The sequence below is a fragment of the Carcharodon carcharias genome, chromosome 17, assembly GCF_017639515.1.
Source record: "Carcharodon carcharias isolate sCarCar2 chromosome 17, sCarCar2.pri, whole genome shotgun sequence".
Lineage (NCBI taxonomy): Eukaryota > Metazoa > Chordata > Chondrichthyes > Lamniformes > Lamnidae > Carcharodon > Carcharodon carcharias.
This window is the reverse complement of record NC_054483.1, coordinates 1,153,467-1,222,261: the sequence shown is the minus strand read 5'-3', so window position 1 is coordinate 1,222,261 and position 68,795 is coordinate 1,153,467. Positions and strand designations below refer to the sequence as shown.

Below are 68,795 nucleotides of genomic sequence, written 5' to 3'. Positions count from 1 at the left end.
TAAACAGAGTCTGTCGAAGGGTCATGAGGACTCGAAACGTCAACTCTTTTCTTCTCCGCCGATGCTGCCAGACCTGCTGAGTTTTTCCAGGTAATTCTGTTTTTGTTTTGGATTTCCAGCATCTGCAGTTTTTTTGTTTTAAACAGAGCCATTGTTTGTTAATTGAAAACTGATGCCTGTAGGCAAACATTACAGACATCAATGTACACATGTATCAAGGAGGAAAGCTTCTATTTGCTCATTAATGAATCCAAAAGGGATGCAAAGCAGCATCCTCAACCAGGACATGTACCAAAGAACAAAGCAAGTTGCTGCAAGAAAGTTTAGTGGCATCGACCAGATGTGTTTCACACTGAAAAACACTGCTTTCAAAGAGTTGACACATGCAGGGTGCACCAAGTGGCATCCTTCTACTAAGATAAAAGCAAAAAACTGCAGATGCTGGAAATCCAAAACAAAAACAAAAATACCTGGAAAAACTCAGGTCTGGCAGTATCTGCGGAGAGGAACACAGTTAACGTTTCGAGTCCAAATGACCCTTCAACAGAACTAAGTAAAAATAGAAGAGAGTTAAATATAAACTGCTTTAAGGGGGAGTGGGACAAGTAGAGCTGGATAGAGTTTTTCCAGGTATTTTTGTTTTTGTTTTGTATTTCCAGCATCCGCAGTTTTTTGCTTTTATCTTAGTGTTTAATTGACTGCCATTTCTCTTCAAGGAATGCCTACCTTTAAGAAGTATTGCTCTTCTCTCCGTCAGGATTTTCATATCTCTCTTTTGCCTTGTTACATCTTTTGGTTATCTCCACCTATCACTGGCCCTCTATCCAGCTCTACTTGTCCCACCACCCCCCATTTAAACCAGCTTATATTTCACCTCTCTTCTATTTTTACTTAGTTCTGTTGAAGGGTCATTCGGACTTGAAACGTTAACTGTGTTCCTCTCCGCCAATGCTGCCAGACCTGCTGAGTTTTTCCAGGTATTTTTGTTTTGGCATCCTACTACACTGCATCACTCTACCATTTTAATAATAAATGCAGCGGCAATCAGTTACAAACAAACCTTTAAATGGGGTTTCCCAAATACTGCCCAACTGCTTTGAGGTACACCACACCCCGACTGTGCAAACTTCCTTTAATGTTCAGCTCAACTTGCAAAGTGTTTGACTGATTAATCAGTCACCTCAAAGAGTAAAACAAAATATAAAATACACTCACAGATTTTCTTCAAAAATGGAATGCTTTTAGTGCCAGCAGTGAAAAGAAAGGCTTGCATTTATATAGCGCCTTTCATGAGCACAGGGTGTCCTAAAACACTGTACAGCCAGGGACAATTGAAAAAAACAAGATATCAGATTAAATGCAAGAGGTTCAGGAGAAACAACAGCAGAAACTTTCTTGCAGAGGTTTAGAATGCAAACGAGCTTGTGTTTGTAACGGAGACCATGCTAACATCAAAGAATGTTAACCATGTAACGTAGGAAACGTGGCAGTTAATTTGTGCACAGCAAGCTCCCACAAACAGCAATGTGACAATGGCCAGATAATTTTTTTGGAAATGTTGCTAAGGGCTACATATTGACCAGGGTAAACACGTCCTCCTCTTCAAAGTGGTATAGTAGGATGCACCCGAGAGGGCCTCCCTCAGTGTAACATTTCATCTGAGAGACAACATCTCCAACAGTGCAGCACTCCCCCAGTACTATGCTGGAGTGTCAGCCTTGATTTTTGAGCTCAAGTCTCCAGAGTGGGACTCGAACCCACGACTTCCTGCCTCAGAGTCTTACCCACTGAGCCACAGCAGACAACTTTAAACAATGTCAATGGTACTCAGTTTGTGCAAGTGCCAAAGTGGAGATTGCAAAGGTGTCACCTTGGTGCAAGTTTCTTTGCCTTGCTTGCTAGTAAAAGATTTTCAGATTACACCCTATCCAACCTCCCAGCATGTTAGATATGACACACTGCTTCAAAACTGGCAGACACACTATTACATATAACAGGCCACCCAGCTCAACCTGAGCTGCTGTTTACTCTCCAACGGAGCAGTATCTCTAATATTGTGTCCACTCTCTTCCCTTATTCCTTTATTCCCTCCTGTTTAAGCCCTTATTGAGCTGATTCTTCAATGTTAGCGTGGTCTCCGTTTCAATCACAAGCATTTCACTGCCTCACAAACCTCTACAAAACAGTTTCTGATGTTGTCTGGGCCGAATCGCTAGCATTTAATCTGTTTATTGTTCTAGGCCTTTCATTTTTTTTCAATTTTCCCTCACACCAGACAGTATCCTACCGAATCAGCACTGAACTCTTCTCTATTGCTTCCTTCCTATCACGTGGAAATCCCAAAGTGCACACACCACTTTAACTAACATAGATGTAGTGTGCTAAAGTAGCTTCCTTTTGCATCAAACCATGTTCTATTCAGGCCCGAACATTTCTGAGCTGAGCTCAGAGTTAAATGGGTTTAAACATTGCTACGCTTAGTGAGCGAATGTGACTTAACATTGGCTGGATTCCCATAAGTAGTTCACATGTTGTATGAATCCAGCCAATTTTCAATAACGTTCAAAAGTGCTGGCTATCAGCTTAAATCCTGATCCATAACTCAGAAGAAGGAATGCTGCAATAGCAGGGATGAAGTGTAAAAGGTGGGGAAGACTATTCCGAAAAACACAAAGGGAAAGTGTGTGAATGTGTATGAAATAAAACACACTCAGAGAGCTAAATCCAGTTATAGTAAGAAAGCACATAGAAGCACGATTTTAAAATTGAGGCAAATTTTTAGGCCACATTCTGGCGCCTTCTCCCAGAGGCAGAATCCATGCTGGGACTTTGATCCACAAACCGGTAATTACATGGTACCTTGTGCAAATAATCCCGTTTTTCACACGCAGGTCACAGCCACCAGGTAGACAAGTTAGGAGGCACTGGAGGGATTAGCTGATCACGTTCCTTATCCACACGTCCAGTAGGAATCAGTGAACTGCAATCAGGAGCAGCAACTCTGAAGAGCCAACTTGTGTTTGTCTGTCGAAGGGTCATGAGGACTCGAAACGTCAACTCTTTTCTTCTCCGCCGATGCTGCCAGACCTGCTGAGTTTTTCCAGGTAATTCTGTTTTTGTTTTGTGTTTGTCTCGTGTCTTTCACAAGCTCTTCATGTCCCTGAGCACTTTACAGCTACGAAGTACTTTTGAAGCGCACTCACTGGGGAACACGTATCTGATTATCCCTTCCTCACCCACATCTTACGACATGACAGCAGTCAACTCAAGTTCATCAGCACAGTGGTACTAATTTAATTGTTAAACCACAAGACAACTAACATTTCAAAGGTCAAATTATTCCAAAGCGCATTTAAAGTGGAACTACAGGGTTTTTAAAAAAATCCATCAAAAGCAAAATTAAAACAAAATGGTGGAAGAGAGAGGGCAGAAAATACTGTCACTGAACGTATCTTGCTTTCCAAGAGAGCTGTTTACTTTATATCATTGACTGAAATGTTAAATAGATACTAGTAGGCCTGCTTGTCATAGTCAACATCACCCTCTAGTGGCTCAGAACATACCGACTTGGAGATAGTTTGACTACCTGTATGCAGTGTGGCAGATGTCCCACATTCTACACTCTGAAAACCTGAGGTTATCCAAACCTCTGCTGCTCATGCCCTAACTCACACCAAGTCGCATTCACCCATCACCCCTGTTCTCGCTGACCTACACTGGCTGCCAGTTAAGCAATGCCTCGATTTTAAAATTCTCATCTTTGTTTTCAAATCCCTCCCTTTCTCTGTAATCGACTCCAGCCTGCGGGGATTTCACCCAATCTGGGTTTTTGAGCGCCTCCAATTTTAATCACTGCACCATCGGTGGTCGTGCCTTCAGTTGCCTGGGCCCCAAGCTCTGGAATTCCCTCCCTGATTCTACCGCTCACTTAAGACACCCCTTAAAACTAATCATTGACGTACCTTTGGGTCATCTGTCCTAATATTTCCACATGGCTCAGTGTCACATTTTGCTTTATAATACTCCTGAGAAGCACACTGGGTCATTCTGTTACATTACAGGCACTATATAAAAACAATAATTAAAAAGACAAAATGCTGGAAATACTCAGCAGCTTAGGCTCTGTCGAGTGGGAAACAGGGTTAACATTTCAGGTCTGTGACCTTTCATCAGAACTGAGAAAAGTTAGAAATCGATCTGAAACGTTAACTGTTTTTCTCTCTCTCTACACATGCTGTCAGGCACGCTGAGTGTTTCCAACATTTTTTCTTTAGATTTCCAGCATCCACAGTGTTTTGCTTGCATGTTCTACAAGTTGTCGCTGTTGGTTTATCGAGATTGTACCGCACTTGCTTTGAGTTTGAAATGTATTGCATGGAATGTACAGCACAGAACCAGGCTATTTGGTCAAATGGTCATGTCAGGTGATTGTGCTGCGCACCAGCCTCTTTGCAGCCCTTTTCATCTCATCCGCTCACAATATCCTTCTACCCCTTTCTCTCTCTCATGCTTATCTGGCTTCCCCTTAAATGTTTCTGGGTAGTCATCGCCATAGAAAGTTCCTTTATTGTGCATCTGACCTTGACAATCTAGTGCCATCCTTTTACCTTTCTCCCCAGCTTTCTCTTCCATTGTTTAATAAGTCCTCTCTTCATTGGTGAATGCAGTTTACCCTAACTACAAGAACCAGTTTAAACGGCCACTGCCCACTCCCTAACCATCTCAACTTTCCTCAGTGAGCGCTGGATCTTTTCTCAAAGTTGACTGCCAAATTCCTGTTCATGCAGACAACGCTTCTGCACTGGACCACACCACAAGACTCAGCTGCTGTGTCTCAGCTACCCCTCTGGTATTTACATTTTCTATTAACTTTGAACAGCTCAAATAGGTTCTCCCACCACAGCTGATCTTCCCTGCTGAGCCTGCGACCAACCGACTGGTTTTTCAGCTTCAGCTCCAGTCTGGTCCCTGGCCACAGATTCACGCTCCTGGACAGATACACCTTCCTCTACCACTTCGAGATCTCACGATGATTGCCAACTTCTTCTCTGCAACCAAATCTGCAAACCTGATCTTCATTCCCATGGAAACCCCTCTATCATGGGTCAGATACACTACCTTTCAAACAGCTTCTGGACTTCACTTACCTGCTGCATGTTAAGCGTTAGGATAAACAGTGGAGGATAGTTATTACTTGAGTACATATAAAGAGATACTTATTGATGCTGGGGCACTGAGTAGGGAGCTATACACTTGTAATTTTTACTTTGTGAATAATTCAAAGCTGAGTAAAGATTGACTTCTGGTCCCCTCCATCACCAAAAGTTAGATGTTTAGCACCACACTGCTTCCGATCTTGAACAACAGTTTGTCGTTTCTATATTGCCGACTCCATGTTGCTTACATCATCAACTTTATGCATGCTATTCATTGCTCTATAACCAGGCCTGCATAACTCGAGTTTTCCTCATGTGCGTTTTGGCTGCTGACCCAGGCCTCATTCCTGTTTCCCTCCCTGCTACTCACAAACCCGCAGCTGCTCCATCAGTGCCTCCTCACCCCTTGAACTTCCAGTCGCCGCTCCACATCCTCCCTGCTGCCCATGGGCTGCTATGGCTCCTCCTTGGCCAGTGTCACTTAGACCTGCACAGCCAGGGAAGGGGGAGCTGCCACTGTTTGCTCCCTTTGCACCAGGGTCCCGAGTCAGCCAAGCCAGAGGCAATGCGAGCGGCGACTGCTGCTGAGGGAGGATATGGCTGAGACCACGGCTGGCTGAGATATCTCGCTCCCAGGGTTGGAGCTTGAAGTCAAGCCTGCAGTTGGGTCAGGGCCGAGTCTCTCCATTGGTAACAGGGCCTTGGACTGGGCAAGAACATCCAGCCAACTTGTGCCAGCTCCTGCGAAAGAGACAGCACCAGGGAGGCAGCCCAACACAGGAGCATGCTCTGCAGGCTGCACATGGCAGCAGCAATGACTGGGGGGGGTGCTCCTCAAAGTGAGTGGGTTAGAGAGAGAGCGAGAGAGACACTGAGTGACAGCGCCCCCAGACCAGGCGGAATTCTGATAAAACAAAAATCCAAATTCTGCCAAAGGTCAGAAATTTTTCATCCCTGCAAATATTGGGAAAGCCAAAGCTATTGCCACAAGTTTTGTTCCCTAGTCATTGACACCATCCCTCTCTCTGATAACTGTCTTGAGGCTGAACTAGTCTGTTTGTAACCTCAGTGTCGTTTCTGAATGTCCAACTACACTATCACTAAAACTGCCTACTTCCTCCTCTGTGACTACACCCCCTCAATGCATCTGTTCCTCATCCAGGTCTTTGCTATTGCTGATCTTGACTATGCCAATGCACTGCTGGCCAGTCTACCACATTCTACCCTCCATAAACAGAAGATCACTGTGCTGCTTGTATCTACTCGTTCAAAATCTGTTCACCCATCACCCCTGTGCTCACTGGCCTTTAAAATTCTCATTCTCGATTTCAAACCTCTCCATGGCCTCTCCCCTCCCTATCTCTAATTTCCTCCAGCCCCACAACCCTCAGATATCTGTGCTCCAATTACTCTGGCCTCTTGAGCATCCCTGATTTTAATCACTCCACCATTGGGTCCTAAGATTTGGAATTCCCACCCTAAGCCTCCTCACCTCGAAACTGCTCCTCCCGTCTCTAAGATGCCCCCAAAGCCGCCTTCTTTAACCAAGCTTCTGCACATCCTCCCTAATATCTCCTTACCTGGCTTGGGGTCAAATTTTGTTTGATGGCGCCTTGGGACTCAAAGGCGTGATATCAGTGCAAGTTGTTATCTATGCTGCTTGCCTGAACGAGTAGTAGCGGGGACTCCCATTGAGGAAACATCCCAGTGAGGAAGAAGAATTCAAGGATGGGGATAAATCAGCCATGGTTAACCAAGGAAGTTACAGATAGTATCAAATTGAAAGAAAAAAAACATACAATGTGGCAAAAATTAGTGGTAAGCCAGAAGATTGGGAAAGTTTAAAAATCCAACAGAAGATGACCAAAAAAAAAACGAGGGAGAAACTAAACTTTGAGGGTAAACTTGCAAGTAATATAAAAATGGACAGCAAGAGCTTCTTTAAGTACATACAAAGGAAGAGCGAGGCCAAAGTGAGTATAGGCCGCTTAGAGAATGAGGCTAGGGGAATATGGAAATGGCAGTGGAGTTGAATAAATACTTTGCTTCAGTCTTCATGGTAGGAAACACTAATAGCATTCCTAAAATACTAACTAATCAACTGGCAGGAGGGAGGGGAGAGGAACTAAATATAATAACTCACTCAAGAAAAAGTACTAGGGAAACTACAGGGGCTAAAGGCCTAGGATATTAAAGGAAGTAGCTACAGAGATGGTGGATGCACTGGTAGTAATCTTCCAAGAATCCTTAGATTCTGGAAGAGTCCCAGAGGATTGGAAAGCTACCAATGTAACACCCCTACTCAAAAAGGGAGGGAGGGAAAAATCAGGTAACTATCGGCCAGTTAGCTTAATAACCGTCATTGAGAAAATGTTGGAGTCTATTATAAAGGAGGTAATAGCAGAGCATTTAGAAATGCATAATCTAATCAAGCAGAGTCAGCATGGATTCATGAAGGGGAAATCTTGCCTAAAAAATTTATTAGAATTCTTTGGGGTGGTAACAAGCAGGATCGATAAAAGGGGAAACAATAGATGTAATATATTTGGATTTTCAAAAGGCACATAAGGCTACTTAATAAGGTAAGAGCCCAAGGTGTTGGGGGTAGCATATTAGCATGGATAGAGGATTGGCTAACTAATAGAAGACAGAGTTGGGATAAAGGGGGCATTTTCGGGATGGCAACCTGTAACTAGTGGAGGGCCACAGGGATTAATGCTGGGGCCTCAATTATTTACAACATATATAAATGACTTAGATGAGGGAAGTGAATGTACTTTGGCCAAATTTGTAAATAACACAAAAATAGGTGGGAAGGCAAGTGGTGAAGATTGCACAAGGAGTCTAGAGGGATACAGACAGGTTAAGTGAGTGAGCAAAAACTTGGCAGATGGAATATAATGTGGGAAAATGTAAGGTTATGCACTTTGGAAGGAAGAATAGAGGAGCTGAATATTATTTAAATGAAGAAAGACTGCACAAAGCTTCAGCACAGGGAGGTTTGGAAGTCCTTGTGCATGAATCCCAAAAAGCTAACATACAAGTTCAACAGGTAATAGGGAAAGCAAATGGAATGTTGCCTTTATTTCAAAAGGAATGGAGTATAAAAATAGGAGAGTCTTGCTAAAACTATACAAGGCACTAGTTAGACCACACCTAGAATATTGTGAACAATTTTAGTTTCCTTATCTAAGGAAAGATATTCTGGCATTGGAGGCAGTCCAGAGAAGGTTCACTAGGTTGATCCCGGGTGTGGCAGGATTTTCTTATGAGGAGAGGTTGAGTAGGTTGGGCCTGTACTCTCTGCAGTTTAGAAGAACGGGAGGTGTCTTTATTGAAACATATAAGATTCTTAGAAGGCTTGACAGGGTAGATGCTAAGAGGGTGTTTCTCCTTGTGGGAGAATCTAGGACCAGAGGGCATAATCTCAGAGTAGCGGATAGCCTATTTAAAACAGAAATGAGGAGGAATTTCTTCTCTCAGAGAGTAGTCAATTTGTGGAATTCTTTACCGCAGAGGGCTGTAGAGGCTGGGTCATTAAAAATTTGTCTATCTCAGCCTTGAATATACTTAATCAGTAAGGGTATCAAGAGTTATGAGGAAAAGGCAGGAAAGTGGAGTTGAGGGTTATCAGATTAGCCATGATCTCATTGAATGGCGGAGCAGACTCGATGGGCTGAGTGACCTACTTCTGCTCCTATGTCTTATGGGGCAGAATTTTGCCCTTGGCGGGCGGGCTTGGTGGGGGCAGTTGGGAAGCTGATCACCACCCGCAATTGGCACCACACCACGATTTCACAATGGCGAGCCAACTAAGGTGCGCCCAGCGTGAAACGTGCTTGTGCTGGGAAGGGTGGGGGTGGGGTGGGGGAAAGAGAAAAGAGGGGAGTGCAAGCAGGTCGAGTGCGAACTGCGCGCACGCACTCGAATGAGCACTGCAAATAATCGCCGAGGCACTGAGCTGCCTCTCGGAGATAGAGATATGTATATGTGTATGTATGTATGTATGTATGTATGTATGTATGTATGTATATATATATATATATATATATATAAAAAAATATTAAAATATGTTCCTCATGTGACACAGTGGATGAGGTTTCCAAAAAATGCAAAGGCCGCTTGGCCTTTTTGCCCGCCTGCCAATTGTTAGGTTGAGCGTGTAGCGAAAAATTTACATTAATTGATTACTTAATGGCCTTAACAGACCTTTTAATTGTCGGCGGGCGTGTTGCCGACTCTGGCGTGCACCCACCAAGCGAGCTATCACGCAACTGCGCGTTGACATCAGCACACTCAGCCAACATCAATGCACATCATTTCATGCTCCAGCAGGTCAGGTGCATGTCCGCCAGGTAAAAATTTTGGCCCACGGTCTTATGAGCTCCACCTTCTAATCCAGATCCCCAGCAACAAGTTCTCCCTGAAATCCTTTGGATATTTAGTGATTTTCTTATGTTCACGTTGGCTAGTTCGGACTCATGTTTGTTTCATATCTACCAAATTTAACCCGTTCATTATCGCAGAGCTCAAATAGTCACCACACCACCTTCTTTTCTCAGACACCAGCCTGTTCAGCCTTTCCTGATAAGTATATATTCTCAGTTCTCATAGCATCCTTATGAATCTTCTTTGCACCTTCTCCAGCTATTATATCCCTTTTGTAACATGGAGACTGGAACTGTGCACAGTACTCCAAGTGCAGTCTAACCAAGGGCCTATTGAAGTTAAACATAACTTCTCTCCTTTTCAATGATATCCTTTTAGAAATGCTTCTCAGTACTAGGTGTGTTTTTTTAAGGCCTTATTAACCTGCATTATTACTTCCTGTGATTTTTGCACTTGTACTCCAAGATCCCATTGTTCTTCCCTGCCATTCATCCAAGCAAGTCCCACTTCATACTTATCAATATTAATTTGACAATTATATGGCCATTCCGTAAGTTTATTAATGTCTGTTTGCACTTATGTCACATTCTTCCTCAGTGTTAACTGCAAACCCCCAACTAAACAAATTCTAAAATTGCACCTGTTTTTTTTTATTTATTTATTAACAGGATGTGGGTTTCGCTGACTGGGCCAGCATTTATTGCCCATCCCTAGTTGCCCTTGAGAAGGTGGTGGTGAGCTGCCTTCTTCAACCGCTGTACCCACAGTACTGGAGGGGGTTCCAGGATTTTAACCTGGCGACAGTGAAGGAAACGCAATTAGTTCCAAGTCAGGATGGTTTGTGGTTTGGAGGGGAGCTTCCAGATAGTCATGGTCCCAGGCATCTGCTGCCCTTGTTCTTCTAAGTTGTAGAGGGTGCGGGTTTGGAAGGTGCTGTCGAAGGGAGTCTTGGTGAGTTGCTGCAGGGCATCTTGTAGATTCCAGAGTCCAAATTGTCGAAGTAAATTGTGAAAACAGTGCTCTCAACAGTGATCCCGTAGAATTCCAACCTTTGCCAGTCTAAGTAGCTACCTTTAATCTGGGCTGTTTTTCTTTGGTAGCCAATTGCTATCAGTTTTGTTCCCTGGCACTACATACACTGACCTTAGCCTTGAGTCTACTATGCACCTTATCAAAAGCGTCTTGAAAATCCAAATATATTACATCTATATGCTGTGATCCAGAACCCCCAAACTCTTCTGCCCTTCCAGTTCAGTCCAATTAATATTATTTTTCAAACCTTATATCTAATGGCATCAAATGCCAACTGCCAGCTGATAGTGGCATTGGCATGTTCAGTGAGAGCAAAGGTTCTGATCAGTGCCGACATTCCCAACCTCATTTCCCTGGTAAACTCAACCTTGCAACTGAGGGAACAGAATTGTCAACAATTTGGAACTATCTACACTTACCTTCGTAGTATCAAAAGCATCAAATCCCATCACCTTCAGCAGTTCGATCTCTTCTTCGGTTTTTCCCTCCATGTCAGCCTCTGAAGTAAAAAGAAACAATCTTCAATTTTCAGAGTCTTACACGCACAGGTATTGTTGAACGACAGTCAACTGCACTAAACATTAAAGCAGCTTGATGCCAGTGTCAATTTTTACTGAGACAGTACGATGGGCCCACAATGTAGGATTTTGCAAATGCATTGATTTAGCTTGTCCTCAGTTGTCAGCTGAGAGAGCGAGCACCTTCAAAATGTACCGTTAATCTTCAGTCACATTCATTCATTGTTTTAAGATTCACCATGCTTAATGACCTCACTTACTAATTGGGTCTCTTGCTCTGTAGACAAGTTTCTTTTCTCAATTTTCTCCCCTCCTCTTCTTTTGAAGGTCTTGGCTCCCTTATTGAGGTTACTGTCCCACAGGTCCGGATCATCCCCTGGTATCTCGCTAGGACAGCCATTACGGCAAGCCTCAACATAGTCAGCGAAAGATACAACGGCTGACCCAAAGCCCAATCCTACTCTAGCCAAAAGACAAGCAATTCCAGCTGACTTACTGTAGAAAAGAGGGAGGTGATTCATTTTGGCAAAAGGGATAGGGAGAGGCAATACAGACTTAATGACAGTTCTAAAGAGTGTGGCAGGGACAGAGGGAGTTGGCGGTTCATGTGCATCGATATCTGAAGGTGGCAGGACATGTTGAGAGAGTGATTAGCAAAGCAAATGGGATCTTGGGCTTCATAAATAGAGGAATGTTCAGGGCTGCAGGGAGAAAGCGATAGATTGGCACTAAGAAAACTGCTCAGAGAGCTGGACAAATACGATGGGCCAAACAGCCTCCTTCTGAGCTGTAACAATTCTGTACTGAGTACAAAAGCAGGGAAGTTATGCTGAACCTTTATAAAGCTCTGGTCAGGCCACAACTAGAGTATCGCGCCCAGTTCTGGTCACCGCACTTTAGGAAGGATTTGAGGGTCCTTGAGAGGCAGAAAGAAGGATGAGGTCTTGCATCAAGAATTCAGGGGTTTAGGCAGTAGACTAAAAAGCAAGACCTCTCGGGATGTAATCTCTGGATTACTCCCAGTGCCATGTGGTAGCAAGCTCAGAAATAGGTGAATAGCGCAGATGAAAACGTGGTTTAAGAGTTGGTGCAGGAGGGAGGGTTTTAGATTCCTGGATCACTGCGACCGTTTCTGGGGAACATCCTTATAGGCGGGTTTGCTAGTGCTGTTGGGAGGAGTTTAAACTAATTCGGCAGGGGGAGGGTACACAGAATGTTAGCAGAATAGGGACACATCATAATATAGTAAAACAATCAAGTCAGTAGCTGCATTAAGCTACAAGGGGATAAGGCAAGGTTGGATGGCCTCTACTTTAATGCCAGGAGTATTACAGGTAAAACGGATGAGTTAAGGGTGAGGATTACCACGTGGAATTGTGATATAGTAGCCATCACAGACGTGGTTGAGGGAAAGGCAGGATTGGCAGCTCAACATTCCGGGATATAGAATCTTCAGGCAAGACAGGGAAGAGGGTAAAAGAGGAGGTGGCGTTGCATTATTAGTTAAGGAGTCAGTTGCTACAGTAAGGAGAGATGATATCTTGGTGGGGGCATTGAATGAAGCTTTGTGGGTAGAGCTTAGGAATAAAAAAGGGGCAGCCACATTATGTGTTTATTATAGACCCCCAGATAGTCAGTGGGAAATTGAGGAGCAAATATGTGCACAATTTGTGGAGGTGTGTAAAAACAATAATAGGGTAATTATAATAGGTGATTTCAACTTTCCCAAGATTAATTGGGATAGACATAGTTTTAAGGGCTTAGATGGAGTGGATTTCTTGAAATGTGTACAGGAGAACTTTTTAGCTCAATATGTAGAGGGTCCAACATGGGACGGCGCAGTGCTGGACCTAATTCTGGGGAATGAAGCCGGACAGGTGGCTGAGGTGGTGGTGGGGGAGCATTTTAGTGATAGCGACCACAACATGGTACAGTTTAAGTTTGTTGTGGACAAAGAAATCAACAAGTTGCAAAAAAATGTTTTGGATTAGGGGAGAGTGGATTTTAGTAAAATAAGGCAGGATCTGGCCAAGTTGGACTGGGAACAGTTCCTTGTGGAGAAATCTACAGAGCAACAGTGGGGGATGTTCAAAAAGGAAATGGGGAGGGTACAAGCTCAACATGTCCATCTAGGGTGATAGGAAGGAGTAACAAGCCCAGAGAACCATGGATGACCAGAGGTATTCAGGTTACGATGAGAAAGAAAAGAGAGGCTTTTACCAGGTAAAAGGGAAGCAAATCAGCAGAGGCATTGGTAGAGTACAGAAAGTGCAGGGTGGAGTTTAAGAAAGCAATTAGGGGATATGAGAAAGCTCTGGCTGGTAAAAGTAAGGAAAATCCCAAGATATTCTATAAGTATGTCAATGAGAAGAGGATAACCAAGGAAAGAGTAGGGCCCATAAGGGACCAAGGGGGCAATCTATGGGTGGAGCCAGAGGATATCGCTAGTGTGTTGAATAAATACTTCACATCCGTCTTCATCCAAGAGAATGAGGATGAAGGTATCGAACTCGGGGAGAGAGACTGCGAGGTTCTTAAGCAAATTGATATAGGGAGTGACAAGGTATTGGAGGTGTTGGCAGGCTTAAAAGTGGACAAATCTCCAGGTCTGGATGATTTGTGTCCCAGACTGCTGAGGGAGGCAAGGGAGGGGATCGCAGGGGCTCTGACCCAAATTTTTAATCGCTCTTTAGCCATGGGGGAGGTGCCAGAGGACTGGAGAACAGCTAATGTGGTTCCTCTACTTAAGAAGGGTTGTAGAGATAAGCCAGGGAACTACAGGCCAGTGAGTCTCACGTCAGTTGTAGGGAAACTATTGGAGAAAGTTCTGAAGGAGAGTATCTATCTCCACTTGGAGAGGCAAGGTTTGATCAGGGATAGGCGTACCACAGGGATCTGTGCTTGGTCCCCTATTATTTATCATTTATATAAACGACATAGATGACTACGTGGGGGGTAGGATTAGTAAGTTTGCAGACGACACAAAGATTGGCCGGGTGGTTAACAGTGAGGTTGAATATCTTGGGCTACAGGAAGATGTAGGCAGGAAGGTCAAATGGGCAGATAAAAGGCAGATGGAATTTAACCCTGAAAAGTGTGAGATGACACACTTTCGAAGGAGTAATTTGACAAGGAAGTATTCAATGAATGGCATGACACTAGGAAGTTCTGCAGAACAAAGCAACCTTGGCATGTGTGTCCATAGATCTCTGAAGGCAGAGGGGCATGTTAGTGGGGTGGTGAAAAAGGCATATGGGGCACTTGCCTTTATCAATCGAGGCATAGATTACAAAGCTAGGACATAATGTTGGAGTTATATAGAACCTTAGTGAGGCCACAGCTGGAGGAGTGTGTGCAGTTCTGGTCGCCACATTATAGGAAGGATGTGATTGCACTGGAGGGGGTACAGAGAAGATTCACCAGGATGTTGCCTGGGATGTAACATTTAAGTTATAAAAAGAGGTTGGATAGACTTGGGTTGTTTTCATTGGAGCAGAGAAGGCTGAGGGGCGACCTGATCGAGGTGTACAAGATTATGAGGGGCATGGACAGGGTGGATAGGGAGCAACTGTTCCCCTTAGTTGTAGGGCCAGTCACAAGGGGGCATAAGTTCAAGGTGAGGGGCAGGAGGTTTAGGGGGGGATGTGAGGAAAAACTTTTTTACCCAGAGAGTGGTGACGGTCTGGAATGCTCTGCCTGGGAGGGTGGTGGAGGCAGGTTGCCTCACATCCTTTAAAAAGTACCTGGATGAGCACTTGGCACGTCATAACATTCAAGGCTATGGGTCAAGTGCTGGTAAAAGGGATTAGGTAGGTGTGTCAGGTGTTTTTCACGTGTCGGTGCAGATTCGATGGGCCGAAGGGCCTCTTCTGTACTGTGATTCTGTGAGAGGGTGCGGAGGAGCTTTACCAGAAAGGTTCTAGGGATGAGGGGTTTTAGCTACAAGGTTAGGTTGGAGAAGCTGGGGTTGTTCTCCTTGGAGCAAAGGAGGCTGAAGGGAGATTTGATAGGTTTGGATAAGGTAGACAAAGAGAAGCTGTTCCCATTAGCTGATGATACGAGAACTGGGAAGTAATCGGATTGACCTACAGAGAATGGCATAGACCCGATGGGCCAAATGGCCTCCTTCTGCACTGTAAATGACCCTGTGACTCAAAGTCAGCAAGTGGAACCCGGTTTGATTTTTTTCTACAGGGTTACAGCTTATCAGTCAATGGAAATGAAAATTTCCTTTCCTGAATCCAATCTAAAGACTGGTCGCTTAATTTAAGCCATGTATTAGCAGTACAGTTTCAAATGGGCCCTGATCCCTCCACCCACCCTTCAAAGTTCTCCCTTAGAAACACTATTTCCTTGCCTGGGTCTGACATCGCCACATTCCCAGCTCCAGCACCATGTGGCATTCTGGCAAAAGAGTGCCAAGTCTTTGTGCTGCTGCATGCCATGTTCAGTGGCAAAGGGAAGCCCTGTGCCTCTGTGCTGGTGACATTACAAATACCAGGCAATGCCAGAGTTGAAGCTGGGTCTAGTAGCCCACAAAATTCAAAGGGTCGGCAGGTCCAAGCTTTACTTAACCAACAGAAAGAACTCAATTACCCGAGATCTCATGCTCTTTTGACTCCTGATCTTTCTGCCTCGAAGGTGACATTGAATTCGACTTATGTCGTCGTGGGGACCTGCAATACAACAGACAGAGCAAAATATAATTCAGCAGTTTGAACGCTTAACGTGAAAAGCGCACGGTTCAGTGTGAAGATGAGTTAAGCAGAGAATAGCCAGCCATTTGAAGTTGGATACTGTATCCTGTCCAGCTCAGAACAGACCTTGACCGTCTTCTGTGAGGTGACCTTGAGCGACTCCTCCTACGCTCCCGGTCTCGCTCTCGTGACCTGGAGCGCTCACGCCTCCTGGCTCGCTCCCTCTCCCTGGACGTCGACCTCGAGCGACGGCGCTCTGTACACACACACAGATAGGAATCTTTTAACATCCACAGACAGCACACAGTCATACTGTCAATATAATCAACGTGGCCTTGACTCTGAAGACACTCACATCACACAGTGTGTGCAGATTTGAGAGAATGTGCTTCAAGATAAGCTAACAAAACCATCAACCGTTATAAGTCCCTGCTCCCCAAAGCCCCAGAAGCTGACAGCTCACTTACTGATGCCAGCAGTAGGGAGTGTGGTGGAGACGGGGTACTAATTTTTTGGAAATGCCTTTACAGGGTTATGAACACATACTGGTACTACTTTCTTCACACACTCACTGGGGCAGGTATTGTTATCTGTGCAGCAGCCACACACCCAAGTGCCAAGCTAAGAACCTTTCAAACATGAACGATTAAGTAAATGCTAACAGAGGGGCGGTGTTGCAGTACTACAGACTAAACACCATCAATGTAGTAGCTAGCCCCACATTGCTACACGGCAGCGTTAAGAGCCACTCAGCCACACACAGGGCATGGGGGCAAAGCTTGTTAAGGAGCCTTAAAGGGGGAGAGAGAGAGGTAGAGGGGCAGCGAGGTTTAGGTAGGGGATTCCAGGGCTTAGGGCCCAGCCAGCTGAAGGCATCGCTGAATGAAGTAGAGAGCTGTACAGATATCAGATTGGGGCAGCGTGGGGTTCTGAAGATTGTAGGGCTGCAGGAGGTTAGCGATTGGGGGGGGCGGGGGGGGCGCAAAGAAATGGAGGAACAAAAGGATGAGAATTTTGAAATGGAGGTGTTGAAGGAGCTGGGGCCAATGTAAGTCAGTGAGCACAGGGATAATGGATGACTTTGTACAGGTCAGAACATGGGTGGCAGAGGTTTGGATGAGCTCAAGGTTAGGGAGGGTGACTAGAGCAGTCGGGTGGGCTGAGGGAGGGGTATGTGCCATAGAAAAAGAGCAGGTGCCAACAATCAGAGCCTGCTTCCCATGTTACTCAACTGCAGCAATGAACACATCAGATCAAATCCAGTGTCCAGCAGTCGTCCTTTCAATGAACTAATCACACCCACTCTATGTTCTGTCGGTTCCCATCAATATGGTTTTCACTGATATCACCATTTTCCATTGTCTTGGGGAAAAGGCTGTTACAGAAATCGTCACAGCACAGGAGGCGGCCATTTGCCAGTGCCAGCTCTCCAAGTGAGCAATGTACCCAGTACCATTTCCCTGCCCTCGCCTATAAGACTACACATTCTTCCTTTTTAGATAACAATCTAATTCCCTTTTGAAGGCCTTGATTGAAGCTCCATATCTCCACCATGATCTCAGGCAGTGCATTCCAGATCCTAACCACTCGCTGCGTGAAAAGACTCAAGTGGTTTCAGGGATCAGGAACTTCAGTTATGCAGAGAGATTGGAGAAGTTGGGACTGTTCTCCTTGGAGAAGAGGTGGTTTGATAGAGATTGATAAGTGAAGGGTTGGGGCAGAGAAGATGCTACTATTGCTTCATTTGGTGTACTCGCGTTCTCAATCCTTCCATCAGTCGGAACAGTTTCTCCCTATCTCCTCTGCTGCGGGGGACGAATAGCGGGAGAAGGGAGGTGGGTGGGGATGGGGGAGCGGTTGGGGGGGGGAATGGGGAAAGGGGGCGGAGAAGTGGGGAGAGGGGCGGGGGGGCGAGTGGGGAGAGGAGCGGGGGGGCCAAATGGGGGGAGCGGGGGGGCCAAATGGGGGGAGCGGGGGGGCCAAATGGGGGGAGCGGGGGGGCCAAATGGGGGGAGCGGGGGGGCCAAATGGGGGGAGCGGGGGGGCCAAATGGGGGGAGCGGGGGGGGCCAAATGGGGGGAGCGGGGGGGCCAAATGGGGGGAGCGGGGGGCCAAATGGGGGGAGCGGGGGGCCAAATGGGGGGAGCGGGGGGCCAAATGGGGGGAGCGGGGGGCCAAATGGGGGGAGCGGGGGGCGAAATGGGGAGAGGGGGCGAAATGGGGAGAGGGGGTGAAATGGGGAGGGGGGGGTGGAATGGGGAGGGGGGGTGGAATGGGGAGGGGGGGGGAATGGGGAGAAATGGGGAGGGGGAAATGGGGAGAGGAGTGGGGGGGGAATGGGGAGAGGAGTGGGGGGGGAATGGGGAGAGGAGTGGGGGGGGAATGGGGAGAGGAGTGGGGGGGAATGGGGAGAGGAGTGGGGGGGAATGGGGAGAGGAGTGGGGGGGAATGGGGAGAGGAGTGGGGGGGAATGGGGAGAGGAGTGGGGGGGAATGGGGAGAGGGAGAATGTGGGGGAATGGGGAGAGCGAGAATGGGGGAATGGGGAGAGGGTGAATGGGGGGAATGGGGAGAGGAGTGGGGGGGGACATGGGGAGAGGAGTGGGGGGGAATGGGGAGAGGAGTGGGGGGGGAATGGGGAGAGGAGTGGGGGGGGAATGGGGAGAGGAGTGAGGGGGGAATGGGGAGAGGGAGGGGGATGGGGAGCGGGCGGTGGGGAGAGGGAGGGGGCTGGCGCGAGCGGGCCTGGTGGGTGAGAGGGAGGGGGGGATGGGGTGGGGGATGGGGAGAGGGTGGGGGGATGGGCCTGGTGGGGATGGGGAGAGGAGGGGGGATGGGGGTGGGCGGATGGGGAAGAGGGAGGGGGGATGGCGGTGGGGGATGGGAGCGGGCAGTGGGCGAGAGGCGAGGGGGCAAGGGATCGGGTGGTGGGGAGAGGAGGGGGATGGGGAGCGGTCGGGTGGGAGAGGGAGGGGGGATGGGGTGGGCGCTCTGCCCCGCGGAGAGGGAGGGGGATGGGAGCGGGGGTGGGGAAGAGGGAGGGGGGATGGGGAGCGGGCCGGTGGGGAGAGGGAGGGGGGATGGGCGCGCGGGCGGTGGGGAGAGGAGGGGGATGGGAAGCGGGCGGTGGGGAGAGGGAGGGGGGATGGGGAGCGGGCGGTGGGGAGAGGGGAGGGGGGATGGGGAGCGGGCGGTGGGGAGAGGGAGGGAGGGAGGGGGATGGGGAGCGGGCGGGCGGTGGGGGATGGGGAGAGGGAGGGGGGATGGGGAGGGGGGCGGTGGGGAGAGGGAGGGGGGATGGGGTGGGGAGAGGGAGGGGGGATGGGGAGAGGGAGGGGGGATGGGGCGGTGATGGGGAGAGGGAGGGGGATGGGGAGAGGGAGGGGGGATGGGGAGAGGGAGGGGATGGGGAGAGGGAGGGGGGATGGGGAGCGGGCGGTGGGGAGAGGGAGGGGGGATGGGGATGGGGAGAGGGAGGGGATGGGAGCGGGCGGTGGGGAGAGGGAGGGGGGAGCGGGCGGTGGGGGATGGGGAGAGGGAGTGGGGGATGATGGGGAGCGGGCGGTGGGGAGAGGGAGGGAGGGGGGATGGGGTGGGGGATGGGGAGAGGGAGGGGGGATGGGGAGCGGGCGGTGGGGAGAGGGAGGGGGGATGGGGTGGGGGATGGGGAGAGGGAGGGGGGATGGGGTGGGGGATGGGGAGAGGGAGGGGGATGGGGCGGTGGGGAGAGGGAGGGGGATGGGGAGCGGGCGGTGGGGAGAGGGAGGGGGGATGGGGAGCGGGCGGTGGGGAGAGGGAGGGGGGATGGGGAGAGGGAGGGGGATGGGGTGGGGGATGGGGAGAGGGAGGGGGATGGGGAGAGGGAGGGGGGGATGGGGAGCGGGCGGTGGGGAGAGGGAGGGGGATGGGGAGAGGGAGGGGGGATGGGGAGCGGGCGGTGGGGAGAGGGAGGGGGGATGGGGTGGGCGGTGGGGAGAGGGAGGGGGGATGGGGTAAGGGTGGGGGATGGGGCGGTGGATGGTCCGGGGCCGCAATCCGCTGCTGCGGGCTTCACTAAAGCCGGGAATAGGCCTCAAGCCCGGGCCGGCTCCGTCTCGCCATCTTCCCCCGCCGACCCTATCCCGGAGACTCGCCGCCATCTGCTCCCCACTCACTGACCTCTCCGGGGAGAACGGCTCCTGCTCCGACCCATTCTTCAGATCCGAGGCCAAAACCCACAGGAAGCTTCCAGAAACCCCGAAAACCGGAGCCAAACTAACACCGCTCGCCAAGGCCGGGCTCCCCCTGCCGCCTGGAGGACCAAACCCCGCCCTCCGGGTCCAAACTCCGCCCCCCGGACTGGAGAACCAAACCCCGCCCCCCGGACTGGAGAACCAAACCCCGCCCCCCGGACTGGAGAACCAAACCCCGCCCCCCGGACTGGAGAACCAAACCCCGCCCCCCGGACTGGAGAACCAAACCCCGCCCCCCGGACTGGAGAACCAAACCCCGCCCCCCGGACTGGAGAACCAAACCCCGCCCCCCGGACTGGAGAACCAAACCCCGCCCCCCGGACTGGAGGACCAAACCTGCCCCCCACCGCCTGGAGGACCAAACCCTGCCGTTGGAGGACCAGACCGCAACGAGCAAGTGGACCAAAGAGGGATCCCGCTAGGGGAGGAAGATGGCCGGGCAGGTTGAGAGAGCAGTTAATAAAGCAGAAAGTATCCCAGGCTCTATTAATAGGAGCATAGAGAGGACAGTAAGGAGGTCATGTTGAACTTGTATAAGACACTAGGTAGGCCTCATCTGGAGAACTGTGTCCAGTTCTGGGCGCCGTACTTGAGGAAGGGTGTGAAGGCATTGGAGAGATTACAGAGGAGATTCACAAGTATGATTCCTGGGATGAAGAACTGTAGCTAAGAGGATAGATTGGAGAGAATGGGACTGTTTCCCTTGGAGGAAAGGCGGCTGAGAGGAGACTTGATCAAGGAGTTCAAGATCCTGAGGGGTATGGACAGGTTCCCATTCAAGAGAATATCGAGAACTAGAGGGCACAGATTCAAAATTATGGGCAAAAGGAGTAAAAGTGATGTGAGGAAAACTTTTTTTCACCCAGACGGTGGCTGGAGTCTGGAATGAACTTCCTGAAGGGGTGGTGGAGGCAGGTTCAACTGAGGTATTCAAAGGGGAACTGGATTGTTATCTGAAAAGAGTGAATGTGCAAGGTTACAGGGATAAAGCAGGGGAGTGGGACTCGGTGCAATGTTCTTTCAGAGAGCCAGTGCAGACTCAATGGGCCGAATGGCCTCCTTCTGCACAGTAAGGATTCTGTGATAGCTTAGCAGTTATCTGTCAGTCATCAGTTAACTGGTGCATGTGTCCTTTTTCAGCAATGCTCAAGTTCTGTAGGACTAAACGGCTATTTACCGATCAGAAGCAAATAAAGTTTTTGGAGCTGTTGTGTTGGCATTTTCTTGAGGATGTTAATGTGAACTATATTGTTTCTGAGTTATATTGACACCAGTGTTTATAAAAAATAAGAATTGTTCTGATGAAAGGTCATTGAGATGAAACATGAACTCTGTTTCTCTCTTCACAGATGGTGCCAGACATGCTGAGTATTTCCAGCATTTTCTGTTTTTATTTAATTTAAAAAGTTGCTGGTTTTCGTGCATCTGGGAATTTTGCAGGAGCTACTTGCCTGTTTCGTCCCCGAAAACAACCATTCCATCAGAACCTTGATGCCATTCGTCTTTTCCATGTGTCCAGATAATTGTTTAGCCTCGGAAACATTCCTGATGAAAGCATTTTGTGAGGAAATAAATCCCCAGGGATCTCCATTGAATAAAAGATGAAGCTTCCCTCTGGGCCACCACCTCCCCACCCCAGTCAGGATGGTGAGTGGCTTGGAGCTCCACCATGATGTCTGCACCAAACACCTTCCGTTATGCCTGTAACTGTGTGAGTTGTCATGACTTCAAATCCTTCCATGGCCTCGCCCTCCCCTATCTCTGTAATTTGCTCAATCCCACCAACGTCCAAGCTCTCGCCGCTCCGCTAATTCTGGCCTCTTGTGCATTCCTGATTTTCTCCACCATGGGGGGGGGAGGGGGGGGGGTGGCGTGCCTTCAGCTGCCTAATTCCCAAGCTCCGGAATTCCCTGGAATTCCCTCCCCTTACCTCTCCGCCTACCTCACTTACCTCCTTTAAGATGCTCCTTGAAAATCAACCTCTTGGACCAAGCTTTTGGACATCTGACCCAGCTAGGCCGGCATTTACTGCCCATCCCTAAATGCCTTTATTCAGACATCATTTCAGAGTCGACCACATTGTTGTGGGCCTGGAGTCACATGTAAAGCAGGCCAGGTAAGGACAGCAGATTTCCTTCCCTAAAGGGCATTAGTGAACCAGATGGGTTTTTACAACAATTGATACAGCAATATCTCTACTATCCCCTCTACCGACATTTTGACAGCCTCCTCTTCTTCAGTCAACTTCGATACTAAGCGTATTGGGATGAATTTTACGGAGAGGTGATTCCTCGCCCACTGGTTGAAAAGTTAGTCGGCACTATGCCGACTTTAAATCTGGCTGCCTCGCAGCGATTATACACTGGGGGGAGCATTAACAAGATGAGAGTGCGACTGCCTCCCCTCAGAAAGACTCACCCTCAGGAAGTGCTGGCCAACCCAGATTGGCCAGCATCTTGAGTAGTCCCGAAAGCGCCAGAAGTAAGTAGTGGCCACTGCTGGGACTATAGGCAGTCCTGAGAAGAAGGAAGATGGCTCCCAGACTTCCAGATGACTCCACGTCTCACTGGGGTGCCCAGTCCCTCCCTGCCCAAATGCCCAGATTTACATTTGAGGGGGTGGGGGGGTAGAGAGGAGAATGCGGGTTAAAGTTTTCGAGGACAAAGGGGGAAGCACAAAGTGGGTCCCATCCTGGGGTTGTGCCACCAATGAGCACAGTGGACCCCCAGAGGAGGTACCCCATACCTGCCTTTTAACCTGAGCTGTTAAAATTGTGTAAAACTTCCTTCCATCTTCCCCTGCCCAATGTCTTAGAGTGGCAGAGGTGGAATGGGTCCGTAAGTGGCCTTTAATTGGCTACTTTAGGGCGTCAACATGCCTAGGGGCAGGTGGGCAGCCTGATGCCCTCTTACCTGTGCCCCATAATATGGGGGACAGCTTGGGGATGGGTGGAAGGTGATGGGCTGACCCCTGTTTATTTCATGTGGTCCCCCCGTCTTCAAATATGTCAGAAAGGGAGTACCTCCTTTGGGGGTCCACCGTACCCATTGGTTCCATTTTACCCTGGCTAGATCCCCTCTCATCCTATTGAGGCTAGCCCTCTTCCAATTGAGAAGTTCTACTTCAGACTGCTCCTTGCTCTTCTCCATCGAATCCGTAGGATACAATGATCACTCTTACCGAAGCGCTCCCCCACAGACACTTGGTCCATCCCATTCCCCAGCACCAGATCCAGTGCTGTTCCCTTCCAAGTTGGATTGAGAACCTAATGGTCAAGAAGGTTCTCCTGAACACATTTCTGAAATTCCACTCCCCTCCTTACCCTTTACTCCAACATTATCCCAATCGATATTTGGGCAATTGAAGTTCCCCAATATGACCAGTCTATAGTTCATGCACATTTATGTAGATTTGCTCCTCTCTCTCACTATTTGGAGGCTTACCAAATACCCATACTTGCTTCTCTACTCTAATCAAATGGATGCTATCCTTGGTCCCTGAAAGACATCCTCTACTTCCAACACTGAAAAGTCTTCCCCAATTAATACTGCTACCCCCACCTCCCTTTTTCTCTTCTATAGCTTATCTGAATACTTTGTAGCCTTGAATATTAAGCATCCAGTCCTCAGCATTGTTAAGCCATTCTCCTGTTCTTGCCACTTCACATTCCCACACGGATATCCGTGCTTGTAGTTCACCCACTTTATTCATCACATTTTGTGTGTTTCTATAAGTGCATTCCCTATGTTCATCCATAGTCTACTCCTATCCAAAATGGTACTTTCCTATCTAATTCTATCCAACACTCTCACTTTATGCATCTTATTCCATTTTTTCTACTTCTATATGCTGGTGCCCATCCTCCTGCCAATTTAGATTATCCCCTCCCCAACCATACAAGCAGACCTCCCAGCAGAGACATTGGTTGCAGTTCTTCTGAGGTGTGACCCATTCCTTTTGACTTGGTGTCTTATGTCCCACAACTGATACCAATAGCCCAAGAATCTGAAGCCTTCCCTCGTGCACCATACGTCAAGCCACGCTTTGATTCTCCCTATTTTCCTATTCTGACTCCCACACGTGGCACTAATTCAGAGATTGCTACCTTCAAGATCCTAATTTTTAATCTTCCTCCCTAGCTTCTGAAAGTCTGATCATAGGACCTTAATACCTGCCCTTTCTATATTGTTGGTACCAACATCCACTACAATGTCCAGCTCACTCCCTTCCTGTCACAGAATATTCTACACCCTCTCTATGACACCCTTTACTATGACACCAGGGAGACAAAACACCATGTGGGACTCACAATGGCGGTTACAGAAATTCCTGTCTCTCCCCTTATGGGATCTCCGAGAACGACTGCATTTCTGCTCTTTGCTGTTCCCTCCTGGTCAGTCCCTTGGCGATTGGAGCCATGGTCTCGGCTGCATTCCTTCACGATATCACCACTCCCAGTCGTCTCCAATGCCGAGTATCTGAGAGTGGCATGAAGACTTCAAGCCTCTTCCTACTTCTCCGGGTGGCCACCCATCTGCTATACCGAGCTCCCATTACCTCTGGGATGACCACCTCTTGCAAGGTATGATCCAGGAAACTCTCATCCTCCTTGACGCTCCACAGTGACTCCAGCTACTCTGTCAAGTTCGGAAATCCTGAGCTCGAGCTGAAATGGCTGGAGACCGGTCTTACACGTGTTGACCCTAGACACATGAAGTGCACTGAGGTTCAGATGTGATGCAGGAACTGCAAGCAACAAGTCTCAGCTGTCCATTCATGGTCTATAGAATAATCTCTACTCCCCCTTTGAGATTCTAAATAGTACATTGTTTAAACTATTAACTTTAATAATGCTCTGTGCTAATATAATTATTAATTCACTTACTGTTATACTTATTCCCTGATTGGAATTTGGAGTTCTCCAGCTCCTGGTATTTTGGCCCTCATTGCGGGAGGACTTGAGTACAGGAGCAAGGATGTCTTATTGCAGCTGTACAGGGCCTTGGTGAGACCACACCTGGAGTATTGTGTGCAGTTTTGGTCTCCTTACCTAAGAAAGGATATACTTGCCATAGAGAGAGTGCAGCAAAGGTTCACCAGACTGATTCCTGGGATGGCAGGATTGTTATATAAGATGTTAGGTCGACTAGGCCTGTTTTCACTTGACTTTAGAAGAATAAGGGGAGAGCTCATTGAAACGTATAAAACTCTGATTGGGATGGACAGGCTGGATGTAGGGATGATATTTCCTCTGGCTGTGGGGGATGGGGTCTAGAACAAGGGGTCACAGTCTCAGGATATTGGGTAGACCACTTAGGACTGAGATGAGGAGAAATTTATTCATTCAGAGGGTGGTGAACCTGAATTCTCTACACAGAAGGTTGTGGAGACTGAGTCACTGAATACAGGGAGGTGATGGCATGGTGGTATTGTTACTGGACCAGTAATCCAGAGATCTATGTTTGAATCCTACCACAGCAGATGGTGGAATTTGAATTCAATGAGGGGAAAAAAAATCTGGAATGAAAAGTGACTATGAAACCATTATTGATTGCTGTAAAAACCCATCTGGTTCACTAATATTCTTTAGGAAAGGAAATCTATCATCCTTTCTCTGGCCTACATGTGACTCCAGATCCACAGCAATATAGTTGACTCTTAAATGCCCTCTGAATAGGGATGGGTAATAAATGCTGGCCTGGCCAGTGATGCCCATATCCCATAAAAAATAAATATATTTAAGAAAGAAATAGATAGATTTCTGTACTCTACAGGCACTTATGGGTATGGGGAGAGAGTGGGATTACGGTGTTGAGATAGAGGATCTACCATGTCCATATCGAATGGTGGACAAGGGGCGAATGACCTACCCCTGCTCCTATTTTCTATGTTTCTAGTTTAAATGAATGTCTTGCTATGTCCTGTGACTTCAATCCTTGCTTCTTTTTGGAATACATTGTCCACATGTTCCTTTATCCTCCCCAACTGCCACTCACATCCATAGCAGGTCCGCGCATTCTGGTAAATCCCCCCACACTCTCTCAAGGGCCCTCGCATCCTTCCTAAAGTGTATTGACCAGAACTGGACACAATCCTCTAATTGTGGCCTAACCATGAGCTTTATAAAGGCTCAGCTTTTGTGCTCAATACCTCTCTTTATGAAGCCTGAGATCCCATAAGCTCTGCTAACCACTCTCTCAATATGTCCTGCCACCTTCAAAGATCGGTACACATGGATCCCCAGCTCCCTCTGTCCCCGCAGAATAGTGCCATTAATTCTATATCACCCATCCTTATCCCTTCTGCCAAAATACATCGCCTCACATTTCTTTGCATTAAATTCCATCTGTCACTTGTCCAGTCATTGTATGCAGTAATCACTGTCTCGTTTTTAGACTGGCTATTTCAAAGTTCATTTTAATGATAGTGCAGAATATTAGATACAAGACTAGGTCAGGGAACTAGGCATACGTCAAGAGGAAACAGATGGGTATTTACATGGAGTCTGAAGCACACTGAGGCACCATAATGCAATGCATCAACACTTTTTTTTATCTTATATATAGACATCAAGCCATATACATTACATTGGATTGTGGCTCCTGCCATAGATTGTCAGACACAGACAGCACAAGTTACATAGCTCGCTAAAAATAAGCACAAAGGAATGCATCAAAGTCTTGGAACAATATATAGCCAGAACCTTTCTTTTTAAGTGCTCTATGGTCACAAACATTAGGAAGTCAGGAGTCAATGGTACATTATACAGTGAAGGATTTATATAGCAATGGTAAGAAGCTTGGTCTTTTTAATATTTGGTTTGCATTCCATGTGTGTGTTGTGAATCTCAAGTGTGGGAATCGTATGTAACCTTTCCAACAACGAATGTTGAAGTTGGGTTTTGATACAGTGATATCGCAGAGTCCTCCAAATGGTAGAGGTTTGCTCTTAATCTCTTCAGCCTGGCACCTGTGCTGGCACAGAAGCTTTGGAGAGCGTCTGGGATCTTGCTTTACATTGTGAGACGGAGACACAGGTTCAAAACTAGGAAAAAGCAACTCTCGGACTGATCAGGGAAGTCTCATTCAGAATGATTCCGTGTTGAGGAGCAGAGGCAGAATGCTTGGAGTCATTTAAAACAATTGAAGAGTCCAGTGGGGGAGTCAATGCAGAATTCCCCTTGTGATTTGTGAAAGCACAGGAAGATGGACATTCATTGGAATTAGCACATACTCTGAAATGTTACAAAGAGTGGATACAGTAACAATCACTCCATTCGGCTCTTACAATTTATAAATTCATGAGATGCAGCCGGCAGCCAGTCTTTCACGTGGCAACTGCCCTGAAGGAACAACCTGGTCTTGAGGGCATTTTTCCCAGGGCCCAGAATCTTCCCGGGAGATTTTATGCACAACAGACTCCCATTCAGGATCTCTCTGATTGGCAGTTTGTAAGCACAGAGTGTGGGGAAACAAGATGCATTTGCATAGCGCTTTTCACAGCCACCAGAAGTCCCAAAGGGCCTTACAGCCAAAGGCATACTTTTGGAAGTGTAGTCACTGTTACAATGTAGGAAACGTGGCAGGCAATTTGTGCACAGCAAGCTCCCATAATGAAATCATGAGATTGAGGGAGAAATATTAGCCAGGACGCAAAGGATAACTCTCCTGCCCTTCTTCGAAAGAGTGGCCAGGGATCTTTTACACTGATCTGCGGGAAGATGAGGTCTCAGCTTAACGTCTCATACAGAAGACGGCATCTCCAGCAATGCAGCACTCCCTCAGCACTGCATTGGAGTAGCAGCCTCAACTTTGCGCTCGAGTGGCTGGAGTGGGGGTCGATCACTTGAGTGCAGATGTTGTTACTGAACCAATCGGGGACTGAGAAGTGAGATATGGACAAATACATACTCTATAACCTTCACAACTCTGGTGCAGCTTGGACAAAGCCAACATAAACTGGGGTGATACCATGTTTCAGGAGATGGGTCAGAGAAAGAGTAGTGCGGCCCATTTTTCTGACCTTCACTCCTGCTGCATGTTTGTCGCATTATTGTGCATTCAGGATGTTATGCTAATATTTGATGACATTTATTTTCACAACACACGGAGTTTAGTTGAATAATCGCTGGATAACAATGTACCTCCAATTGATCTCACTTACTGCTTTGCTGGGATTTCACAGCAAATTTCAGATTTCAAATTTGCCTCCATTTTTTGAGTTTGGGAGGCTTGTTTTTATTTGGATGTGAGCTTCGCAGGCATTTATTGCCCATCCCTTATTGCCCTTGTTTCAGAGGCCTTGTTCAGAATGTCAGAGGCCATTTCAGAGTCAACCACATTGCTGCGGGTCTGGAGTCACATGTAGGCCAGACTGGGTAAGGATGGCAGATTTCCCTTCCTAAAACAATCAGTAATGGTTTTTTATTGAATTTAAATTTCAACATTGACCAGGGTAGGATTCAAACCAGTCCCCAGAGCATTACCCTAGAAGGTAAATCCAGTGACCATACCACTATGCCACTGCCTCCACCTAAGTACAGAATGGGCCAGTTTATTTGTGGCATTTGACAGAAGAATACTCCCTCCTAACTGGTTCAGCTCAATTTGTACCCGTGACCTAGAGGGGATGCTAGTCATCCATCAGGTGTTTGTGAAGGAACCAGACATTTTGAGAAGTCTGCTAAAAGGACCAATGTCGACATCATTTCAAATCCAGCCAGCGATGGCACATTAAGAGTCCTCCTGTAAACGCCACACACTTCCTGACAAGTACTGGACATGACAGAAAAAAATTTCCAGGGCTGTTTTGGGAAAAGTGGGAGTAGCTGAGTTGCTCTTGCAGAGTGCCAGCACGGATGTGATGGGCAGAGGCCACCACAGATGCCATGGGTTCCACTCCCACTCACTGTGAGCAACAGAACAGGGAACCACTAATGCATCTGATCCAGCTAATAAAAGCATGCCCTGCTTTACAGAGTTACCATGGGCATACCCTTGTTCTGCTAACCAGGAAACACACCTGAAACAGAGAAAAACACTCCAGATAACACAGAGAAACTACACACAGAAACAACAGGGAAACACCAATGTTCCCCAGAGAAACACACACAGCTTCCAGAGAACACCTCACAGGTAAACACAGATAAAGACACTCAGATAACGGGAGAAACCGTCAGGTAAACACAGAGAATCACACACAGATAACACAGTGAAACAGACACTGTGATAAACACAGAGTGTGCACCAGATCAACAGGAGAGAAACAGTTACTAGATTACTCTGAGTAAGGAACAGATAACACAGAGAAAACATCAGCTAACACAGAAACACACATCAGTAGAGAATCATTCACACAGATAACACAGAAACAGCAACAGATAGTGAAACACGCTCAGATTGCACAGAGCAACCACACATTTATCCACACACTGATAACACAGAGAAAACACACACAATTCCACAGAAACCCACACAGTAACACAGAAAACACTCATCAGCTGAAAACACACCAGTAACCCAGAGAAACACTCACAGTAAACACAAGAAAACTCACATAGCGGAGAAACACTCCAGTAAACAGTCAAACACACACGATAACAAAGAAACACCACAGTTAAAGGGAACATACCACAGAAAAAACAAGAAACACACACAGATAACTCAGGAAAGAAGAGGTGTCAGGGAAACACACACAGATAAACAGGAAACACACACAGATAACAAGAGAAACAGAACAGATATCACAGAGAATACACTCTGAAGCTAACATTCAAAACACACGCAATAACACAGATAGAAACACACACAGATAAAAAAGAGAAACACACAGATGACACAGTGAAACACACACAGATAACACAGAGAAACACACACAGATAACACAGAGAAACACACACAGATAAATAGAGAAACACACACAGATAAACAGAGAAACACACACAGATAACCAGGGAATCACACACAGATAACACAGGAAACACACACAGATAAGCCAGAGAAACACACACAGATCACACAGAGAAAACACAACAGATAACACAGAGAAACACACACAGATAACACAGGGAAACACACACAGATAACACAGAGAAACACACACAGATAACACAGAGAACACAGACAGATAAACAGAGGAAAACACACACAGAGAAACACACACAGAAAACACAGCAAACAACACAGCTTAAAACAGAGAAACACACAGAGATAACACAGAGAAAGAACACACACAGATAACACAGAGAAACACACAGATAACACAGGGAAACACACACAGATAACACAGAGAAACACACACAGATAACACAGAGAAACACACACATATAACACAGAGAAACACACACAGATAACAAACAGAGAAACACACAGAGATTCCACAGAGAAATCACACACAGATTAGGAAGTAGCACAAAGCTAATAAGGGAAACAGACACAGATAAACAGGAAACACATAAGATAAACAGGAGAAACAAACAGAGTTAACAAAGAGTTTCACCAAGATAACACAGAGAAACAAAGTGATAACACAGAGAAGACACCAGTAACACATAAAAACACACACAGTTAACACAGGAAAGGACACACAGATAACACAGGGAAACACACAAGTAACACAGAGAAACACACACTGATAACAAGAGAAATGCACAGATAACAGTGAGAAAGCAACAGATAACAAGCAAAACACACAGGGATAAAAGAGAAACACACACTGGATAACACAGAGAAAGACACACAGATATCACAGAAAAACACAACAGGCTGCACAATAAACAGACACAGATGCCTGTAGTAAACACTTTTAGTTAACACAGATTATATTAGGTTGACCCAGAGTCCAAATGAATTTCTCTGATATGATTTAAGAGCACAGTCCCCTGTGTGACACAGAACACACACACAGATAGAGAAAACACGCACAGATAACACAGAGAAACACACACAGAGAAACACACACAGAAAACACAGTGAAAAACACACACAGATAACACAGAAACACACACAGATAACACAGAGAAACACACACAGATAGAGAAACACGCACAGATAACAGAGAAACACACACAGACAACACAGAGAAACACACAGAAAACACAGAGAAACACACACAGATAACATAGAGAAACACACACAGATAACACAGAAACATACACAGATAACAGACAGAAACACACACAGATAACACAGAAAAAACACACACAGATAACACAGAGAAACACACACAGATAACACTGGGAAACACATACAGATAACACAGAAACACACAGATAACACAGAGAAACACACACAGATAACATAGAGAAACACAAACAGTTAACACAGAGAAACACACACAGATAAGACAGAGAAACACACACAGATAACAAAGAGAAACACACACAGATAACACAGAGAAACACACACAGATAAAAAAGAGAAACACACAGATGACACAGTGAAACACACACAGATAACACAGAGAAACACACACAGATAACACAGAGAAACACACACAGATAACACAGAGAAACACACACAGATAACAGAGAAACACACACAGATAACACAGGGAAGCACACACAGATAACACAGAGAAACACACACAGATAACACAGAGAAACACACACAGATAACACAGAGAAACACACACAGATAACACAGAGAAACACACACAGATAACACAGGGAAACACACACAGATAACACAGAGAAACACACACAGATAACACAGAGAAGCACAGACAGATAACAGAGAAACACACACAGAGAAACACACACAGAAAACACAGATAACAGAGAAACAAACACAGATAACACAGAGAAACACACATAGATAGAGAAAAACACACAGATAACAGAGAAACACACACAGATAACACAGTGAAACACACACAGATAACACAGAAACACACACAGATAACACAGAGAAACACACACAGATAGAGAAACACGCACAGATAACAGAGAAACAAACACAGATAACACAGAGAAACACACATAGATAGAGAAAAACACACAGATAACAGAGAAACACACACAGATAACACAGAGAAACACACACAGAAAACACAGAGAAACACACACAGATCACACAGAGAAACACACACACATAACAAAGAGAAACACACACAGATGACACAGTGAAACACACACAGATAACACAGAGAAACACACACAGATAACACAGAGAAACACACACAGATAACACAGAGAAACACACACAGATAACACAGAGAAACACACACAGATAACACAGAGAAACACACACAGATAACACAGTGAAACACACACAGATAACACAGAGAAACACACACAGATAACACAGAGAACACACACATATAACACAGAGAAACACACACAGATAACACACAGAAACACAAACAGATAACACAGGGAAACACACACAGATAACACAGAGAAACACACACAGAAAACACAGAGAAGCACAGACAGATAACAGAGAAACACACACAGAGAAACACACACAGAAAACACAGAAACACACACAGATAAAACAGAGAAACACACAGAGATAACACAGAGAAACACACACAGATAACACAGAGAAACACACAGATAACACAGGGAAACACACACAGATAACACAGAGAAACACACACAGATAACACAGAGAAACACACACATATAACACAGAGAAACACACACAGATAACACAGAGAAACACAAACAGATAACACAGAGAAACACACACAGATAACAGAAGAGCACACACAGATAACACAGGGAAACACACACAGATAACACAGGGAAACACACACAGATAACACAGAGAAACAAACACAGATATCACAGAGAAACACACACAGATAACAAAGAGAAACACACACAGGTAACACAGAGAACAGACACAGAAAGAGAAACACACACATATAACACAGAGAAACACACACAGATAACACAGAGAAACACAAACAGATAACACAGAGAAACACACACAGATAACAGAAGAACACACACAGATAACACAGGGAAACACACACAGATAACACAGGGAAACACACACAGATAACACAGAGAAACAAACAAAGATATCACAGAGAAACACACACAGATAACAGAGAGAAACACACACAGGTAACACAGAGAAAACCACACAGATAACACAGGGAAACACACACAGATAACACAGAAACACACACAGATAGAGAGACACACACAGATAACACAGAGAAACACACACAGTGAAACACACACAGATAACACAGAAACACACACAGATAACACAGAGAAACACACATAGATAGAGAAAAACACACAGATAACAGAGAAACACACACAGATAACACAGTGAAACACACACAGATAACACAGAAACACACACAGATAACACAGAGAAACACACACAGATAGAGAAACACGCACAGATAACAGAGAAACAAACACAGATAACACAGAGAAACACACATAGATAGAGTAAAACACACAGATAACAGAGAAACAAACACAGATAACACAGAGAAACACACACAGAAAACAAAGAGAAACACACACAGATAACACAGAGAAACACACACAGATGACACAGAGAAACACACACAGATGACACAGTGAAACACACACAGATAACACAGAGAAACACACACAGATAACACAGAGAAACACACACAGATAACACAGAGAAACACACACAGATAACACAGAGAAACACACACAGATAACACAGAGAAACACACACAGATAACACAGGGAAGCACACACAGATAACACAGAGAAACACACACAGATAACACAGAGAAACACACACAGATAACACAGAGAAACACACACAGATAACACAGAGAAACACACACAGATAACACAGGGAAACACACACAGATAACAGACGGAAGCACACACAGAAAACACAAAAAACACACACAGATAACACAGAGAAACACACACAGATAACACAGGGAAACACACACAGATAACACAGAAACACACACAGATAACACAGAGAAACACACACAGATAACATAGAGAAACACACAGAGATAACACAGAGAAACACACACAGATAAGACAGAGAAACACACAGATAACAAAGAGAAACACACACAGATAACACAGAGAAACACACACAGATAAAAAAGAGAAACACACAGATGACACAGTGAAACACACACAGATAACACAGAGAAACACACACAGATAACACAGAGAAACACACACAGATAACACAGAGAAACACACACAGATAACAGAGAAACACACACAGATAACACAGGGAAGCACACACAGATAACACAGAGAAACACACACAGATAACACAGAGAAACACACACAGATAACACAGAGAAACACACACAGATAACACAGAGAAACACACACAGATAACACAGAGAAACACACACAGATAACACAGAGAAACACACACAGATAACACAGAGAAGCACAGACAGATAACAGAGAAACACACACAGAGAAACACACACAGAAAACACAGATAACAGAGAAACAAACACAGATAACACAGAGAAACACACATAGATAGAGAAAAACACACAGATAACAGAGAAACACACACAGATAACACAGTGAAACACACACAGATAACACAGAAACACACACAGATAACACAGAGAAACACACACAGATAGAGAAACACGCACAGATAACAGAGAAACAAACACAGATAACACAGAGAAACACACATAGATAGAGAAAAACACACAGATAACAGAGAAACACACACAGATAACACAGAGAAACACACACAGAAAACAAAGAGAAACACACACAGATAACACAGAGAAACACACACAGATAAAAAAGAGAAACACACACAGATGACACAGTGAAACACACACAGATAACACAGAGAAACACACACAGATAACACAGAGAAACACACACAGATAACACAGAGAAACACACACAGATAACACAGAGAAACACACACAGATAACACAGAGAAACACACACAGATAACACAGGGAAACACACACAGATAACACAGAGAAACACACACAGATAACACAGAGAACACACACATATAACACAGAGAAACACACACAGATAACACACAGAAACACAAACAGATAACACAGGGAAACACACACAGATAACACAGAGAAACACACACAGAAAACACAGAGAAGCACAGACAGATAACAGAGAAACACACACAGAGAAACACACACAGAAAACACAGAAACACACACAGATAAAACAGAGAAACACACAGAGATAACACAGAGAAACACACACAGATAACACAAAGAAACACACAGATAACACAGGGAAACACACACAGATAACACAGAGAAACACACACAGATAACACAGAGAAACACACACATATAACACAGAGAAACACACACAGATAACACAGAGAAACACAGATAACACAGAGAAACACACACAGATAACTGAAGAGCACACACAGATAACACAGGGAAACACATACAGATAACACAGGGAAACACACACAGATAACACAGAGAAACAAACACAGATATCACAGAGAAACACACACAGATAACAAAGAGAAACACACACAGGTAACACAGAGAAACAGACACAGAAAGAGAAACACACACATATAACACAGAGAAACACACACAGATAACACAGAGAAACACAAACAGATAACACAGAGAAACACACACAGATAACAGAAGAACACACACAGATAACACAGGGAAACACACACAGATAACACAGGGAAACACACACAGATAACACAGAGAAACAAACAAGATATCACAGAGAAACACACACAGATAACAGAGAGAAACACACACAGGTAACACAGAGAAAACCACACAGATAACACAGGGAAACACACACAGATAACACAGAAACACACACAGATAGAGAGACACACACAGATAACACAGAGAAACACACACAGTGAAACACACACAGATAACACAGAAACCACACACAGATAACACAGAGAAACACACATAGATAGAGAAAAACACACAGATAACAGAGAAACACACAGATAACACAGAGAAACACACACAGATAACACAGAAACACACACAGATAACACAGAGAAACACACACAGATAGAGAAACACGCACAGATAAACAGAGAAACAAACACAGATAACACAGAGAAACACACATAGATAGAGTAAAACACACAGATAACACAGAGAAACAAACACAGATAACACAGAGAAACACACACAGAAAACAAAGAGAAACACACACAGATAACACAGAGAAACACACACAGATAAAAAAGAGAAACACACACAGATGACACAGTGAAACACACACAGATAACACAGAGAAACACACACAGATAACACAGAGAAACACACACAGATAACACAGAGAAACACACACAGATAACACAGAGAAACACACACAGATAACAGAGAAACACACACAGATAACACAGGGAAGCACACACAGATAACACAGAGAAACACACACAGATAACACAGAGAAACACACACAGATAACACAGAGAAACACACACAGATAACACAGAGAAACACACACAGATAACACAGGGAAACACACACAGATAACACAGAGAAACACACACAGATAACACAGAGAACACACACATATAACACAGAGAAACACACACAGATAACACAGAGAAACACAAATAGATAACACAGAGAAAGACACACAGATAACAGAAGAACACACACAGATAACACAGGGAAACACACACAGATAACACAGGGAAACACACACAGATAACACAGAGAAACAAACACAGATATCACAGAGAAACACACACAGATAACACAGAGAAACACACACGGGTAACACAGAGAAAGACACACAGATAACGGAGAAACACTCACAGATAACACAGAGAAACACACACAGATAACACAGGGAAACACACACAGATTACACAGAGAAACACACACAGATAACACAGAGAAAGACACACAGATAACACAGAGAAAGACACACAGATAACACAGAGAAACACACACAGATAGCACAGAGAAACACACACAGATAACACAGTGAAACAGACACAGGTAACACAGAAAAACACACACAGATAACACAGAGAAACAGACACAGATAACAAAGGGAAACACACAGAGATAACACAGAGAAACAGGCACAGATAACACAGAAACACACACAGATAGAGAAACACACACAGATAACACAGAAACACACACAGATAGAGAAACACACACAGATAACACAGAGAAACACACACAGAGAAACACACACAGCTAACACAGTGAAACACACACAGATAACACAGAAACACACACAGATAACACAGAGAAACACACACAGATAGAGAAACACGCACAGATAACAGAGAAACACACACAGAGAACACAGAGAAACACACATAGATAGAGAAACACACACAGATAACAGAGAAACACACACAGACAACACAGAGAAACACACACAGATAACAGACGGAAGCACACACAGAAAACACAAAAAACACACACAGATAACACAGAGAAACACACACAGATAACACAGGGAAAAACACACAGATAACACAGAAACACACACAGATAACACAGAAACACACACAGATAACACAGAGAAACACACACAGATAACACAGAGAAACACACACAGATAACACAGAGAAACACACACAGATAACACAGAGAAACACACACAGATAACAAAGAGAAACACACACAGATAACACAGAGAAACACACACAGATAAAACAGAGAAACACACACAGATGACACAGTGAAACACACACAGATAACACAGAGAAACACACACAGATAACACAGAGAAACACACACAGATAACACAGGGAAGCACACACAGATAACACAGAGAAACACACACAGATAACAGAGAAACACACACAGATAACACAGGGAAGCACACACAGATAACACAGAGAAACACACACAGATAACACAGAGAAACACACACAGATAACACAGAGAAACACACACAGATAACACAGAGAAACACATACAGATAGAGAAACACACACAGATAACACAGAAACACACACAGATAGAGAAACACACACAGATAACAAAGAGAAACACACACAGAGAAACACACACAGCTAACACAGTCAAACACACACAGATAACACAGAAACACACACAGATAACACAGAGAAACACACACAGATAGAGAAACACGCACAGATAACAGAGAAACAAACACAGATAACACAGAGAAACACACATAGATAGAGAAAAACACACAGATAACAGAGAAACACATACAGATAACAGAGAGAAACACACACAGATAACAGACGGAAGCACACACAGAAAACACAAAAAACACACACAGATAACACAGAGAAACACACACAGATAACACAGGGAAACACACACAGATAACACAGAAATACACACAGATAACACAGAGAAACACACACAGATAACATAGAGAAACACACACAGATAACACAGAGAAACACACACAGATAACACAGAGAAACACACACAGATAACGGAGAAACACACACAGATAACACAGGGAAGCACACACAGATAACACAGAGAAACACACACAGATAACACAGAGAAACACACACAGATAACACAGAGAAACACACACAGATAACACAGAGAAACACACACAGATAACACAGGGAAACACACACAGATAACACAGAGAAACACAAACAGATAACACAGAGAAACACACACAGATAACAGAAGAACACACACAGATAACACAGGGAAATACACACAGATAACACAGAGAAACAAACAAAGATAGCACAGAGAAACACACACAGATAACACAGAGAAACACACACAGGTAACACAGAGAAAGACACACAGATAACACAGGGAAACAAACACAGATAACACAGAAACACACACAGATAGAGAAACACACACAGATAACACAGAGAAACACAGACAGAGAAACACACACAGCTAACACAGTGAAACACACACAGATAACACAGAAATACACACAGATAACACAGAGAAACACACACAGATAGAGAAACACGCACAGATAACAGAGAAACACACACAGATAACACAGAGAAACACACATAGATAGAGAGACACACACAGATAACAGAGAAACAAACACAGATAACACAGAGAAACACACACGGATAACAGACAGAAGCACACACAGAAAACACAAAAAACACACACAGATAACATAGAGAAACACACACAGATAACACAGAGAAACACACACAGATAACAGAGAAACAAACACAGATAACACAGAGAAACACACACGGATAACAGACAGAAGCACACACAGAAAACACAAAAAACACACACAGATAACATAGAGAAACACACACAGATAACACAGGGAAACACACACAGATAACACAGAAACACACACAGATAACACAGAGAAACACACACAGATAACATAGAGAAACACACACAGATAACACAGAGAAACACACACAGATAACACAGAGAAACACACACAGAAAACAAAGAGAAACAGACACAGATAACACAGAGAAACACACACAGATAACAAAGAGAAACAAACACAGATAACACAGAGAAACACACACAGATAAAAAAGAGAAACACACACAGATGACACAGTGAAACACACACAGATAACACAGAGAAATACACACAGATAACACAGAGAAACACACACAGATAACACAGAGAAACACACACAGATAACACAGAGAAACACACACAGATAACAGAGAAACACACACAGATAACACAGTGAAGCACACACAGATAACACAGAGAAACACACACAGATAACACAGAGAAACACACACAGATAAGACAGAGAAGCACACACAGATAACACAGAGAAACACACACAGATAACACAGGGAAACACACACAGATAACACAGAGGAACACACACAGATAACACAGAGAAGCACACACAGATAACAGAGAAACACACACAGAGAAACACACAGATAACACAGAAACACACACAGATAAAACAGAGAAACACACACAGATAACACAGAGAAACACACACAGATAACACAGAGAAACATACAGATAACACAGGGAAACACACACAGATAACACAGAGAAACACACACAGATAACACAGAGAAACACACACATATAAGACAGAGAAACACACACAGATAACACAGAGAAACACAAACAGATAACACAGAGAAACACACACAGATAACAGAAGAACGCACACAGATAACACAGGGAAACACACACAGATAACACAGGGAAACACACACAGATAACACAGAGAAACAAACACAGATATCACAGAGAAAAACACACAGATAACACAGAGAAACACACACAGGTAACACAGAGAAACACACACAGATAAGAGAAACACACACAGATAACACAGGGAAACACACACATATAACACAGAGAAACACACACAGATAACACAGAGAAACACAAACAGATAACACAGAGAAACACACACAGATAACAGAAGAACACACACAGATAACACAGGGAAACACACACAGATAACACAGGGAAACACACACAGATAACACAGAGAAACAAACAAAGATAGCACAGAGAAACACACACAGATAACACAGAGAAACACACACAGGTAACACAGAGAAAGACACACAGATAACACAGGGAAACAAACACAGATAACACAGAAACACACACAGATAGAGAAACACACACAAGTAACACAGAGAAACACACACAGAGAAACACACACAGCTAACACAGTGAAACACACACAGATAACACAGAAACACACACAGATAACACAGAGAAACACACACAGATAGAGAAACACGCACAGATAACAGAGAAACACACACAGATAACACAGAGAAACACACATAGATAGAGAAACACACACAGATAACAGAGAAACAAACACAGATAACACAGAGAAACACACACAGATAACAGACAGAAGCACACACAGAAAACACAAAAAACACACACAGATAACATAGAGAAACACACACAGATAACACAGGGAAACACACACAGATAACACAGAAACACACACAGATAACACAGAGAAACACACACAGATTACATAGAGAAACACACACAGATAACACAGAGAAACACACACAGATAACACAGAAAAACACACACAGAAAACAAAGAGAAACAGACACAGATAACACAGAGAAACACACACAGATAACAATGAGAAACAAACACAGATAACACAGAGAAACACACACAGATAACACAGAGAAACACACACAGATAACAGAAGAACGCACACAGATAACACAGGGAAACACACACAGATAACACAGGGAAACACACACAGATAACACAGAGAAACAAACACAGATATCACAGAGAAACACACACAGATAACAGAGAGAAACACACACAGGTAACACAGAGAAACACACACAGATAAGAGAAACACACACAGATAACACTGGGAAACACACACATATAACACAGAGAAACACACACAGATAACACAGAGAAACACAAACAGATAACACAGAGAAACACACACAGATAACAGAAGAACACACACAGATAACACAGGGAAACACACACAGATAACACAGGGAAACACACACAGATAACACAGAGAAACAAACAAAGATAGCACAGAGAAACACACACAGAGAACACAGAGAAACACACACAGGTAACACAGAGAAAGACACACAGATAACACAGGGAAACAAACACTGATAACACAGAAACACACACAGATAGAGAAACACACACAAGTAACACAGAGAAACACACACAGAGAAACACACACAGCTAACACAGTGAAACACACACAGATAACACAGAAACACACACAGATAACACAGAGAAACACACACAGATAGAGAAACACGCACAGATAACAGAGAAACACACACAGATAACACAGAGAAACACACATAGATAGAGAAACACACACAGATAACAGAGAAACAAACACAGATAACACAGAGAAACACACACAGATAACAGACAGAAGCACACACAGAAAACACAAAAAACACACACAGATAACATAGAGAAACACACACAGATAACACAGGGAAACACACACAGATAACACAGAAACACACACAGATAACACAGAGAAACACACACAGATTACATAGAGAAACACACACAGATAACACAGAGAAACACACACAGATAACACAGAGAAACACACACAGAAAACAAAGAGAAACAGACACAGATAACACAGAGAAACACACACAGATAACAAACAGAAACAAACACAGATAACACAGAGAAACACACACAGATAAAAAAGAGAAACACACACAGATGACACAGTGAAACACACACAGATAACACAGAGAAATACACACAGATAACACAGAGAAACACACACAGATAACACAGAGAAACACACACAGATAACACAGAGAAACACACACAGATAACAGAGAAACACACACAGATAACACAGGGAAGCACACACAGATAACACAGAGAAACACACACAGATAACACAGAGAAACACACACAGATAACAGAGAAACACACACAGATAACACAGAGAAAAACACATAGATAGAGAAACACACACACAGATAACAGAGAAACACACACAGATAACACAGAGAAAAACACATAGATAGAGAAACACACACACAGATAACAGAGAAACACACACAGATAACACAGAGAAGAACACACAGATAGAGAAACACGCACAGATAACAGAGAAACACACACAGATAACACAGAGAAAAACACATAGATAGAGAAACACACACACAGATAACAGAGAAACACACACAGATAACACAGAGAAACACACACAGATAACACAGGGAAACACACACAGATAACACAGAGAAACACACACAGATAACACAGAGAAGCACACACAGATAACAGAGAAACACACACAGAGAAACACACACAGATAACACAGAAACACACACAGATAACACAGAAACACACACAGATAGAGAAACACACACAGATAACACAGAGAAACACACACAGAGAAACACACACAGCTAACGCAGTGAAACACACAGAGATAACACAGAAAGACACACAATTAACACAGAGAAGAACACACAGATAGAGAAACACGCACAGATAACAGAGAAACACACACAGATAACACAGAGAAAAACACATAGATAGAGAAACACACACACAGATAACAGAGAAACACACACAGATAACACAGAGAAACACACACAGATAACAGACGGAAGCACACACAGAAAACACAAAAAACACACAGATAACACAGAGAAACACACACAGATAACACAGGGAAACACACACAGATAACACAGAAACACACACAGATAACACAGAGAAACACACACAGATAACATAGAGAAACACACAGAGATAACACAGAGAAACACACACAGATAAGACAGAGAAACACACACAGATAACAAAGAGAAACATACACAGATAACACAGAGAAACACACACAGATAAAAAAGAGAAACACACACAGATGACACAGTGAAACACACACAGATAACACAGAGAAACACACACAGATAACACAGAGAAACACACACAGATAACACAGAGAAACACACACAGATAACACAGAGAAACACACATAGATAACAGAGAAACACACACAGATAACACAGGGAAGCACACACAGATAACACAGAGAAAAACACACAGATAACACAGAGAAACACACAAAGATAACACAGAGAAACACACACAGATAACACAGGGAAACACACACAGATAACACAGAGAAACACACACAGATAACACAGAGAAGCACACACAGATAACAGAGAAACACACACAGAGAAACACACACAGATAACATAGAGAAACACACACAGATAACACAGAGAAACACACACAGATAACATAGAGAAACACACACAGATAACACAGAGAAACACACACAGATAACACAGAGAAACACACACAGATAACACAGAGAATCACACACAGATAACACAGAGAAACACACACAGAAAACAAAGAGAAACAGACACAGATAACACAGAGAAACACACACAGATAACAAAGAGAAACCAACACAGATAACACAGAGAAACACACACAGATAAAAAAGAGAAACACACACAGATGACACAGTGAAACACACACAGATAACACAGAGAAATACACACAGATAACACAGAGAAACACACACAGATAACACAGGGAAGCACACACAGATAACACAGAGAAACACACACAGATAACACAGAGAAACACACACAGATAACACAGAGAAACACACACAGATAACACAGGGAAACACACACAGATAACACAGAGAAACACACACAGATAACACAGAGAAGCACACACAGATAACAGAGAAACACACACAGAGAAACACACAAAGATAACACAGAAACACACACAGATAACACAGAAACACACACAGATAGAGAAACACACACAGATAACACAGAGAAACACACACAGAGAAACACACACAGCTAACACAGTGAAACACACAGAGATAAAACAGAAACACACACAATTAACACAGAGAAGAACACACAGATAGAGAAACACGCACAGATAACAGAGAAACACACACAGATAACACAGAGAAAAAACACATAGATAGAGAAACACACACAGATAACAGAGAAACACACACAGATAACACAGAGAAACACACACAGATAACAGACGGAAGCACACACAGAAAACACAAAAAACACACACAGATAACACAGAGAAACACACACAGATGACACAGGGAAACACACACAGATAACACAGAAACACACACAGATAACACAGAGAAACACACACAGATAACATAGAGAAACACACAGAGATAACACAGAGAAACACACACAGATAAGACAGAGAAACACACACAGATAACAAAGAGAAACACACACAGATAACACAGAGAAACACACACAGATAAAAAAGAGAAACACACACAGATGACACAGTGAAACACACACAGATAACACAGAGAAACACACACAGATAACACAGGGAAACACACACAGATAACACAGAAACACACACAGATAACACAGAGAAACACACACAGATAACATAGAGAAACACACAGAGATAACACAGAGAAACACACACAGATAACACAGAGAAACACACACAGATAACAAAGAGAAACATACACAGATAACACAGAGAAACACACACAGATAAAAAAGAGAAACACACACAGATGACACAGTGAAACACACACAGATAACACAGAGAAACACACACAGATAACACAGAGAAACACACACAGATAACACAGAGAAACACACACAGATAACACAGAGAAACACACATAGATAACAGAGAAACACACACAGATAACACAGGGAAGCACACACAGATAACACAGAGAAAAACACACAGATAACACAGAGAAACACACAAAGATAACACAGAGAAACACACACAGATAACACAGGGAAACACACACAGATAACACAGAGAAACACACACAGATAACACAGAGAAGCACACACAGATAACAGAGAAACACACACAGAGAAACACACACAGATAACATAGAGAAACACACACAGATAACACAGGGAAACACACACAGATAACACAGAAACACACACAGATAACACAGAGAAACACACACAGATAATATAGAGAAACACACACAGATAACACAGAGAAACACACACAGATAACACAGAGAAACACACACAGATATCACAGAGAAACACACACAGATAACAGAAGAACACACACAGATAACACAGGGAAACACACACAGATAGCACAGAGAAACACACACAGATAACACAGAGAAACAAACACAGGTAACACAGAGAAAGACACACAGATAACACAGGGAAACAAACACTGATAACACAGAAACACCCACAGATAGAGAAACACACACAAGTAACACAGAGAAACACACACAGAGAAACACACACAGCTAACACAGTGAAACACACACAGATAACACAGAAACACACACAGATAACACAGAGAAACACACACAGATAGAGAAACACGCACAGATAACAGAGAAACACACACAGATAACACAGAGAAACACACATAGATAGAGAAACACACACAGATAACAGAGAAAAAAACACAGATAACACAGAGAAACACACACAGATAACAGACAGAAGCACACACAGAAAACACAAAAAACACACACAGATAACATAGAGAAACACACACAGATAACACAGGGAAACACACACAGATAACACAGAAACACACACAGATAACACAGAGAAACACACACAGATTACATAGAGAAACACACACAGATAACACAGAGAAACACACACAGATAACACAGAGAAACACACACAGAAAACACAGAGAAACACACACAGATAACACAGAGAAACACACACAGATAACAAACAGAAACAAACACAGATAACACAGAGAAACACACACAGATAAAAAGAGAAACACACACAGATGACACAGTGAAACACACACAGATAACACAGAGAAATACACACAGATAACACAGAGAAACACACACAGATAACACAGAGAAACACACACAGATAACACAGAGAAACACACACAGATAACAGAGAAACACACACAGATAACACAGGGAAGCACACACAGATAACACAGAGAAACACACACAGAGAACACAGAGAAACACACACAGATAACAGAGAAACACACACAGAAAACACAGAGAAAAACACATAGATAGAGAAACACACACAGATAACAGAGAAACACACACAGATAACACAGAGAAAAACACATAGATAGAGAAACACACACACAGATAACAGAGAAACACACACAGATAACACAGAGAAGAACACACAGATAGAGAAACACGCACAGATAACAGAGAAAAACACACAGATAACACAGAGAAAAACACATAGATAGAGAAACACACACACAGATAACAGAGAAACACACACAGATAACACAGAGAAACACACACAGATAACACAGGGAAACACACACAGATAACACAGAGAAACACACACAGATAACACAGAGAAGCACACACAGATAACAGAGAAACACACACAGATAACACAGAAACACACACAGATAACACAGAAACACACACAGATAGAGAAACACACACAGATAACACAGAGAAACACACACAGAGAAACACACACAGCTAACGCAGTGAAACACACAGAGATAACACAGAAAGACACACAATTAACACAGAGAAGAACACACAGATAGAGAAACACGCACAGATAACAGAGAAACACACACAGATAACACAGAGAAACACACATAGATAGAGAAACACACACAGATAACAGAGAAACACACACAGATAACACAGAGAAACACACACAGATAACACAGAGAAAGCACACACAGAAAACACAGAAAACACACACAGATAACACAGAGAAACACACACAGATAACACAGGGAAACACACACAGATAACACAGAAACACACACAGATAACACAGAGAAACACACACAGATAACATAGAGAAACACACAGAGATAACACAGAGAAACACACACAGATAACACAGAGAAACACACACAGATAACAAAGAGAAACACACACAGATAACACAGAGAAACACACACAGATAAAACAGAGAAACACACACAGATAACACAGTGAAACACACACAGATAACACAGAGAAACACACACAGATAACACAGAGAAACACACACAGATAACACAGAGAAACACACACAGATAACACAGAGAAACACACACAGATAACAGAGAAACACACACAGATAACACAGGGAAGCACACACAGATAACACAGAGAAAAACACACAGATAACACAGAGAAACACACAAAGATAACACAGAGAAACACACACAGATAACACAGGGAAACACACACAGATAACACAGAGAAACACACACAGATAACACAGAGAAGCACACACAGATAACAGAGAAACACACACAGAGAAACACACACAGATAACATAGCGAAACACACACAGATAACACAGGGAAACACACACAGAGAACACAGAAACACACACAGATAACACAGAGAAACACACACAGATAATATAGAGAAACACACACAGATAACACAGAGAAACACACACAGATAACACAGAGAAACACACACAGAAAACAAAGAGAAACAGACACAGATAACACAGAGAAACACACACAGATAACAAAGAGAAACCAACACAGATAACACAGAGAAACACACACAGATAAAAAAGAGAAACACACACAGATGACACAGTGAAACACACACAGATAACACAGAGAAATACACACAGATAACACAGAGAAACACACACAGATAACACAGGGAATCACACACAGATAACACAGAGAAACACACACAGATAACACAGAGAAACACACACAGATAACACAGAGAAACACACACAGATAACACAGGGAAACACACACAGATAACACAGAGAAACACACACAGATAACACAGAGAAGCACACACAGATAACAGAGAAACACACACAGAGAAACACACAAAGATAACACAGAAACACACACAGATAACACAGAAACACACACAGATAGAGAAACACACACAGATAACACAGAGAAACACACACAGAGAAACACACACAGCTAACACAGTGAAACACACAGAGATAAAACAGAAACACACACAATTAACACAGAGAAGAACACACAGATAGAGAAACACGCACAGATAACAGAGAAACACACACAGATAACACAGAGAAAAACACATAGATAGAGAAACACACACAGATAACAGAGAAACACACACAGATAACACAGAGAAACACACACAGATAACAGACGGAAGCACACACAGAAAACACAAAAAACACACACAGATAACACAGAGAAACACACACAGATGAACACAGGGAAACACACACAGATAACACAGAAACACACACAGATAACACAGAGAAACACACACAGATAACATAGAGAAACACACAGAGATAACACAGAGAAACACACACAGATAAGACAGAGAAACACACACAGATAACAAAGAGAAACACACACAGATAACACAGAGAAACACACACAGATAAAAAAGAGAAACACACACAGATGACACAGTGAAACACACACAGATAACACAGAGAAACACACACAGATAACACAGCGAAACACACACAGATAACACAGAGAAACACACACAGATAACACAGAGAAACACACATAGATAACAGAGAAACACACACAGATAACACAGGGAAGCACACACAGATAACACAGAGAAACACACACAGATAACACAGAGAAACACACACAGATAACACAGAGAAACACACAAGATAACACAGGGAAACACACACAGATAACACAGAGAAACACACACAGATAAAACAGAGAAGCACACACAGATAACAGAGAAACACACACAGATAACACAGAGAAACACACAGATAACACAGGGAAACACACACAGATAACACAGAGAAACACACACAGATAACACAGAGAAACACACAGATAACACAGGGAAACACACACAGATAACACAGAGAAACACACACAGATTACATAGAGAAACACACACAGATAACACAGAGAAACACACACAGATAACACAGAGAAACACACACAGAAAACAAAGAGAAACACACACAGATAACACAGAGAAACACACACAGATAACAAACAGAAACAAACACAGATAACACAGAGAAACACACACAGATAAAAAAGAGAAACACACACAGATGACACAGTGAAACACACACAGATAACACAGAGAAATACACACAGATAACACAGAGAAACACACACAGATAACACAGAGAAACACACACAGATAACACAGAGAAACACACACAGATAACAGAGAAACACACACAGATAACACAGGGAAGCACACACAGATAACACAGAGAAACACACACAGATAACACAGAGAAACACACACAGATAACAGAGAAACACACACAGATAACACAGAGAAAAACACATAGATAGAGAAACACACACACAGATAACAGAGAAACACACACAGATAACACAGAGAAAAACACATAGATAGAGAAACACACACACAGATAACACAGAGAAGAACACACAGATAGAGAAACACGCACAGAAAACAGAGAAACACACACAGATAACACAGAGAAAAACACATAGATAGAGAAACACACACACAGATAACAGAGAAACACACACAGATAACACAGAGAAACACACACAGATAACACAGGGAAACACACACAGATAACACAGAGAAACACACACAGATAACACAGAGAAGCACACACAGATAACAGAGAAACACACACAGAGAAACACACACAGATAACACAGAAACACACACAGATAACACAGAAACACACACAGAAAGAGAAACACACACAGATAGCACAGAGAAACACACACAGAGAAACACACACAGCTAACGCAGTGAAACACACAGAGATAACACAGAAAGACACACAATTAACACAGAGAAGAACACACAGATAGAGAAACACGCACAGATAACAGAGAAACACACACAGATAACACAGAGAAAAACACATAGATAGAGAAACACACACACAGATAACAGAGAAACACACACAGATAACACAGAGAAACACACACAGATAACAGACGGAAGCACACACAGAAAACACAAAAAACACACAGATAACACAGAGAAACACACACAGATAACACTGGGAAACACATACAGATAACACAGAAACACACAGATAACACAGAGAAACACACACAGATAACATAGAGAAACACACACAGTTAACACAGAGAAACACACACAGATAACATAGAGAAACACACACAGATAACACAGAGAAACACACACAGATCACACAGAGAAACACACACACATAACAAAGTGAAACACACACAGATGACACAGTGAAACACACACAGATAACACAGAGAAACACACACAGATAACACAGAGAAACACACACAGATAACACAGAGAAACACACACAGATAACACAGAGAAACACACACAGATAACAGAGAAACACACACAGATAACAGAGGAAAACACACACAGATAACACAGAGAAACACACACAGATAACACAGAGAAACACACACAGATAACACAGAGAAACACACACAGATAACACAGGGAAACACACACAGATAACACAGAGAAACACACACAGATAACACAGAGAAGCACACACAGATAACAGAGAAACACACACAGAGAAACACACACAGATAACACAGAGAAACACACACAGATAACACAGAGAAACACACACAGATAACACAGAAACACACACAGATAACACAGAGAAACACACACAGATAATATAGAGAAACACACACAGATAACACAGAGAAACACACACAGATAACACAGAGAAACACACACAGAAAACACAGAGAAACAGACACAGATAACACAGAGAAACACACACAGATAACAAAGAGAAACGAACACAGATAACACAGAGAAACACACACAGATAAAAAAGAGAAACACACACAGATGACACAGTGAAACACACACAGATAACACAGAGAAATACACACAGATAACACAGAGAAACACACACAGATAACACAGGGAAGCACACACAGATAACACAGAGAAACACACACAGATAACACAGAGAAACACACACAGATAACACAGAGAAACACACACAGATAACACAGAGAAACACACACAGATAACACAGAGAAACACACACAGATAACACAGAGAAGCACACACAGATAACAGAGAAACACACAGAGAAACACACAAAGATAACACAGAAACACACACAGATAACACAGAAACACCCACAGATAGAGAAACACACACAGATAACACAGAGAAACACACACAGAGAAACACACACAGCTAACACAGTGAAACACACAGAGATAAAACAGAAACACACACAATTAACACAGAGAAGAACACACAGATAGAGAAACACGCACAGATAACAGAGAAACACACACAGATAACACAGAGAAAAACACATAGATAGAGAAACACACACAGATAACAGAGAAACACACACAGATAACACAGAGAAACACACACAGATAACAGACGGAAGCACACACAGAAAACACAAAAAACACACACAGATAACACAGAGAAACACACACAGATGACACAGGGAAACACACACAGATAACACAGAAACACACACAGATAACACAGAGAAACACACACAGATAACATAGAGAAACACACAGAGATAACACAGAGAAACACACACAGATAAGACAGAGAAACACACACAGATAACAAAGAGAAACACACACAGATAACACAGAGAAACACACACAGATAAAAAAGAGAAACACACACAGATGACACAGTGAAACACACACAGATAACACAGAGAAACACACACAGATAACACAGCGAAACACACACAGATAACACAGAGAAACACACACAGATAACACAGAGAAACACACATAGATAACAGAGAAACACACACAGATAACACAGGGAAGCACACACAGATAACACAGAGAAACACACACAGATAACACAGAGAAACACACACAGATAACACAGAGAAACACACAAGATAACACAGGGAAACACACACAGATAACACAGAGAAACACACACAGATAAAACAGAGAAGCACACACAGATAACAGAGAAACACACACAGATAACACAGAGAAACACACAGATAACACAGGGAAACACACACAGATAACACAGAGAAACACACACAGATAACACAGAGAAACACACAGATAACACAGGGAAACACACACAGATAACACAGAGAAACACACACAGATTACATAGAGAAACACACACAGATAACACAGAGAAACACACACAGATAACAAGAGAAACACACACAGAAAACAAAGAGAAACAGACACAGATAACACAGAGAAACACACACAGATAACAAACAGAAACAAACACAGATAACAGAGAGAAACACACACAGATAAAAAAGAGAAACACACACAGATGACACAGTGAAACACACACAGATAACACAGAGAAATACACACAGATAACACAGAGAAACACACACAGATAACACAGAGAAACACACACAGATAACACAGAGAAACACACACAGATAACAGAGAAACACACACAGATAACACAGGGAAGCACACACAGATAACACAGAGAAACACACACAGATAACACAGAGAAACACACACAGATAACAGAGAAACACACACAGATAACACAGAGAAAAACACATAGATAGAGAAACACACACACAGATAACAGAGAAACACACACAGATAACACAGAGAAAAACACATAGATAGAGAAACACACACACAGATAACAGAGAAACACACACAGATAACACAGAAAAGAACACACAGATAGAGAAACACGCACAGATAACAGAGAAACACACACAGATAACACAGAGAAAAACACATAGATAGAGAAACACACACACAGATAACAGAGAAACACACACAGATAACACAGAGAAACACACACAGATAACACAGGGAAACACACACAGATAACACAGAGAAACACACACAGATAACACAGAGAAGCACACACAGATAACAGAGAAACACACACAGAGAAACACACACAGATAACACAGAAACACACACAGATAACACAGAAACACACACAGATAGAGAAACACACACAGATAACACAGAGAAACACACACAGAGAAACACACACAGCTAACGCAGTGAAACACACAGAGATAACACAGAAAGACACACAATTAACACAGAGAAGAACACACAGATAGAGAAACACGCACAGATAACAGAGAAACACACACAGATAACACAGAGAAAAACACATAGATAGAGAAACACACACACAGATAACAGAGAAACACACACAGATAACACAGAGAAACACACACAGATAACAGACGGAAGCACACACAGAAAACACAAAAAACACACAGATAACACAGAGAAACACACACAGATAACACAGGGAAACACACACAGATAACACAGAAACACACACAGATAACACAGAGAAACACACACAGATAACATAGAGAAACACACAGAGATAACACAGAGAAACACACACAGATAAGACAGAGAAACTAACACAGATAACAAAGAGAAACATACACAGATAACACAGAGAAACACACACAGATAAAAAAGAGAAACACACACAGATGACACAGTGAAACACACACAGATAACACAGAGAAACACACACAGATAACACAGAGAAACACACACAGATAACACAGAGAAACACACACAGATAACACAGAGAAACACACATAGATAACAGAGAAACACACACAGATAACACAGGGAAGCACACACAGATAACACAGAGAAAAACACACAGATAACACAGAGAAACACACAAAGATAACACAGAGAAACACACACAGATAACACAGGGAAACACACACAGATAACACAGAGAAACACACACAGATAACACAGAGAAGCACACACAGATAACAGAGAAACACACACAGAGAAACACACACAGATAACATAGAGAAACACACACAGATAACACAGGGAAACACACACAGATAACACAGAAACACACACAGATAACACAGAGAAACACACACAGATAATATAGAGAAACACACACAGATAACACAGAGAAACACACACAGATAACACAGAGAAACACACACAGAAAACAAAGAGAAACAGACACAGATAACACAGAGAAACACACACAGATAACAAAGAGAAACCAACACAGATAACACAGAGAAACACACACAGATAAAAAAGAGAAACACACACAGATGACACAGTGAAACACACACAGATAACACAGAGAAATACACACAGATAACACCGAGAAACACACACAGATAACACAGGGAAGCACACACAGATAACACAGAGAAACACACACAGATAACACAGAGAAACACACACAGATAACACAGAGAAACACACACAGATAACACAGGGAAACACACACAGATAACACAGAGAAACACACACAGATAACACAGAGAAGCACACACAGATAACAGAGAAACACACACAGAGAAACACACAAAGATAACACAGAAACACACACAGATAACACAGAAACACACACAGATAGAGAAACACACACAGATAACACAGAGAAACACACACAGAGAAACACACACAGCTAACACAGTGAAACACACAGAGATAAAACAGAAACACACACAATTAACACAGAGAAGAACACACAGATAGAGAAACACGCACAGATAACAGAGAAACACACACAGATAACACAGAGAAAAACACATAGATAGAGAAACACACACAGATAACAGAGAAACACACACAGATAACACAGAGAAACACACACAGATAACAGACGGAAGCACACACAGAAAACACAAAAAACACACACAGATAACACAGAGAAACACACACAGATACACAGGGAAACACACACAGATAACACAGAAACACACACAGATAACACAGAGAAACACACACAGATAACATAGAGAAACACACAGAGATAACACAGAGAAACACACACAGATAAGACAGAGAAACACACACAGATAACAAAGAGAAACACACACAGATAACACAGAGAAACACACACAGATAAAAAAGAGAAACACACACAGATGACACAGTGAAACACACACAGATAACACAGAGAAACACACACAGATAACACAGAGAAACACACACAGATAACACAGAGAAACACACACAGATAACACAGAGAAACACACACAGATAACAGAGAAACACACACAGATAACACAGGGAAGCACACACAGATAACACAGAGAAACACACACAGATAACACAGAGAAACACACACAGATAACACAGAGAAACACACAAGATAACACAGGGAAACACACACAGATAACACAGAGAAACACACACAGATAACACAGAGAAGCACACACAGATAACAGAGAAACACACACAGAGAAACACACAAAGATAACACAGAAACACACACAGATAACACAGAAACACACACAGATAGAGAAACACACACAGATAACACAGAGAAACACACACAGAGAAACACACACAGCTAACACAGTGAAACACACAGAGATAAAACAGAAACACACACAATTAACACAGAGAAGAACACACAGATAGAGAAACACGCACAGATAACAGAGAAACACACACAGATAACACAGAGAAAAACACATAGATAGAGAAACACACACAGATAACAGAGAAACACACACAGATAACACAGAGAAACACACACAGATAACAGACGGAAGCACACACAGAAAACACAAAAAACACACACAGATAACACAGAGAAACACACACAGATGACACAGGGAAACACACACAGATAACACAGAAACACACACAGATAACACAGAGAAACACACACAGATAACATAGAGAAACAAACAGAGATAACACAGAGAAACACACACAGATAAGACAGAGAAACACACACAGATAACAAAGAGAAACACACACAGATAACACAGAGAAACACACACAGATAAAAAAGAGAAACACACACAGATGACACAGTGAAACACACACAGATAACACAGAGAAACACACACAGATAACACAGAGAAACACACACAGATAACACAGAGAAACACACACAGATAACACAGAGAAACACACATAGATAACAGAGAAACACACACAGATAACACAGGGAAGCACACACAGATAACACAGAGAAACACACACAGATAACACAGAGAAACACACACAGATAACACAGAGAAACACACAAGATAACACAGGGAAACACGCACAGATAACACAGAGAAACACACACAGATAAAACAGAGAAGCACACACAGATAACAGAGAAACACACACAGATAACACAGAGAAACACACAGATAACACAGGGAAACACACACAGATAACACAGAGAAACACACACAGATAACACAGAGAAACACACAGATAACACAGGGAAACACACACAGATAACACAGAGAAACACACACAGAGAAACACACACAGCTAACACAGTGAAACACACACAGATAACACAGAAACACACACAGATAACACAGAGAAACACACATAGATAGAGAAACACACACAGATAACAGAGAAACACACACAGATAACACAGAGAAACACACACAGATAACACAGAGAAACACAAACAGATAACACAGAGAAACACACACAGATAACAGAAGAACACACACAGATAACACAGGGAAACACACACAGATAACACAGGGAAACACACACAGATAACACAGAGAAACAAACACAGATATCACAGAGAAACACACACAGATAACACAGAGAAACACACACAGGTAACACAGAGAAACACACACAGATAAGAGAAACACACACAGATAACATAGGGAAACACACACATATAACACAGAGAAACACACACAGATAACACAGAGAAACACAAACAGATAACACAGAGAAACACACACAGATAACAGAAGAACACACACAGATAACACAGGGAAACACACACAGATAACACAGAGAAACACACACAGATAACACAGAGAAACAAACAAAGATAGCACAGAGAAACACACATAGATAACACAGAGAAACACACACAGGTAACACAGAGAAAGACACACAGATAACACAGGGAAACAAACACAGATAACACAGAAACACACACAGAGAGAGAAACACACACAGATAACACAGAGAAACACACACAGAGAAACACACACTGCTAACACAGTGAAACACACACAGATAACACAGAAACACACACAGATAACACAGAGAAACACACACAGATAGAGAAACACGCACAGATAACAGAGAAACACACACAGATAACACAGAGAAACACACATAGATAGAGAAACACACACAGATAACAGAGAAACAAACACATATAACACAGAGAAACACACACAGATAACAGATAGAAGCACACACAGAAAACACAGAGAAACACACACAGATAACATAGAGAAACACACACAGATAACACAGGGAAACACACACAGATAACACAGAAACACACACAGATAACACAGAGAAACACACACAGATAACATAGAGAAACACACACAGATAACACAGAGAAACACACACAGATAACACAGAGAAACACACACAGAAAACAAAGAGAAACAGACACAGATAACACAGAGAAACACACACAGATAACAAAGAGAAACAAACACAGATAACACAGAGAAACACACACAGATAAAAAAGAGAAACACACACAGATAACACAGTGAAACACACACAGATAACACAGAGAAACACACACAGATAACACAGAGAAACACACACAGATAACACAGAGAAGCACACACAGATAACACAGAGAAACACACACAGATAACACAGAGAAACACACACAGATAACACAGAGAAACACACACAGATAACACAGGGAAACACACACAGATAACACAGAGAAACACACACAGATAACACAGAGAAGCACACACAGATAACAGAGAAACACACACAGAGAAACACACAAAGATAACACAGAAACACACACAGATAACACAGAAACACACACAGATAGAGAAACACACACAGATAACACAGAGAAACACACACAGAGAAACACACACAGCTAACACAGTGAAACACACAGAGATAACACAGAAACACACACAATTAACACAGAGAAGAAGACACAGATAGAGAAACACGCACAGATAACAGAGAAACACACACAGATAACACAGAGAAAAACACATAGATAGAGAAACACACACAGATAACAGAGAAACACACACAGATAACACAGAGAAACACACACAGATAACAGATGGAAGCACACACAGAAAACACAAAAAACACACACAGATAACACAGAGAAACACACACAGATAACACAGGGAAACACACACAGATAACACAGAAACACACACAGATAACACAGAGAAACACACACAGATAACATAGAGAAACACACAGAGATAACACAGAGAAACACACACAGATAAGACAGAGAAACACACACAGATAACAAAGAGAAACACACACAGATAACACAGAGAAACACACACAGATAAAAAAGAGAAACACACACAGATGACACAGTGAAACACACACAGATAACACAGAGAAACACACACAGATAACACAGAGAAACACACACAGATAACACAGAGAAACACACACAGATAACACAGAGAAACACACACAGATAACAGAGAAACACACACAGATAACACAGAGAAGCACACACAGATAACACAGAGAAACACACACAGATAACACAGAGAAACACACACAGATAACACAGAGAAACACACACAGATAACAGAGAAACACACACACAGATAACACAGGGAAGCACACACAGATAACACAGAGAAACACACACAAAGAAACACACACAGCTAACACAGTGAAACACACACAGATAACACAGAAACACACACAATTAACACAGAGAAGAACACACAGAGAAACACGCACAGTTAACAGAGAAACTCACACAGATAACACAGAGAAAAACACATAGATAGAGAAACACACACAGATAACAGAGAAACACACACAGATAACACAGAGAAACACACACAGATAACAGACGGAAGCACACACAGAAAACACAAAAAACACACAGAGATAACACAGAGAAACACACACAGATAACACAGGGAAACACACACAGATAACACAGAAACACACACAGATAACACAGAGAAACACACACAGATAACATAGAGAAACACACACAGATAACACAGAGAAACACACACAGATAAGACAGAGAAACACACACAGATAACAAAGAGAAAAACGCACAGATAACACAGAGAAACATACACAGATAAAAAAGAGAAACACACACAGATGACACAGTGAAACACACACAGATAACACAGAGAAACACACACAGATAACACAGAGAAACACACACAGATAACACAGAGAAACACACACAGATAACACAGAGAAACACACACAGATAACAGAGAAACACACACAGATAACACAGGGAAGCACACACAGATAACACAGAGAAACACACACAGATAACACAGAGAAACACACACAGATAACACAGAGAAACACACAAGATAACACAGGGAAACACACACAGATAACACAGAGAAACACACACAGATAAAACAGAGAAGCACACACAGATAACAGAGAAACACACACAGAGAAACACACACAGATAACACAGAAACACACACAGATAAAACAGAGAAACACACACAGATAACACAGAGAAACACACACAGATAACACAGAGAAACACACAGATAACACAGGGAAACACACACAGATAACACAGAGAAACACACACAGAGAAACACACACAGCTAACACAGTGAAACACACACAGATAACACAGAAACACACACAGATAACACAGAGAAACACACACAGATAGAGAAACACACACAGATAACAGAGAAACACACACATATAACACAGAGAAACACACATAGATAGAGAAACACACACAGATAACAGAGAAACACACACAGATAACACAGAGAAACACACACTGATAACAGAAGAACACACACAGATAACACAGGGAAACACACACAGATAACACAGGGAAACACACACAGATAACACAGAGAAACACACACAGATAACACAGAGAAACAGACACAGATAACACAGAGAAACACACACAGATAACACAGAGAAACACACACAGGTAACACAGAGAAAGACACACAGATAACACAGGGAAACAAACACAGATAACACAGAAACACACACAGATAGAGAAACACACACAGATAACACAGAGAAACACACACAGAGAAACACACACAGCTAACACAGTGAAACACAGACAGATAACACAGAAACACACACAGATAACACAGAGAAACACACACAGATAGAGAAACACGCACAGATAACAGAGAAACACACACAGATAACACAGAGCAACACACATAGATAGAGAAACACACACAGATAACAGAGAAACAAACAAATATAACACAGAGAAACACACACAGATAACAGACAGAAGCACACACAGAAAACACAAAAAACACACACAGATAACATAGAGAAACACACACAGATAACACAGGGAAACACACACAGATAACACAGAAACACACACAGATAACACAGAGAAACACACACAGATAACATAGAGAAACACACACAGATAACACAGAGAAACACACACAGATAACAAGAGAAACACACACAGAAAACAAAGAGAAACAGACACAGATAACACAGAGAAACACACACAGATAACAAAGAGAAACAAACACAGATAACACAGAGAAACACACACAGATAAAAAAGAGAAACACACACAGATAACACAGAGAAACACACACAGATAACAAGAGAAACACACACAGAAAACAAAGAGAAACAGACACAGATAACACAGAGAAACACACACAGATAACAAAGAGAAACAAACACAGATAACACAGAGAAACACACACAGATAAAAAAGAGAAACACACACAGATAACACAGAGAAACACACACAGATAACAAGAGAAACACACACAGAAAACAAAGAGAAACAGACACAGATAACACAGAGAAACACACACAGATAACAAAGAGAAACAAACACAGATAACACAGAGAAACACACACAGATAAAAAAGAGAAACACACACAGATAACACAGAGAAACACACACAGATAACACAGAGAAACACACACAGATAACATAGAGAAACACACACAGATAACACAGAGAAACACACACAGATAACAAGAGAAACACACACAGAAAACAAAGAGAAACAGACACAGATAACACAGAGAAACACACACAGATAACCAAGAGAAACAAACACAGATAACACAGAGAAACACACACAGATGACACAGTGAAACACACACAGATAACACAGAGAAATACACACAGATAACACAGAGAAACACACACAGATAACACAGAGAAACACACACAGATAACAGAGAAACACACACACAGATAACACAGGGAAGCACACACAGATAACACAGAGTAACACACACAGATAACATAGAGAAACACACAGAGATAACACAGAGAAACACACACAGATAAGACAGAGAAACACACACAGATAACAAAGAGAAACACACACAGATAACACAGAGAAACACACACAGATAAAAAAGAGAAACACACACAGATGACACAGTGAAACACACACAGATAACACAGAGAAACACACACAGATAACACAGAGAAACACACACAGATAACACAGAGAAACACACACAGATAACAGAGAAACACACACAGATAACACAGAGAAGCACACACAGATAACACAGAGAAACACACACAGATAACACAGTGAAACACACACAGATAACACAGAGAAACACACACAGATAACAGAGAAACACACACACAGATAACACAGGGAAGCACACACAGATAACACAGAGAAACACACACAAAGAAACACACACAGCTAACACAGTGAAACACACACAGATAACACAGAAACACACACAATTAACACAGAGAAGAACACACAGAGAAAGACGCACAGTTAACAGAGAAACTCACACAGATAACACAGAGAAAAACACATAGATAGAGAAACACACACAGATAACAGAGAAACACACACAGATAACACAGAGAAACACACACAGATAACAGACGGAAGCACACACAGAAAACACAAAAAACACACACAGATAACATAGAGAAACACACACAGATAACACAGGGAAACACACACAGATAACACAGAAACACACACAGATAACACAGAGAAACACACACAGATAACATAGAGAAACACACACAGATAACACAGAGAAACACACACAGATAAGACAGAGAAACACACACAGATAACAAAGAGAAAAACGCACAGATAAAACAGAGAAACATACACAGATAAAAAAGAGAAACACACACAGATGACACAGTGAAACACACACAGATAACACAGAGAAACACACACAGATAACACAGAGAAACACACACAGATAACACAGAGAAACACACACAGATAACACAGAGAAACACACACAGATAACAGAGAAACACACACAGATAACACAGGGAAGCACACACAGATAACACAGAGAAACACACACAGATAACACAAAGAAACACACACAGATAACACAGAGAAACACACAAGATAACACAGGGAAACACACACAGATAACACAGAGAAACACACACAGATAAAACAGAGAAGCACAGACAGATAACAGAGAAACACACACAGAGAAACACACACAGATAACACAGAAACACACACAGATAAAACAGAGAAACACACACAGATAACACAGAGAAACACACACAGATAACACAGAGAAACACACAGATAACACAGGGAAACACACACAGATAACACAGAGAAACACACACAGAGAAACACACACAGCTAACACAGTGAAACACACACAGATAACACAGAAACACACACAGATAACACAGAGAAACACACACAGATAGAGAAACACACACAGATAACAGAGAAACACACACATATAACACAGAGAAACACACACAGATAGAGAAACACACACAGATAACAGAGAAACACACACAGATAACACAGAGAAACACACACTGATAACAGAAGAACACACACAGATAACACAGGGAAACACACACAGATAACACAGGGAAACACACACAGATAACACAGAGAAACACACACAGATAACACAGAGAAACAGACACAGATAACACAGAGAAACACACACAGATAACACAGAGAAACACACACAGGTAACACAGAGAAAGACACACAGATAACACAGGGAAACAAACACAGATAACACAGAAACACACACAGATAGAGAAACACACACAGATAACACAGAGAAACACACACAGAGAAACACACACAGCTAACACAGTGAAACACAGACAGATAACACAGAAACACACACAGATAACAGAGAAACACACACAGATAGAGAAACACGCACAGATAACAGAGAAACACACACAGATAACACAGAGCAACACACATAGATAGAGAAACACACACAGATAACAGAGAAACAAACAAATATAACACAGAGAAACACACACAGATAACAGACAGAAGCACACACAGAAAACACAAAAAACACACACAGATAACATAGAGAAACACACACAGATAACACAGGGAAACACACACAGATAACACAGAAACACACACAGATAACACAGAGAAACACACACAGATAACATAGAGAAACACACACAGATAACACAGAGAAACACACACAGATAACAAGAGAAACACACACAGAAAACAAAGAGAAACAGACACAGATAACACAGAGAAACACACACAGATAACAAAGAGAAACAAACACAGATAACACAGAGAAACACACACAGATAAAAAAGAGAAACACACACAGATAACACAGAGAAACACACACAGATAACAAGAGAAACACACACAGAAAACAAAGAGAAACAGACACAGATAACACAGAGAAACACACACAGATAACAAAGAGAAACAAACACAGATAACACAGAGAAACACACACAGGTAACACAGAGAAACACACACAGATAAGAGAAACACACACAGATAACATAGGGAAACACACACATATAACACAGAGAAACACACACAGATAACACAGAGAAACACAAACAGATAACACAGAGAAACACACACAGATAACAGAAGAACACACACAGATAACACAGGGAAACACACACAGATAACACAGAGAAACACACACAGATAACACAGAGAAACAAACAAAGATAGCACAGAGAAACACACATAGATAACACAGAGAAACACACACAGGTAACACAGAGAAAGACACACAGATAACACAGGGAAACAAACACAGATAACACAGAAACACACACAGAGAGAGAAACACACACAGATAACACAGAGAAACACACACAGAGAAACACACACAGCTAACACAGTGAAACACACACAGATAACACAGAAACACACACAGATAACACAGAGAAACACACACAGATAGAGAAACACGCACAGATAACAGAGAAACACACACAGATAACACAGAGAAACAAACATAGATAGAGAAACACACACAGATAACAGAGAAACAAACACATATAACACAGAGAAACACACACAGATAACACAGAGAAACACACACAGAAAACAAAGAGAAACAGACACAGATAACACAGAGAAACACACACAGATAACAAAGAGAAACAAACACAGATAACACAGAGAAACACACACAGATAAAAAAGAGAAACACACACAGATGACACAGTGAAACACACACAGATAACACAGAGAAATACACACAGATAACACAGAGAAACACACACAGATAACACAGAGAAACACACACAGATAACAGAGAAACACACACACAGATAACACAGTGAAGCACACACAGATAACACAGAGAAACACACACAGATAACACAGAGAAACACACACAGATAACACAGAGAAACACACACAGATAACACAGGGAAACACACACAGATAACACAGAGAAACACACACAGATAACACAGAGAAGCACACACAGATAACAGAGAAACACACACAGAGAAACACACAAAGATAACACAGAAACACACACAGATAACACAGAAACACACACAGATAGAGAAACACACACAGATAACACAGAGAAACACACACAGAGAAACACACACAGCTAACACAGTGAAACACACAGAGATAACACAGAAACACACACAATTAACACAGAGAAGAAGACACAGATAGAGAAACACGCACAGATAACAGAGAAACACACACACATAACACAGAGAAAAACACATAGATAGAGAAACACACACAGATAACAGAGAAACACACACAGATAACACAGAGAAACACACACAGATAACAGACGGAAGCACACACAGAAAACACAAAAAACACACACAGATAACACAGAGAAACACACACAGATAACACAGGGAAACACACACAGATAACACAGAAACACACACAGATAACACAGAGAAACACACACAGATAACATAGAGAAACACACAGAGATAACACAGAGAAACACACACAGATAAGACAGAGAAACACACACAGATAACAAAGAGAAACACACACAGATAACACAGAGAAACACACACAGATAAAAAAGAGAAACACACACAGATGACACAGTGAAACACACACAGATAACACAGAGAAACACACACAGATAACACAGAGAAACACACACAGATAACACAGAGAAACACACACAGATAACACAGAGAAACACACACAGATAACAGAAAAACACACACAGATAACACAGAGAAGCACACACAGATAACACAGAGAAACACACACAGATAACACAGAGAAACACACACAGATAACACAGAGAAACACACACAGATAACAGAGAAACACACACACAGATAACACAGGGAAGCACACACAGACAACACAGAGAAACACACACAAAGAAACACACACAGCTAACACAGTGAAACACACACAGATAACACAGAAACACACACAATTAACACAGAGAAGAACACACAGAGAAACACGCACAGTTAACAGAGAAACTCACACAGATAACACAGAGAAAAACACATAGATAGAGAAACACACACAGATAACAGAGAAACACACACAGATAACACAGAGAAACACACACAGATAACAGTCGGAAGCACACACAGAAAACACAAAACACACACAGAGATAACACAGAGAAACACACACAGATAACACAGGGAAACACACACAGATAACACAGAAACACACACAGATAACACAGAGAAACACACACAGATAACATAGAGAAACACACACAGATAACACAGAGAAACACACACAGATAAGACAGAGAAACACACACAGATAACAAAGAGAAAAACGCACAGATAACACAGAGAAACATACACAGATAAAAAAGAGAAACACACACAGATGACACAGTGAAACACACACAGATAACACAGAGAAACACACACAGATAACACAGAGAAACACACACAGATAACACAGAGAAACACACACAGATAACACAGAGAAACACACACAGATAACAGAGAAACACACACAGATAACACAGGGAAGCACACACAGATAACACAGAGAAACACACACAGATAACACAGAGAAACACACACAGATAACACAGTGAAACACACACAGATAACACAGGGAAACACACACAGATAACACAGAGAAACACACACAGATAACACAGAGAAGCACACACAGATAACAGAGAAACACACACAGAGAAACACACACAGATAACACAGAAACACACACAGATAAAACAGAGAAACACACACAGATAACACAGAGAAACACACACAGATAACACAGAGAAACACACAGATAACACAGGGAAACACACACAGATAACACAGAGAAACACACACAGAGAAACACACACAGCTAACACAGTGAAACACACACAGATAACACAGAAACACACACAGATAACACAGAGAAACACACACAGATAACAGAGAAACACACACAGATAACAGAGAAACACACACAGATAACACAGGGAAACTCACACAGATAACGAGAAACACACACAGATAACACAGAGAAACACACACAGATAACACAGAGAAACACACACAGATAACAGAGAAACACACACAGATAACACAGAGAAACACACACAGATAACACAGAGAAACACACACAGATAACACAGAGAAACACACACAGATAACACAGAGAAACACACACAGATAACACAGAGAAACACACACAGATAACAGAAGAACACACACAGATAACACAGAGAAACACACACAGATAACACAGAGAAACACACACAGATAACACAGAGAAACACACACAGATAACACAGAAACACACACAGATAACACAGAGAAACACACACAGATAACACAGAGAAACACACACAGATAACACAGAGAAACACACACAGATAACACAGAGAAACACAAACAGCTAACACAGAGAAACACACACAGATAACACAGAGAAACACACACAGATAACACAGAGAAACACACACAGATAACACAGGGAAACACACACAGATAACACAGAGAAACACACACAGATAACACAGAGAAACACACACAGATAACACAGAGAAACACACACAGATAACACAGAGAAACACACACAGGTAACACAGAGAAAACACGCATATAACACAGAGAACAAACACAGATAACACAGAGAAACACACACAGAGAGAAACACACACAGATAACACAGGAAACACACACAGAACACAGAGAAACACACACAGATAACACAGAGAAACACACACAGATAACACAGAGAAACACACACAGATAACACAGGAAACACACACAGATAACACAGAGAAACACGACACAGATAACAGAGAAACACACACAGATAACACAGAGAAACACACACAGATAACACAGAGAAACACACACAGATAACACAGAGAAACACACACAGATAACACAGAGAAACACACACAGATAACACAGAGAAACACACACAGATAACACAGAGAAACACACACAGATAACACAGAGAAACACACACAGATAACACAGAGAAACACACACAGATAACACAGAGAAACACACACAGATAACACAGAGAAACACACACAGATACACAGAGAAACACACACAGATAACACAGAGAAAACACACAGATAACACAGAGAAACACACACAGATAACACAGAGAAACACACACAGATAACACAGATAAACACACACAGATAACACAGAGAAACACACACAGATAACACAGAGAAACACACACAGATAACACAGAGAAACACACACAGATAACACAGAGAAACACACACAGATAACACAGAGAAACACACACAGATAACACAGAGAAACACACACAGATAACACAGAGAAGCACACACAGATAACACAGAGAAACACACACAGATAACACAGAGAAACACACACAGATAACACAGAAACACACACAGATACAGAGAAACACACACAGATAACACAGAGAAACACACACAGAGAACACACACAGCTAACACAGTGAAACACACAGAGATAACACAGAAACACACACAATTAACACAGAGAAGAAGACACAGATAGAGAAACACGCACAGTAACAGAGAAACACACACACATAACACAGAGAAAAACACATAGATAGAGAAACACACACAGATAACAGAGAAACACACACAGATAACACAGAGAAACACACACAGATAACAGACGGAAGCACACACAGAAAAACACAAAAAACACACACAGATAACACAGAGAAACACACACAGATAACACAGGGAAACACACACAGATAACACAGAAACACACACAGATAAC

At 42.6% G+C, this 68,795-nt stretch overlaps 1 protein-coding gene across 1 annotated transcript; it reads right to left on the bottom strand.

The window, feature by feature from the left end:
- Window positions 1-10,924: 10,924 nt before the first annotated feature.
- Window positions 10,925-20,108, bottom strand: snrnp27 (small nuclear ribonucleoprotein 27 (U4/U6.U5)). Its single transcript, XM_041210406.1, has 4 exons — window positions 19,950-20,108; window positions 15,919-16,048; window positions 15,692-15,771; window positions 10,925-11,076 (listed from the first exon to the last, which is right to left on the bottom strand). The coding sequence occupies exons 1-4, from the start codon at window positions 19,981-19,983 to the stop codon at window positions 10,940-10,942; spliced, it is 381 nt and encodes a 126-aa protein (XP_041066340.1). The 5' UTR covers window positions 19,984-20,108; the 3' UTR covers window positions 10,925-10,939.
- Window positions 20,109-68,795: the final 48,687 nt, after the last annotated feature.

Excerpts from the sequence above, each read along its gene's own strand:
- snrnp27 (XM_041210406.1), bottom strand. The coding sequence starts at position 19,983 with ATGGGTCGGAGCAGGAGCCGTTCTCCCCGGAGAG. Across the intron at positions 16,049-19,949 it reads GAGCCGTTCTCCCCGGAGAG|AGCGCCGTCGCTCGAGGTCG; the intron begins GTCAGTGAGTGG and ends GTGTGTGTACAG. Across the intron at positions 15,772-15,918 it reads CCTCACAGAAGACGGTCAAG|GTCCCCACGACGACATAAGT; the intron begins GTCTGTTCTGAG and ends GTTGTATTGCAG.